Source organism: Anoplophora glabripennis, unplaced genomic scaffold, assembly GCF_000390285.2.
Source record: "Anoplophora glabripennis isolate ALB-LARVAE unplaced genomic scaffold, Agla_2.0 scaffold332, whole genome shotgun sequence".
In the NCBI taxonomy this organism is placed as follows: Eukaryota; Metazoa; Arthropoda; class Insecta; order Coleoptera; family Cerambycidae; genus Anoplophora; species Anoplophora glabripennis.
Genome location: NW_019416706.1, coordinates 213,781 through 285,869, shown reverse-complemented (window position 1 = coordinate 285,869; position 72,089 = coordinate 213,781). Strand labels below are relative to the sequence as shown.

Genomic DNA, 72,089 nt, shown 5'->3' with positions numbered 1-72,089 from the left:
GAGATATTATTTTTGGTAAATGTTAACCTGAAAGACAAAAAATTAAGGTGGAGAAAAATAGTTGACGAAGTTTACGTTGAAGTTTGTTATCTTTAAGTGTTGTATCAAGTGACCAAAAAAAGTTTTTTTTTGCATCGCATTTGTATTTGACGGAGGTTAAGTTCCTGTCAGCGCTACATTAAAATGGTTTCCACGAATGGTTCAAACGCAACAACGAAAATAACTTTTAGTGAACATTATAAAGTCACCATATTTACTGTAAGAATTTCGGGAGATGTTAATTTTTCTTACCTTAACTTGCTTAAGTTATCCTTATTCTTCTTCTCAACAGACCTCTTTCTTCTTGTTTGGGCTCCAGCGTATGTAAGCATATATTTACAATTTAATTTAGATATGGTCTGCTAATTTATTGAGAAAGTCCTTGTTCAATTTTTAAAACAATAAAATTTTGTTTTAGTTTAGCATGAGCAATCTTACTTCAGGTTCTTCAGAAAGCCTGTTAGCTATTAAAATTTTTATATTAATCACTGAATTGGGCAATTGATATTGAAATTTTATTTTTAAACTTTATGTCACCAAAATTACTATATTTAACATAGAAATCCGATTTCAATTTTATTTTACTTTTAGCATCAACTTTAGTTTAAATAAAATAAACGAAATTTATGTGAATGGCTAACAATTTGTTTTATTTATTTAATTTTTAATGCAAAATTTAATTTTATTTCTGTGTTAAGAGGTAAACTAATCCTGCTCTACTCTAATCTACGCAACTTCTTAAACTAAATAATAAACTAAGCAATTATAATTGTATTGGCGGATATTTCGTAATAAATTAATCACAGACAAGTAAAACTTTTCTTATTAACACGTCAGTACCTTCTTAATCTGTCCTAGGCACTAAGCTTCGTTTCTTTTTTGTCCCTTATGCACTTCGCGTTCTACTTTGCACCCTCTAGTCTTGTCAATATTCCTTGATCAGCATCTGTCATGTCAGTCTATGTATTGTATTTCTTCTCTGATGTACTGTACTTTCTATACGTGATGGTGAATTAGGTTATTTCCGTTCTCCACAAGCTTGGTTTGGTCTCTTGGACTTTGTGTTTTCGTTACCAGTTACCAACGACTACTTATGCTTCTCTTTTCCGTGAGTTTCAATTAAATGGTGTTTCTAATTAGTCTCCACATATTCCCAGCTGTAGGTTTTCCTTTTCTTATTACTTTTGGACAATAACTTTTTCTTCTTTATTTCATTTCTATTTTTCCAAAAATTTATTATCAAATTTTTATCAATATTCTTGATTTTTCTCCTAGTAACACTACACTTTTTCTTTTTTATACCCCTCTTTTTTTTTAATCCCATTCTTAATTCTAGTAATACAAATCTTTTTACCAATCATAAGTTTAAATTCTGAATATAATTCATTACATGATATTTAACTAAATTTTTCTTTGAAATCCTCTCTCTTTGATTGTTTACTCTGTCATGTTCTAAATTAAATTTATTTTATATATTTTTTTCAATGTCAACTGCTTCCCTCATTCCTATTGATTGACTTCTGTCAATATACAGCGTGTCTCGTTTTTCATGTTAACACCTCTGGAAATGTAAGAAGGCTGTGGACTTTCCGCAAGCCAGTTTTTTTACAAATAGTACCCTGAAGGCAGATTATATTCTACTAATCATTTTATTGATGTGACAAATGCCTGGCGTACTACGATTTTTTAAAAGGGTCGTTTTTCCAGAAAGTAGTATTAGGCATTTTTTATTAAAAAGATAATATTACCAGGCTATTCAACATCCATTATAATATCCATATACCAAATTTGAACGACAAATGTCCATTGAGTGTTTTTTATGTGGTGCCAAACTTCGAAAAATCAGACAACTATAAATTATAATAAGCAGGTCAAAGATTGCCATGAATGTGAAAACAATAATACCAATCGGACAAAGAAAAAAACACAGACACTATAAATTTAATGCCTTTAATTATATTAATTAATTATTATTAATTAATTATAAAAATAATAACTTACAAAAAATGTAATGATTTATAAATACAAGTTGCTAAACAAAAAAATTTCAAAACGTTAACCTAAATTAAGTTTTAGTTTTCTCCTCCTTCCAGTCGAATATATTTTTCCAATCCTCTTCTTAAATTTAAAAATAATTTACACAGCCGTTGTGGAGTAATCTCTGCACAAGCTTATCTTATGCAACTGATTAGGTCATACAAATTCCTTGGTCTGCTTATATAAACTTTTTGTTTTATAAAACCTCAAAAGTAAAAGTTCAATTCCAATGAGTGTCCATTGAAAGCGGCGTCAACTACTCGTACAATTTATCATGCCTACCATGTGTCAAATCTTGAAATTGGGACGGATGAAAATCTACTTTGTAATTATTTGTGCAAATATGCGCCCAGCTGTAAAGTGGAAAAATTAACCTCTCGCCAACCACTGCGATATAACTCTTTCAAGATTACTGTCTTAAAAGAAGAAGCGGATCAGATTCTTCAAAACCAAATTTGGCCCGAGGGTGTGGTGATGAATCGGTTTTTTCCTGCGAGAAGAAGGAACTGATATCAGTGACATTAATCACAATTTAAACAATTATCAGTGCTCTGTATTTCATATTAATGTTCAAAGTCTCCCAAATAAAGTGGACGACTTAAATATTATTTTACATGAAAATCCATTTAATCTACTTTGTATTTCTGAGCATCGGCTTGATGACAGTAGCTTGAAATTAATCAAAATAGAAAATTACACACTGGTTGCAAGCTACTGTCGTCAAAAAAATAAGTTTCATGGCGGTGTTGCTATTTTCTCTAAAAGAAATATCACTTTAAAAGGTATAAATCTTGAGGCATTTTCACTGCCTATTCATGCTGAATTTTGCGGTGCTGAGATTTTGCACAAACAAATGTTTATCTTCGCAGTATATAGATCTTCTAGTAATGGTGATTTGGTGGTTTTTTAAGTGAAATTTCAAAATGTTATTGAGTATATAACACGTGAATATCGCAAAGTAATTATTGTAGGCGATATTAATATCGACATAAATGGCAGCACTAATTGTAAGCATGCTTTAGATATAAGAAATATGTGAACGTTATATGGAATTAAACATTATATACATCAACCGACTAGAATTACTCTCACCACAAGTTCTTGTCTTGACAATGTTTTGAGTAACATATGTCCAAATAGTGTGATTGCAGGCACATTTGATCCACATACAGTGTAGGAAAGTACCGATGGTCTATTAGAAGTTACGTGAGAGCGATAAAGTAAGCCATAGAAATCCATGTGATAGGCAAGGATGGCTATAATGAAGGCGTTGTGCCCTCCCCAGTTGTTTGAGGTTAATTTTATTTATTTATTTTTTATTTATTATTGGTTATTATTAGTTATTAATGGTCGTGGGTTGGATATTTTGTTGCTCTATTTATGATATTATTTAAGTTGTTATAATTAGTAAACCATGGGCGCCACGAGGAAGGGGAGCAAGATAAGCAAAATAATTATATTAGTTCTAAATATAATTTTAATATAAAAATTAGTTGGGATTATATAATACAATAGAAATTTGTTTTATTAAATAGTACATATAAAAGTTTAGAAAATTTAATTAATTGAAAGGGCCGCCCTTTTCGGTAAGTATAAATTTTGTTTTTGTTATTTTCATAAATAGCTTATAATAGTAGTATAAATAGTTTATAAATGTAAATATGTATAAATATAAAATTAGTTAAGGTTGCTATTTTAAGGTTTCTGTACCATTACAGGTAAGTATTAACATATGGACGTGCAAACTTGCAAAAAAATTGACAAACTTACAGACTAAAATGACAAGAATATTCTAAAAACGAAGGTAAATTTATTAACGTTCTTCACGTGCTCTTAAGGCTTATAAGATTTAAATTCTAGATGATCCTTTGCTGGAGAAGACAGTGATGCTGCTCAGTATAATCTGGGCGAAACCCAAGAGATAAAAGAGGAAAATGTACTCACTCATTCACAGGGAATTGGTACCTTACAAGGACATCGTCGGTAGCACATTTATATGAAAAATGGCTGTTCTCTGGTGTGGCTTCATAATTAGTTCCTTTTACCCTTTAAGTTCTGCATTACAGAGGCAAATATGATCAACTTCTTTAGTGTGGCTGGTGGTGTCTGGCTACTAAATCTTCGCCAAAGCAAAAGCAGTGATAGTAATTTGTTTTTGTTTATTTTCTCGGTATAATTAAAAACCTACAATATATATAGTTTTGCTTTATTTGATCTAGATGGAAATGTTATAAACATATTACTCAAATCAAAATTAGATGTGAATATCTATTAAATATAATATTAATTAATATTATTGTTATTACCTTAGATCTTATAAGGTTTCACACTAACGGCCAACTTCTCACTGCGAATCGCCTGTGTCTTTATTTTGCGAGATTCTTTTTATACTTACAAAAACTTATCGCTATATGCTGGGAAATTTTGTTAGCATTCGAATTGTGCATTGAAATTTTATTATGATAATGATGAAATTAATTTTGGGGAATTTTCATTGGTTCCCCCAAAAAACATAACATATTTAGCCCGTTATGCAGCTTATTTATGAGTACATTATAAATAATACAGGGCGAACCATTTGATAGTGTCACACACCCCCTCTCCCCAGTAAAAATGGTCGAGCTTACGAGCACATTTTTTTTACTATGAACTTAACTTATCAATATATCTTACACATAGAGTACAAGTAAATTGTAAACTAAATACTATAAGCTGGAAAATAATAATTAAATGAAAATTTTCCGTTCGTCAAAATCAGAATAATTTGTGAAGCTTCTTATTTCCAAAATTTCTCATCAATTTTTGAATTGACGTCTATTCTTTTTTTTACGTGACGTGATGTATAGTAGGTATTAATCAGTACATTCATTCACCATTTACCTAATCGCTGCCACATTTATTCAACCATTCATACTTAGTCCAATCCGGTTCTGAATCCTGATAAGGTTTTAAATCTTTTACATGGAATCTACCAATGTTTTTGCCGTCTGGACCATCGAGCTCATAAACTAATTTAGAAATTACTTTCCTAACTTTACACAAAATGTATTTTGGTGCGAGTTTAGCTGCAAAACATTCAGCTTTATTAGACAAAACGAAATTCTTTTTCCAGACTTTGTCTCCTACGTGATATACATCAGATGGTCTTTTCCTAAGATTATAACTTTTCTCATTCCTTCTATAGGCTTCTTCTAAATGATCGCGAACCTCTTTTTATAGTTGAGGAAGCTTATCAATTTTCTGGCCGTATTCTTCACGATTACACTCAGTTAAATCAAGCTCACTCGCTGACTCTAACTTAAGTAGTTTCCATTTGATGGAACGTACCGCCCAAAATTTAAAAATGTAGGTGTAAAACCAGAACTCTCGTGAACTGCTGTGCGTAAAGCAAAACCTATTTTATGGATTTCTTTATCCCAGTTTCGATGATCGATGTCTTTTAAGTATGAACGAATGGCCGTTTCTAAAACCCTGTTTACTCGTTCAACAGCATTTACTTGGGGATGAAAGTTTGCATTGTNCAAATAAGAAGTGGATCTTATTTGCGGAAGGGCGAAACGGGCGGTGACTATGAGAGGCCTTCATAATAGCCATCCTTCTCTATCGCATGGATTTCTGTGGCTTACTTTATCGCTCTCACGTAACTTCTGATAGACCATCGGTACTTTCCTACACTGTATATTTGACCATTTGGGAGTTTATTTAATTATCAATAAACTGACTAACAATGAATGTGAAAAAATTCAATGCAGAAGACTAATCACAAAAAAAAGGATTGATAAATTCGCTCAAAAATTAATTAACTTTGATTGGAGTGATGCCAGTCTGTTGAATATGTGTTCAAATGAATGCACCAAGTTAATATTAGATCAATTAAATTGCTTTGTAAATATCTGCTTTCCTTGTTACACTTTGAAAATTTACTTGTCTTAATGTACCGCTTTGCTGCTTGATATGTTGCGGCTTTATTTTTTTTGTGACCATTTACTTTACCTTTAGTATCGTTAGGCACATAACGTCTAGTGTGATTCGTAGTACAATAGTGAAAGGAGACCACTCAATTTGACATACAGCTAGTTAAACTCTTTCAGGTACTAAGAACCAACCAATCTTCTTTCTTGGTTTCTGATTAGAACTTCTTTTTGTGAAAGTATTGATATAGGTGGTACAGGCTATGTAGATACCTTATTCCTAGGGTAGAATCATGTAAATATTCGGGAAACCATCTATATATAAGCGTCGTCATATTATCTGCAAGTAAAACTTGATAAAAATCTCCATCCAATTAAGTAAATAAATACTAACCTCAGTCTGTTTTGGTTTGAAAATAGCTGTCAGTTGTTATCCACCAGTTGTCATGTTCCTTGATCGTCGTACCAACAGGTTGATCTAAAATTCCCCTAGACAACTGAGAAAGGAATTGGTCGAATGGTCGGAAGTTTTCTCTCTCTTTCTTTTTCGATAGATATTTCGAGCCACGTTTTGTGCTGTACGCGAATTGCGGATTTTTGGAAGAAATATCTGGGCAAAATAAATGTTTTTGGTATTTTTCTAAGCCTTAGTAGTTGGATTTTAATGCCCATATCGAAGAACTGAGAAATTTTCACTTTAAGGCCGATCAACAACCTAGGTAGGTAGTGAGGTTAGGATAACATGTGGTCACATTCTCACTTTGAATTGCAGATATGTTGAACATTTATTTCTTCTTTTTCAGGCCTTTTTTTTTTTTGTTTTTCCTTTTCTTTTTGTATTTTCGCCTTTGGTCTCATCTTGTTTGGTACCCGTTTACTGGCATTGGTTACTCGACACCACCTATCGAGTTAAAGCTGCCGTAGCCATCACAACACACTGAAGCCCCACTGAACTATATCGTACATCAGCAAGTTGACCCTCTCGCTTGCTCACTGTAAATTTTGCTGCACCCTACCGTCTTTCTGGAAGTAGTCTTTAGTGGCGGGAGTGCTATTACCTGATATACCCAGGCGGAGTGATACCACCCCGTGACGACTTGACCTGGAGCGGTTCAACCGAATAACCTACGCACTCTTCAGATAAGCCTAATATTAGTTTAGTATATTATTTGTAGCGTTTAAGTTTTGCACTTCATAGATGTAAAAGCTTCACTTCTGCATCATTAGTCACCATTATTTATTGTCTGATTTTTATGTACTGTTTTTAAATTTCACCCATACGTGCCTAAACGTACCTAAAATAAGAACCTTGGTAATAATTTGTTTTTGTCACGCCTTTTACAAGTGCTATAGATAATCCATCGAACATATAAATTTTTACATTTAGTACACCTACCTGTGTAAACCTCTGGTACAGCGCTGTAGTAAAGGGAAATCTTTTTTTAACTTGGCTTTTCTCAATCTGCCAAGATTTATACATATTTGTTTTGTTTATATCTGATATATTCGCTCAAGTGACATTAACCTATAAGACCCAAAACAATACTGGTTGCCAGATCAGTAGGCACGAATTATACACTAGCCATGGAACTTGATCGACGTTGATCCGCTCGACGTCTGGCGCGTTCCACAAACTATAGTAAAGTGATCCGATCACATGTACATGTACTCTGATACAATATATGAGTAGATTTTAAAGTAGTTTCATTTTTTTTTGGAGATCTGCCTTTTTCCCGTTTTTTTTTTTGTTTTATAGGTATATTAATAGTGAAGGCACCGTAGCGAATAAAAACCACCACATTGGGTAAACTTAACATCCGGGGTTGCAAAAAACGGGTGGCGCCTTCATAACATTCTTTTAGCTGTAGACCCACTCCGTCTCCACTGAAGCTAGCGGCCAACCCCTTTTGTGGAATATATTCGCTACCCTCGTTCCACCGATCCACCCGAAATACAAAAACCTACCCACACCCTTTTTTTTTTTTGCTCCACATTCTTTGCTACACACATTGATTTAGTTTAGTTTAAACATTTGATAGTGTATCTTTGTTTTGTTAGGAACAACTATACTGTATAATATTTTTTTTTTGTTAAGTAACATCCTATAATAACTGAAAAATAAAAAAATAAAAAAATTGTGTGGTTCAATCAGAGATTGAGAAATATGAGGGGAAAACTAAATGCACAGAAAAGAAAGTTTAACAACACTAAATCAAATGAAGATTGGATATCTTACAATATAACTAGGAAAGAGTATAGAAAGGCACTAAAGCAAGAGAAGGGTAACAGATTCAGTAACATAATAAATAATGCCAAGAATAACAGTAAAATGGCATGGAAATTAGTTAATAATGAAATTAACACACAGAAATACTAATTCTAAGATAAATATACATTGCCATGAGTTTAATACATATTTTGTAAATATATCTGAACGTATTATAAAAAGTATAAACAATGATGCACCGCTACCTATGTCCTTTCTAAACTCTTGTAATAAACCCCCTTCATCTTTCTTTATGCTGCCAATTTTACCGTCAGATGTAAAGTACGCAATTAATAATCTTAAACATACATCCTGTCTAGATTATTATGGATTAAACAGTGCTATGTTGAAAGAATCTGGATATTCTCTGATTGAACCGCTCACTATGCTATTTAATAAATAGCAGGATAAATATTTAATAAATATTTAATAAAATAGAAGAGGGCAATTGGCCTGATGCCTTGAAAAATCACAAAAATAATTCCAGTCTTCAAGAAAGGTAATGTGAGTGACGTTGATGATATCCAAACCATAGCAGTTGTTCCGATTATTGGCAAAATATTTGAAGTATTAATTAAAGAGAGGCTCATCTCTTACAGTGAAAGCAATACAATCTTCAACAATGCTCAATATGGTTTTAGGAAACAAAAATCTACAGTTAGGGCATTAATGACTCTAATTGAGGATGCAGTCCAGGGTCTTGAAGGAGGTTCAAACACATTTCTTACAATGTGTGACCTTACAAAGGCGTCATTATTGATGTGTTGCTGTCTAAGTTAGAGTACTATGGTATTAGAGGGAGATCGCTTGCTTTGCTTTCCTCCTATTTATCTAATCGGAAACAATATGTTGTCTGTGAAGGTAAGGCATCAGACCTATTGCCCATTAAAAATGGAGTTCTCCAGGGAACTGGGTATTGGGACCGATACTATTTTTATATTTGATTTACCAGTAACTCTAAATGGTAAACGTATTATATTCGCTGATGACACCACAATTATAGATAGAGGTAAATCAAATGTGAGCGCTGATAGTCTGAATAAAGCTAAACTGTGGTTCACTGCTAACAAGCTAAAGTTAAACGAAAACAAAACACAATGTTTACAAATAAACTCAGACAGATGGGTAGATAAATCTAAACCAGTAAAACTTCTGGGAATTGTTTTAGATACTTTCCTCAATTGGATACCTCATACAGACTATCTCTGCTCAAAACTGGCCTCACAGGTTTTTGTGTTAAGGCATCTAAAACAATGTTTGAATAACCATGTATTGAAGATGGTGTATTATGCGAATGTGCATTCCCATTTAACATATGGTGTACTGCTCTGGGGAAACTCGGTGAAAGCAGATAGAGTGTTTGCCTATCAAAAGGCGGCTGTGAGGGTTCTTCGGGGGGCGTCATTTGATGCTCCATGTAGACCTTTATTTCTCGAATTGGGCATACTTCCGCTGCCTTGTATCTACATTATTGAAACACTTAAAGAAATACGTCGAAATTTAAATAAATTTCGAACACATTCAAATGATCATAATTATGATACAAGGTTTGAGGAAAATTTAATTCAGCCGTATTCATGGATTCGTACAACTAAGCTTAACAAATTGGATATAAATTTCTATAATAAATTCACTAATTATTACATTCAGACAAATATGAACTTTGATCAATTTGTTAAGCTTGCTAAAGGTGAGTTACTCAAGAAATGTTTCTACACAGTAAATGCATATATTGATTATTTAAATGGATGTGACTGTAGATCTACCACCTAAATTTGACTTCAAATGTACTAATGTTTGTAAACGTGGTCAATAAACGAACTAACATAATACATATACAAATTTCGATCAAGGATTTTTTTAAGTGGTCTAGATTGTCTCAGTCCGCCATTACAGCAAGCGCAATTCATTATTATTACACCATGTATGCCGCAAACAGAGCTTTTATATAAAAAAATCTGTCCAAAAAATTTTCTCTGCTATAATATAAACGATTTTCTTTACATTGTCCACCGTTTTATGTAAAATTTAAAAGGGAAAACCGCTTATACCCGTGCGGAGAAATAATGCTTCCCTTTTCGAGACGTGGGGTCGAATCATTGTTTAATAAATAATGCCTCTTTGAATAAATCGGCCGGCCCGCATTTCATTTATATTTATAAAATGGACAACGACTCCAGAGGTGGCAGCTGTCGAGGGAAAATAAATTAGGTGGATAGCCTCCGAAATGGTGATTGTTCCTAGCGTAGGTTTCTTTGATGATAAAGTGCAGAAATAACATAACGCATGGAGCAACATCCTGAATATAGTCGGATGGAATAAGAATAGAATATTGAATGAGCGGCGCGCTACACGTACATTCGGAACAACGGCCTGCATCAGCTTCCTCGATCAACTATGCCGGATCCCTCGCAATATGTGTAATATCGGAATGATGCGAATATCGGGCGGATAGTATCAATTCCCCTTATCTTTTTTATATCCAAGCGGGATTATTGTTTATCCTGTGCGTTCCACGTCAAAAATATGGCTTATAGGATGGCTTTATAGATGGGATCCGAGATGAAGAGAATGTGACTTTCATAAATGTCTGATAAATCAGGCGAAGATATGAGAAACCCGGAATAATGGTTAGCTCCATCTTGTGAGTTTATTTTATTAGGAAGCGCATATGTTATGGCTGTTAAATATTACGGAGTTTTATTATGTTACCGAATGTTGTTTGCTACAACATACTAGTATTGTGCACGTAATAAAATTGAAATATAAAATTGTAAAGAGCCTTATATTAATAATTAAATTTAATTAATAACAAATATTGTTGAAAAAATATATTTACTTAATACACATGTATGTGATACATATACATAGTATAGCAGCCTATCTCAAAAGTTCTGCCGTAAAAGAAGTGAGTAAATTTTCACTCAAAATCATCACAATTCTTTGTGACAATGAATCCACACCCAATTCTGTTGAAATAATAACGCTATTCGTTCAACAATGTTCACTCAACTAATTGTTAGCTAAAAAAATTGATATGTAGGGTGATTTACAAATGGTGACCAAAAATGAAATCTCGTATTCCTTGGTGAATTTTAAGGGGAGTCTTTCCTATAAAGTTTTTATCTAGGACGCTTCGTTGAAACAAGGTGTTAAACTTAAAAAATATTTTTAATTTTTTCAAATAATTTGGAAACTAGTAAGTGAAATAATTTGAAATTGGGCACAAGCATTTATGTAAACATTATCCAAACTCTGAGGGCTTTTTCTAAAATTTCCATGCTTCAGTGGCGAAGATACAGGGTATCGGTGGCGTATTTTTCTAAATAAAATAGTACGCCACTGCTTTATAGTAACAATCATGATATTATCGGATTCGTCTTTCAGTTTTCTAAAATTACTACTCTCTTATGTTTTTCGAAAAAAGCCTGATTTTCGAGTAAACACTTTTACTTAAATGACATGACAAGCACTAATCATTCGGTTATTTATTCGAATATAGAAATTAATAACATTAGTCATCATTTTAATGATTTTATTTGAGTAGATGCTCAAAAATACCTCCATTTCCACGAACACAGGCTCGACATCTTTTTAGTGACGAAAATGTAATTTGTTCGAAATCTATTGTTGCTTGAGTCTGACGTAAAGCATTATTTATTCATTCTTCTAACTGCTTACAATGTCAAACTTGCTATCGCAGCTCACTATGTAATTTTAAAAAGCATTATATTCGAATATCGAAGTGTGTTCTCAGTCCGTTTTTTAAGTTTTACTCGAAAATCAGTTTCTTTCCGAAAAACATAAGAGGGTAGTAATTTGTAGAAAATTGAAAGACGAATTTGAAAATATCATGGTTGTTATCGTAAAGCAGTGGCGTACTATTTTATTTAGAAAAATATGCCACCGATACCCTGTATCTCCGTCACTGGATCATGTAAATTTTAGGAAAAGACTCAAAATTTAACACCAAAACAATTTCGCTCTTAAATAACCTTGAACTTGAACCATGTCTGTTTTTCTGTATATTCCATGTTACCAATATATGATTTAATTGAACACTACTCAAAGAATAGTGTTATTGTTTCTACACAAAATTGTAGAGCTGATGTTTATAATAACAAAGTATACTGATAAATAGAAACAAGCCTTTATAAAAAAATTTTGTGTTAAACAAAATGAGCGAGAATGTTTAAAATAAAACGTTAGTAAGAGTACTCAACTTTTTAAAAATCGAAATGGCAGTAAGCATATTTATGAAAAATTTACATATTGGGAAAGATATATCAAACACTATTTTCCGACGTGGTCGCCTTCAACCTCAATCAACGTTATGAGCTCCCGCCACCTGTCGGACCCATTGCTTCACGGCACTGTGGACCTTGTCGTCAATAGAAAATCTTTTTCCACCCAAAAAATCTTCAGAGAAGAGAAAAGATGAAAATCACAAGGTGCCAGTTCAGGGCTGTGAGCGAGGTGGTTGATAATGTTCCAACCGAATAAATCCAAGTGTTGCTTTGTCACACTGGCTGAATGGTTAACATTCGCCTTCTTCTCAGGTTTTCACAGTACCGCGCAGCATTAATTATTTCTCACTGGGGCGAAAAGTCAATGAAGAGTATGCCTTTACTGTCCCAAAACACATTTGTCATGATTTTTCGAACCAAAACAGAGGTTTTAAATTTTTTTGCTAATGGTGAATACGGATATCACCATTGTCTTTTCGTCTCAGAGGTGTAGTGGTCCAGCCACGTTTCGTAGCCAGTCAACAAATTGTTCACCTTCCAGTTCGAAGAAATTCTCGTGAAGGTGCGACTCTGGTGGCTTTGTGTTGATCGTGAGCTGTTTTGGTATCCACCTCGCATTTTTCGATAACCAAGTATTTCAGAAATGATTTCATGCAGAGGAGATCTGGAGATATGTGGAAATACTGCATCTCGTCCAAAGTCAATCGACGGTCTCCACGAAGCATTTCTTCTCATCTCATCAGTCACGATTAAAATATACCAACTCCTTTGTTCATCATGAACATTCGTTCTGCCAGCTTTATACACACGACACCACTTGTACACATCAGTACAATTCATCACACCATCCCCTTAAACAGTTCTGATTTCGTTAAAAATCTGGAACGGCGCCTTTCCCTTCGAAAGAAGAAACCGGATTACCCTCCTTACCTTGCAGGTAACATGCCATGAGATAAGTCAAAGCAAAGGCTTGACTACAAATGTTGAAGTTTGTAGGCCGTCGGGATCCAGAGGGCATTGTGATTGATATATGCAATTGTCATTATTGTTTTTATATTTATTACTTTTATCACAGACGATATATGTAGCTTATCGCCACAGACCGCGCTTTAAATGCTGGAAATTTGCAACCTAAAATGGATGCAGGGTCTTGTTAACTGGCATGGCATCAACAATAACATTTAGCGTGGTAACTCTTCTACTCGGTAATAGGACGGTAGCTTTGTTGCCAAACAATAACTGTCAAATAAATGTAATGCATTTAATTATGTAATTGAGTTATATGGAATTTATCTTTTGTTTGGAAATGACATTTGTGTTAAATTATGAATTTACCTAATTAATTTCAAAAAAATTAAAAAATGTAAAATTTCCTTAAGAATAGTACCTCAATTTTTTATTTAATAAAATTGTTGGAACCTCAAGGGGTGGTTGATATGAAGTTTATTTAAAAAAAAACAACAAATCATCAATCCATGAGAGATAAGATAATGCGTTCGCTACTGCTGGTGCAATTATTATTGACTTTTTTGTTTTTCGACATAGGGACTTCAGACCTTTTCCAATCAACGCAGAACGGATAATCACAACCTGGTGTGTGGGGATTTTTTTAAATTATTTCTTCGATTCAACGCATCGTTTCCGAGTTATAAAACCTTTTTTACTGTATCACCTCACATACCTCTTGTTCCCGAAATTTGTTTTCAACATACGAACTTCGGACCTTTTGCATTCAACACAGAAGGGACAATTAGAACCAGGGGTGTGGGAAGATTTTTTCAATTATATTTTCGATTCAACGCACCGTATCCGAGTTATAAACACTTTTTTATTCTATGATGTCACACACCGTTGGTCCCGATTTTTTTTCAACATGCGGACTTCGGACGTTTTTCACTCAATCACCAATCAGAACCATGGGAGATTTTTTGATATTTCGAGTCATTTCTGAGGTGCAAGCAAATACTGTTTTCTTTCTTTCATATATTGTGACTCCCCACTCTGCCTCACCCACCGAGTGCTCTACTCAGAACCAAGGGGAGATTTGGTTGTATTTCCAGCCATTTCCGAGTTACGAGCAAAAACTGTTTTTTTTCTCATATATTATGACGTCATAGCTCGATGATGAAGGCTAAAAAGGCCACGCATTCTACCCCACGCTCCCTCCCTAGGTGCCTTGAAGATGTTGGGGAAGCCCCAGAGACTCCTGAGGGCAGCAGAGAGAGACAAATGATCTCTATGAGGACAAAGTCACTCTATCTCTATCACACACTATAACTCTATCTCTCTGGCACACAATCAGAAAAAAAACGAACCTTCTTTTAAAAATACATAAGATTTATCATTATCAGAATAACACACTTTAATTTAAAAAAATTAAAATGTGTTATTCTAATGCCGAAAAATAATAATATAGCTAAACTGTATTATTCCAATAACAATAATGTGCACAAAAGTTCTTCAGGAATATCGGCAAATTTATTTTGGAGGACGAATCCCGTCAACGAACACTAAAAAATATTATTAGAAACCTTATATGGACAGAAACCAGCTCCGATCTCAGTCCTTTAGATATATTTTTGTGGGAACACTTCGACAAAATATATTATTAAAGACCACAAAATTTACAAGACAAGTATTGAAAGAAAAAATACAGGACGAAATTTTGATAATTCTGAAATTGTTTTTAAAGCAATAAATAGTAAATTAAAGCATATTTTCAACTGTATCATCACAATTACTTGCATGTTGATTTGTAAAAATTGTAGGTATATATTATATGTTATTTCGTTTTTAGGCATTCTCCTTATGTTGTTGTAAAGGTTAGTTATAAATATCGTTGCTTGTTATTTCAATAAGGATGAATTTTAATTTTCTTAATGATTCTTTTTATTTTAAACATATATTTTATGCCAGCAAATTTTGATGTCAAAAGAAATAAAGGAAAAGTCGTACATTGTATTTAAAGTTTTCTTCTATATTTAATTATTAACCCAATAAGTGGATGTCAAAATACAAAAAAAAAACTAACTACATTCCACGACGTACTAATAACCCACCTTGTATATTAAATAAATTTATCATCATCAAATATTAAAAAAATTATTTTATAAGCTGAATGTCATTACGAATTTTGTTTATTTGGAAATATATTTTCTGCACTATATCCATACCAAAAAATTAAAATAGCTAATTAACGAAATTATGATTAAATAACCTAACTGTCACCACCGCTGCAGAATATCATATGAAACTACATAGATATTCGTTGATTCTTTAAAACATTTTTATCAATACCTACATCATACGTTTAAGTAAATACAGTAACGCAAAAAACATATATTACATTAAAAAAGTGTACAAAATAAGTCCGTAAGCACGCCTGGCAACATTGCCAAAGTGTTCTTTATATGTTGCTAGGATATACGTAGGAATGCGGGCCGCTGCATTTGATTCTTCCTAAAATTCTGCTGGTGGTGTACTCTATTGGCAATTCGGAAATTTAAAATTGCTGTCCTATTCCAGTAGCGGTCTAGGGCGAAGCTATATTTTCTGTGCTTTTATTATCCCATTAATATAATTTAAGTGACAAAATGCCTCGTTTTGAGACTAGTGTCTGAAGGCATTGATTGTCTAAAATATGTACTTGAATAAGAATTTAAATCATTAAATTAATTGTTTCAACCAGAATGTATCTTGAGTTCTCTTAATTTACTTCATCGCATTTAAAAAAAACTGTTTCCGTTATCAATCTATCGGACCGAGGTCTTTTGTCAACTAGTTGGTCTGACTTAGATACGAGAAGAAAAAGTGTGGAATTAATTTAAATTAGCATAATCCGCCACAAATTTTTGTGGGTGGTTCTTTGAAGTAAACGGATAATGCCTAGCTAATGATTAAAGACATATTTTCAATATTCATGCCTAAAAAGTTAAAAGCAAGTCGAATTTTACAATGTATATATTTTTATTTCGACTCAGTTCATGTGTCACAAAATCATGTCAGTGTTCTAAAATAGGTCATCCAGTGTAGGTGAATGTTCTATTTCACCCCAACAGTCATGGGAGGTCCGTATTGATTGAATCGCTTCCTGAACGAAAAACATAGACAATATAAAACAAATTAAGTTTTATTCTAGTTGCGGAGAAAGGACATCTGATTGATTCTCCGATCTGAGTACAGACATTACAGATTCTTTCGACTTCAATTTTAACGAAACCGTTTTGTTCTAAGAAATAAGTCGAAATGAACTGTTAGAATAAATAAATCTCTATTTATTACTAAGTGTAGAAGTAAATATTTTTACTCTACATATACTATTTGTAAAGCACGCTGTTCTCTTGAGATAATCAGTTAATAGAAAATAATAATAATAATAAAATTATACTTAATTATATAAACATAATAATCATAAAAGTAACGTTTTATCCCTCAAAAAAAAAAGAATATCAGTCAACGATCAACTGAAATAAAAACCTCCCTTTGAACCAGAGAAATATATACTGTTTTTATATTAAATAACTCATTTAAGGAAAAACTGAATAGAATAGTCCATTTCATTATGCAGGGTATAAGAGCAACCTTGCAATCAACTTTTCGACCTGATTCATTTCGTCGAAAGAAACAGAAAAAGTTTCCTTAAAATGATTCCTAAACATTCTACGATCCTGTAAATATTAAATTTGAAACACAGTATTTGATCAAGAATCATTGAGGATATACAAACTTGGCACAGTCCAATTTCTTCACGGTAGTTACACATATGTGCAAATTGATAAAACAGCTTTTTTGGAGTTAGTGACTCCTTAGAGAAATTTCAGCTGTAAATAGAAAAATGTAATTGATATCATAGAGGAACCACCAAATAAATGATTTCTTATGTTTTCGCAGAATTCATCAAAACCATTTTAAGTTAGGCGTGTTTTTTAGTGATAAGGTACAGGTACAAATCATTGAATACAATCACTTTTCAAATTTTTGCAATTTGTATTTGAATGAAACATAATACTTCGAGTAGATTCAGCCTGGTCATAATTATTTAACTCCAATTGTTGAGAATTAAAACAATAATTGACTTTTTTACATGATTTACTTTTAAGAGCGTATTTTTTTTTAAAGTTTTTGAACTTTTATCGGTGTATTCTACAAGATATACATATCTAGGCTTATACCGGGTGTCCCATTTTAAAATAAAAGTGTAGGGTTTTGAAGGGGACATCTAATGGTGACCTTAACAATGACCTTGACCATGACCTTCAAGGTCATTTCAAGGTCAAGTAGTTTTTTTTCAAATGGAAACACATATTTTTGACACCAGAAATAAAAAGAGCAGAAAATTTTATATCCAACTATGACCTTGACCATGACCTTCAAGGTAATTTGAAGGTCATTTTAGTTTTTGTTGCAAAATTCTACTTTTGAGACGAGGAATGAGAAGAGCGGGTCATTTCACGTCCATTTACGACATTGACCTTGACCTTCACGGTCATTTCAAGGTCAAGTTAATTTTTCAAATAGAAACCGGTATCCTTCAGATCAAAATAGAAAGTGCGGATAATTTTAATCTTGTTCATATTTTTCTTTTTGATATGTGGGGCTCGCCATAATTTTCCAGAATGCCCATTAACCCTTTGCGGCATGCATTTTTTATTTAAATGTTTTTGAACTCAGACTAGCTCAGAATTTAGTAATAGTTAAATCCGATACGGCGGATCCAATATGTCGAATACTCGGCTCGACCTCGAGTCAAATTTTTTGCTCTTTTCATTTCTGGTGTCAAAAATATGTTTCCATTTGAAAAAAATCGACTTAACTTTTTTAGTGACAGTTAAAACCATAAATCTAATATGGATAGTATTAGATCTGGTTAAAACCCTTCATATCCCCCATCTATGACGCCACTGGTTAGTTTTTTATAAAAGATAGTGGCATCTGCAATTGACGAGCTCAGTCCTTTTTATAACTAGAAATATCTGATTTTAAAGCTGACATTGAGAAGTGGTGGCTTATGGTTTTAAGAAAAATTTAATGTCGACTTTATTGAATAGCGGAATTAATTTAATTTGTGTATCTGATTTTCAATAACTTGACAGGTTAATAATATAAATAATGTTTTTAAATACAAGATTTTAGTGCTTCAATTTGAAGTTATTCGAGGGACCTAACAACCCCAGTTTCCGGAACTAAAATAAATTTCTTCATTGCGGAAATATTGGCAGCGGCAGTGTTAAATGGCACACCCTGTATATACATTTTCTTGCATAGGCTATAATAATTGATTGATACTCGTTGATACATTATAGAGCTGCTGTTCATAATATGCCATTATTTTAATGTTTTTGGTAATGTTGACAATTTCCAGATTGTAACTCGTGAACATTTCTAGCGATCCATCTCAGATGCAGAATGATTTAGCTTTTTACAACCAGCCGGTTGCCCGGCGAACAGCCATAAACACAAGCTACATCTGACGCTATCTGCAATATTTACTTATAGGCAATAAAAATGTTAGAGGGCCAATTTCCGCGATGCCGTTATTGATGCACTCCCAAACACGGAACGAGTTTAATAGTTAATCCGAGATTTCAAAGTTCTCTCCAATTCAGAGATGCATAAAATTTTGATTACGGCTTAATCTAGTGGAAGCGATAAAGCAAGCCGCCGCAACCGAATCAAAAGTGCATGTCAATGCATTCGCGAATGATAAATCGATTCGAAAGCTGAAATTGCATATTAAGCTACTTTTAATTCATTTTCTGTAGTCGTTCCAAATTAAATTGTTTTAGATATTTTCTTTTACTATGAGTTATTTTTAATACCTAATAAAAATAATAAGCAAAATTAGCAATTTTCGTATTGGGTAGATTCGATTTTTAAACATTTCGGGGAATTGTACTTACTATAGTAGGTATATTAAGTATTAAGGTCAATAATTGTTTTTTACTGGTTGAGGATATGTTTGGAATAGAATATCCGAAACAAGTAAGATACTTAATAACCGCATTGCTTATGACGTTTCCTTGCACGCTGAAATATTGAATAAATTTAATTAAATCTAAAAAAAATTATATTTTAAAAATATATATATTAATCCCACATAAGTTCCACATAAAAAGTTTTTGCTATGGTTACTACGAGACCGAATATGGAGCCAAAACCGACTCCTGTGCATTGTAGCTGTTCCAACATGAACTTCAGAAGCGGCAGCGATTTGCCCTATGTCACGTGACCTAGGATACAAATCGCCTGACATTGATTTAAAAAGAAACTCTATTTCTAATTAGGAAATTGGCATTTTTTTGGTAGCAACACAACAATTAAAAAAATTACTGTCAAATCTATATGAAAAATAAGGAATAACACTTAATACCACGTAATGGATATAACAATTCGGCCGTGATAAGCCTGCAAATGCCCTAAATCACGTGACGTGAATCTAGTTTCACCTCACTTTACATCTTTTCCCTTACCCTGTCTCTTTACATTCCATCGATAGTATACTGTCAAATCGATGGAATATTTATTGTCAAGTAGCATCTGGTATTATTAGAAATTTCTCCAATATAATATTTTGCCACAACTTAAGCTTATTGTAAGTTAGAGATTGAAGAAAGTGGTCATCCAGTTAGAAAATGCTTGGCAAGTAGAATACTCAGCCATAATACCCGAGGAGTCCAAATGAGAGATGTAAGAAAATTTTCCAAGTAATTTACAGCGTTTTGTAACAAGAAAAAATTTGAAAATATCATAGAAAAGGTAATGCTAGTCTATTTTGTTTCAATACATGAAACCCTAAAATCTCCAGGAATCTCAATCCCAAAGTATAATATTTTAAAACTGTTGATGTTTCAAAATATGCTACTTTAATTACTTTTCTTAAGAAGAAAAATATTGGACATAAAGTGAAAAAATCAAGAATTTTTGCCAGAGAACACATGTACTCGTACAACTTGTACCGGAGACCTATTCTGAAGGAGTTCTGTCTCTATTCTAGCTAACCAAGGAATATATATATTTTGGGTCTTAAAAGGAACGGTGGGTGGCGTTCCTACTCTGTAGCTGAGGGGTACATATGTGAAAAACAATTTTCAAACAAGATTTTACATGCAAATTCTCGAGGAAATTCTATACGGTGACAGAAAGTGATACCGCAGCCGAGAGTATTATTACAAAATGTGCAGCAACATCATCATTCATAAGGTCATCAGAAGAAAACGTTGTTTTAAACACGAATTCTATTGCTCCAATAAATTTTAATAACTGTAATTTTAATTTTGTTGTGTAAAAATAGATTTTAAAAATTCTACATTTATTAGATTGCTTCACTTACCGATCCCTAATTTGTAAACGTTACTTACTAATGTCTCGACCTATTCAGAAAAGGTGTCAAATTACCTGGGCGTGTAAAGAATAATTTTTCGTCAATCTATTATTGCTTTAACTAATGCTTCATTTGAAAAAATTACTATCCTAAATAGTCACATATTTGTGATGTTTTAAAAAAGATTACAAAACTCTGATTGATAATTACAGTCCAGTAGCATACTTATCTAATTTCAGTAAATTATTTGAAGTTGTTTTATATGAATACATGGCTTTTAATTTTAAATCCATAATTTCTCCAAATCAACATGACTTCAACACAGGTAGATCTACAGTAAATTTAGTATGCTTCAATCAGAATGTATCAGAATGAATTAGATACGGGAGGTTCGATTGACTTACATGATCTAAATAATTTGACAGATTAGATCTAAAGAATTTGAGAGAATTACTTTTTTATGGCTTAACTCTAAATTTGATTAACTTTCTGCAGTTCTATTTGTCTCATAGAATATTACGTTCAGTACCATCAATCAAATCTGTACACGTATCCTCAGATGTCCCTCAAGGTTTAGTTTAAGGGCCACTTTTATTTTATATATTTATAAATGATATCAATCTGAATATTTACGTTATACATTGTTGTATGCAAACGATCGAAAATTGTTCAGGTGTGTCGAAAACATCGAAAACTGTTTGGGAATGCAATGTGATTTGTCAATTGTGACACTAACTCCCTACCATATAATATCAGGAAACGTTTTTGTATGTCTTTTACCAGAAAGACCAACTTTACCTCTATTAATTATGTATATATAATTGATACGATATACTTAACAAAATGTGGCCAATTTAAGAATGTAAGTTTAACTCCAAACTAACTTTTTTAATCATATTAATGACGTTACCAAGATATCTTAATGTAGTACGGAATACAAGCTATGACATTCATAAAAATGAGAAAGTCTTCATATAAATAAAAAATGTTTTTCCTTATACTTAATCATTTCAAATTAGAAGTCAATTTTATGGAAGAAAATGCATCTCATTTATCTTAGATTAATACAGAATGAATGCTTATAGTTAAAGAAATCTAAGATTAATTCAAGCTTTATGAAGTTTTCGAGAGTTTCATTGAAGGATAAAGACGTCATCAAAAAAAGATTTCATCAAAAGATGTCAAGGAAAAAGTTGGCATCAAAGGACGTCATTAACTAAGGCGTTATCAAAAATAAGACGTTTTAAAAAAAATGTGTGTAAAATTGAATAATATACATTTTGTGTAGGGAGGTTTTTTCACCTACCGTCTAATTAATTGGTTTATATAATATTTTGTATTATTTATCTTTAAGTATAATTCAGAAATTTAAATCTTTCTTACTTTAGAAAGTAAGTGTCATTTACTATATTAATAAATCTTATTAAATTAATTTTCCCTTCATTTAAGTTACGTCGTATCCTGTCTTGGAAAAATAATTAAGTATGTAGCAAAAGATATTCTTTCTAAAAATATTACAAAATGTCTAGATTTCTTTCTTTTTAAAAAGACTATGTAGTTTTCCTATTTCTTATTAAAACTATACTTCCGGTGTCGTGAATATACTTATATCGATTTATAAATTTACATTTTGAGTGAATTACAAAAAGAAACATAAAATTACATGTTTAATTTTTATATATATTTTACTGTGGCACCCAAGATAGCCAGTGATCTGGTGTGTAATTTTATATAAATTTTTTACAAGTGTGCATTGTGTGAAAAAAGTAAAAATCAGGTTAAAGTAAACAATATTAAGAAGACTTGGTACAAAGAGTTTTGTTTTAACGTAAATATACAGTTTATAATTTTGTAATGTAATGTTTGGTAAATATGTATTATAATAATTGAGTACAGGACTTAGCCGATATAGCAGAGAAGAATTAATTAAATTAATTAAATGTTTAAGCTGCTCAGTGGATACCTGTAAAGCGTTAGTGCAATACTTTCCAGAAGTTATAATCCCAGTCAGAGACTGAACATATCTCAGAAATAAGATTAAAAATGCCTTTTAAACAAATCAGATGCTACCGCTATTTATTATTTTTATTTAGGAGGTAATATGGGTACAGAATAAAATATAAACATAAAATTACGTACTTAATTATTCGGAAAAAATTTTTGTTTAAAAAATTTTAATTTGATTTATGTAAATATATTCACTGTCACTGTATAGTTAAGTTTTTGAATGCGTAATGCTTATTAACACTGAGAGTATTTTGTTTAAAAAACAGTTGCATTTCACCGATTTCTAATTGAAACTGACAGAAAACAATCGCCCATTAAACATAAAATACCTTCTACAAAAAGAACCAGAAGCGAATAAAACTAATTTTATTTCCTCAGCTCGCTTGGTGACTTGGATTTGATAGCCATAGTTTATTTTCTTTTCTTATTGATAGACGAGGTTCTCCCAGAGGAGAAGGCGCAACTTCACACGCCAACTTCTTCGTCTGGAGTTGTTAACGAAGTTTCCCGGAGATGGACGTCAGGCTGACCTCGGAACTCAGTGGGCCGCTCCCGCGAAATTGCCAACAAATTCACTTCTAACTCGCAAAAACGGAAAATAATCAACAGTGGTTTATCTTTATCTTCCTTATACAGCCGTATTTATCAGAAGTTATGATCCAAATTCGAGAACAAGGTATAAGTAGATGGAAATAATCATTTAAATTTGAAAGTAACTCTCAATATTATACGAGTGCCTTCTAGAAATTTGTAGACGAGAAGCGAGATATTATGATAAATAGAAAGTATCAGATCTTCGTTCTGTGAATAGCCAACACCATCTTCTTACCGAAAATCCAAAACATTCTTTCCTAAGTCAAAGTTCCTTTCGGTCCATTAGTTATTAAGTCTGTGATGCACAACCATTCTTATTTATTATTTATTCTATAGTATGATAAATACAGGGTGTCCCTGAAAAGCATGGACAATGCTTGACCACAAGTTCCTTGGATGAAAACAAGACTATTTAGCCTAACTTACCTATATATAAAAGTGCACGCCTACTGAAATATAGCCTTCTAAATATAGAATAGATAACCGTTTTTTTTTAAATAATTTGAAAACTGTTTTTCTTAGAAACTTCAAATTTGGTACACATATTTTTTTATATAAGGGCAATGTAAATATAGAATTTGGTGAGAATACATATACAGGATGTTCTCTATCTAGTGCCCTGTGCGTCACTGGCTATCCCGTAACTTTTTTGTATGTACGTACGCCAATGACGACAGAATTTATATTTTTAAAAATAAGCACTATTTTAGAAGATTTTTTGCCTCTTACAAAATTTTGATATCGTTTATGAATTTCGAGTAAAATTGACATTTTTTACACATTAAATAATATAAAATCAGTTTAAGATAAATAGAACATTCTAGTACGAGATGCCATATAACAGAGAAACAAATTCATAACAATAATTAAAAGGTTCTGTGTCAAGCTAGCTGTGATTTAATTTTAGCTTACTTTGTTTTTTATTGCAATTTATACTTTTGCTGAACAAACTGATATGTTAGTAGTTTTGGGTTATTGTGAAGGAAATTGTTGTGCTACTGTTCGAACATATGCTGAACGATTTCCTGATCGAAGAACTCCAAATCACAAAACATTTGCTAATGCGGAGAAACGCCTTCGGGAATAGGACGTTCTTTTACCTGTAACATTAAATCGTGGATAATGTACGGCGGGAATTATTCAGCTGGAGGAATAAATTTTGGAAAGGGTCGAAGAAATTCCTCGAGTAAATAAAAGGCGTTTAGTGGCAGAGGTTGGCTTTCAAAAAGTTCCTTTAATAGAGTATTAAAAGACCAGTTATTACAGGTTACAGGTATTACAGGGTACAGGTAGGTATTACAGGTCTAACAGGTGGATAGGTAGAGGAAATAATGCCCCTTTAAAATGGCCACCTCGATCCCCGGACCTAAACCCATGTAATTATTTCATTTGGAGAGCGTTGAGGACCACAGTTTAAAATAACATTTTAGTAAATACAGAAAACGAATATGGGAAAGAATACAACATGAAATTAATGTTATGAGAGGTAATGCACAATTATTGGATAATTTCTAATTTTCGAAGAACTAATGTTTGCGTTTAATAACAAGAAAGTAACTGAGCATTTGTAATATTATTTTAATGTGATTACAAATATCAGTTTATTTAAGATGTTAATGTTGACTTTCTTATATTATTCGCTGATATTGTTTATTTAAAATATTAGTGTTGATTTTTATTTTATTGCTTGATAATACTAATACTTACCAAAAATGTATAGTTATTTTTTTAATGTGACGTTTTTTCATTATTATTCCCTGCTTTGAGGCTGCAATTATAAATTATTTTTTATAAATCGGAATTTTTGCCTATATTTAATGTATAAAAAATGCGAATTTTACTCGAAATCCATGAACGATATCGAAATTTTGTAAGAGCAAAAAAATTTTCTAAAATAGTGCTTATTTTTAAAAATATAAATGCTGTCGTCATTGGCACACACAAAAAAGTTATGGCATAGCCAGTGGCGCACAGGCACTAGAAATAGAACATCCTGTATATGTATCCTCTCCAAATTCTATATTTACCTTGCCTTATATAAAAAAATAAGTTTACCAAATTTGAAGTTTCTAAGAAAAATAGTTTTCAAATTATTTGAAAAAAATAGGTTATCTATTCTATATTTAGAAGGCTATATCTCAGTAGGCGTGCACTTTTGTATATAGGTAAGTTAGGCTAAATAGTCTTATTTTCACCCAAGGTGATCAAGCGTTGTCCATCCTTTTCAGGGACACCCTGTATAAAAGTTCACTAACTAATTGAGTTTTACTATTATTATTATTATTATTACGATCTATGTTAACAATAAATCTCTCTGTAGAATTTGCAATATGTTAATGTTCAATAATTTTAACCTGCAATTTGTCCAGCTACTTATGGGCTTCCTCTTCGCGTGACTAAGAATAAGATCCAACATATAAGCATTTAGAGTGGGTGATATATTATAATGTCTAACACCAGACTTTAGTATAATTGATGTCATATATGTTCTATGATGCTGAATATACACTGATATGTCCTGTATGTCCCTTACTATTAGCGAAACAATCAACGAAGTTCTATGTTGATATTTGAGAACAAAACTCGTGAAAATTTATATTATTTTCATACAAATATTCATGTACTGCTGTTTTCATAGCTTTTGAACAGGGATATATATTTAATTTTCTACTATGGTAACTTATATTGTCTACGACAATCACGCTGTTTCGAAGAATATTAGGAATTTATTTATTTGTGAACTAATCTTCAAATAATTCCGCTACGGTGTCTTCATGGTAATCCAAACACAGTTTCTTATATTTTTAACTAAAATTAATGTCTATTACAAATTAAGTAAGTATTAATAAATATTATTAGTAGCATGGTAGTATGGTAAGATAAAACCCTTATATGTTCAATTTAACATTAGAACGATATCATATTTTATTAGCGAGATATTGCTGGCAATAAAATAATTCTGTGTTCAAGAAATGAAGTTTCAATTTTAATTTATGAGAAATCGGATCAACTTACTAATACCATATATCAGCTTTAAGCAAAATTTTTGTACTTACTCTATCTTTCTCTTATCAAAATCATTTGCTATTTGCAGTAATTATAGTGATTTTGTACTGTTTATATTAATGTACAAATTTAAGTGTGATTGTGTCAACATATGTCTGTGACGAAATAACATTTTTAATGTCCTATAATTTTTGAAAAACTATAGGCATTTTTGGGCAGTTTTATCACTTTGAAAAAAGGTGTTTACTATTCGAATCACCATAAGCTGCCTCAACCTTATTTCTATAGCTACCAAATATCATAACAGTTTATGTACTTCCGAACACATCACTAAACCATTAAACTCCTCCTCAATGCAATTCGTAACATGTAGCCAATCATCTTATTGAAATGAGAAGTACATACACTTGACTGTCATTCACGTAGAGATATATCTTGCAATAATAGAAACAACTTATTTAAATTATTTGTGTATATACCAAATAACAAAAGTCCTAGAATTGAGCCTTGTGGACCACAACTTATACTTCTCACATAAGACTGATTAAATCAACGGCAACAGGCTAATAATATCATGTTACATTTAATGAGGAGTATAACAGGTCCAGGTGCATATTTTGACTGGAAGGTTCCAAATGCTGGCGAATTGTAATATTCATAACGCTTTCAAGAATTTTAGACATTGAAAATGGGTCTAATGCAGTTATTTTTTGCAGTGGTATTACACGGGAAGCTTACCAGTTATCAGGAAAAAGCATCTAAATTAGCATTTTATTGCAAAACTATTCTAAATTAATTATGTTGGAATATTTGGCTGTGAGATTTAATTTTTAATGAAAGAATTTGTATTTTTTTTTTGTACCATCGTGGAATGAAAATTATATGACATAATACCATAAAATACTAATAAATTCTGATCTACTGGTACTATATTCGGTGCAAATCGTAGAAAATAAGTGTTAGTTTTTTCTGTTTTACTTATATATTCAAATGACCTCTTGCAGACAAACGGACCTTGGATTCGAACTCAGCTTTCCCAAAAACCTATACAATAGGCGGCTAGACTTATGTGCTCGGTTTTTTCAATTTGACCTTGAAGACGACCTTTAAATGACCTGATACAGACAAACTAACCTCGGATTCTAATCCAGTGACCCCAAAATCCTGTATAACAGGCGGTTGAACTTGATTGCTCGGATTTTCTCAATTTGACCTTGAAATGACCTTGTAACGACCTTAAAATTACCTAATAGAGACAAACTGACCTCGGATTCTAACCCAGTGACCCCAAAATAACACGCGGTTGGACTTGATTGCTCCGATTTTTTCAATTTGACCTTGAATTGACCATGTAACAATCTTAAAATGGCCTGATAGAGACAAACTAACCTCCGATTCGGACTCAGCGACCCAAAGAACCTAACCTCCGAGACCCTTTGATTTAATGCACTTTTTCTCAATCTGACCTCTAATTGACCTTGATCCTGACTAGGAAGGAGGGAGGAGGTCACGTTCGGGGTGGAATCGATTAGTTATTGGATATAAATAATAAAAAAAATTGCTTTCTTTTTTTTGGCCAAAAATGAAGGGGGCTGAAAACCGGCCTAATTGACAATCCCCAACCTTTCCGAAAAGTAACAAATAAATTATTAGGTGTTCAGGCTTTTGCTGAAATACGTTTGTGATTTCTCTTATAGTAACGAAACAAATTATCACAAATCAAAGTAAACAACTTTATCTTGCGCGAAATGCGCTGTAGCGTTGATCGTGTTGAAATATGATATAATATTTTCTTTAGCAATTATTTGTAAAAGCAAGGCTGTTATTTTAAAAACATCTTTCATTTATACCACGACATTAATTTAAGTGAAAGAAAACAAGGGAACGAAGTTAAAGAAAACATAACAATACAACTCCCTATTTTTCTAATTACTCTTCCGACGCTATAGTCCCCGAACGCGACGTAACGACTCTATAGAATGATTAAATATAAAATTTAACTTCCAAGGCATTAATTGCGCCCCCAAAGTTTTTAAATTATGATTGTAAATGAATATCTAAATTTATATCCATTACGAGGGTCGGAAAACTCTTTAATGATTATTCATTATAACTTTTATAAAAATTGAACTACGGGCAGATGTATCAACTTTTAATTGATATCAGAATTCTTCTAAAGCTCCTTTTGCTGAATAATCTTATTATCGGATATTCGATAATAGTATACCTATTATGCAGCAAGCGAGGGTAAATTAATATTTCGAAAAATATAGCGGAGACTTGAGTCGGTTGAAAAAGTGTCAATTAAAGCAAACAAACTCGTGGTAGATATATTCAAAATACAATACTTTTGTACATAACTTTACTAATGTTGATGCAGTTATTATTTATTACGTACCACCCTGGAACAGGAGAAACAAACTAGTTGATTATAATAAGGACGGTATTATCTCTTTTACAAAACAGTATAAAAAAGAGTAGATTTTCTACAACTCAATGATACGTATTGTTTACATTTTCCTCATTTGATACAGCATATGTCCCATAAAACAGCCCCACGAGAAAAAGTGGGAGGTCTGAAAGACAAGAACATGGTATCCATATGTTTTTGACCTTGCTAAATCCAAATCCGATGTCCGATTAATCCAATCAGGTATGGGTTAAGGTCAGTTCAAGGTCAATTCTGAAAAATCAACTGCTAACAAAGTAAACCTACATATTTGAACGTTTTTGGGCTAGTTGAATCCGAATGCAGTGTTCGTTTAACCCGATCAGGTCTGAGATAAGGTCAGTTCAGGGTCAAATCAATTGTTAACAAGGTGAACCAATATATCTGTACGATTTTGCAACCGCTGAATCTGAATCCGAGGCCCGTTTGACCTGATCAAGTCTGCTAAATACTTTTAAGTACTAAATTCAAAACACTCTAGACACTCTAGAATTACATGAAGAAGATTTCTTCGATACGTCAAAGAAAATATACTCAGACGATGAACTTGTGTGTGCCCCTTTAAGTTCTCCACAAATGGGTAACTTTTTTGTTATCAATTTTACGAAAGTTTATTAATGTTTTATCAAAAAGCAGAACTTTTTATAAGGAATACCTTTTTTCGTAAAATTGATAATCAAAATGTTACCCATTTGTAGATAACTTAAAGTTTATTTACTCTTAAAAAAATTACACACAAGTTACACACTGTATACGTTTTTGGGGTTGCTGAATCCGAATCCGATGTCCCTTTGACCCGATTAGATCTGGCTTAAGATCAGTTCAGGGTCAGGAGAACTTAAAGGGACACACTGTAGATATGTAGGTTTATTGACAATTGATTCTCTACATTTGACCTTGAATTGACCTTAACCCAGACCTGATTGGGTCAAACAGACACCGGATTCGAATTTATCGACCTCAAATTCTCTTCGTGTGACAATCATATTTACTATTTTATTTGTATTGCGATTCTGACTAGTTCCATATCTCTGAAAAATGTTTACAGTTATTTTGAAGTTATTTTACAGATTTTCTTTTATATATTTCTACATTTTTAAAATATTAGACGTTAACCAACTTTAATTTGTGATGATTATTATTTATTCCTAACGCAGTTAGTGCTATTTTTGCAAGTATAATATAATTATATGTTCCGCTGTATTTTTTTTAATTTTACTAATTCATGTTCAAATTTAAATTCGGTAAGCACATTCACAACCACGACTAATAAAATTTTAAGAAAATATTTCTGGCTCCAAAATGATTAGTGTTAAGTTAGTTAAAACCTAAGCATTTTTCAGTAGGACAAAATTGCAAAATTATGTCCTGACAAATAATATAAAATATCTATAAACTGAATTCAGCCTACTAGAATGTTTACAGGAATATGTGAACGTCAAAATATTTACATTTATTTTGGTGGCTTCCAATGAACTCTGGCAAGAGTCCAAGAGAAATGGAAAATACTTTGAATAACGCTGAAACGTCATTTTATGTGGAATAGAATCCAGTGCAACTCGTTTTTAAATTTTAAATTTTCATTTTCATTAGCTTAGATTTGTTTCTTGCTATAAATACACTGTAAAAAAACACTTAAATTTCACTTAATAATGTATCAAATTCTGTTCACACTCGATTGACTGACGTTTTATTGTGGCAAAAATTATTATATGTTACTCAAATTTGAGATTCTGCCACCAGCGAATTTTTACTACATTTTAAGCTTGTACGAACAAGTAAGAGTTGACTTTTTCTCTGATATAATTTAAATTGAACTATTATTGAGGAATTTTTTTGCTCAGATTTTGCTTTTAATTGACAAAATATTCAGTTTCAAAAACTTTCACTCATTAATAATTATATACAGAGTTCCCCAGAAAATGGTGGGCAATCTGTAAGAATTGAATAAATACTGCAATAATAACGTTACCAGTTTATATAAATTTTTCTTCGGTAGCATTATTAATTTTTGAAGCTAAGATGAATATCGACATTTGCTATAACTTCTTTGTTTCTTATTAAATCTGGATAATTTTTGGGTAAAAGCTATGTATTCCAAGCTATTTCTACTAACATATTCAATTTACTAACAGCTGCAATGGGGACCAGGAGGAAAAGCACAGGACACCCTGTATATTTAATTTTTTTATAACTGATAATGTGATTAAATTAAATATAAGTAAAAATTTGTATTCATAAACATATTTTTTCTTGTTGACTCACTCAGTGCAAAATTATACAGGGTTAGTCAAAAATATGAAAACCCCCAAAAATTTCAGCTGGAAAGTATTTTTGTGGTACATCAAGTCGATTTTTTAAGTGGCGACCCTCCCTTTCGACCCCGGAAATGGAAAGAGCAGAAAATTCTGTATCCGAATATGACATTGCCCGTGACCTCAAGATCACTGGTCAAAGTCGGTTCAAGGTCAAATGTTGATTTTTACTACAATTTTTTATTTTTAACTACGGAATCAGAGGGAGTGACAGTCTTTGAATAGATATCTGATGGTACTCCTTAGTGACCTTGATCTTGAAGTCACTAAAAAATTCTGAGTCCCTTTCATTTCATCCTCGAAAATAAAAAATGACAGCCGGAATAATCACTTGACCTTTATCTGACCTTGCCCATTGACCTTAAGGTCACGTTTAAGATCATAATAACCTGCAGAATTCTACGCTCTCTTATTTCTAGCGTCGAAATAAGGGGTCGCTACTCCAAAAACATCAACATTTGACCTTGAACTAACCTTGACCATTGATCTTGAGGTCACCGGAACATAAAAATATACAAATAATTTTCACAGAAAGTAGGTAGCTTTTGTGATATTCAAAAATAAACACATAATTTATCTCTTAATTGAACCAATGATGGGTTTTTATCGAGGTTCAATACATCATTGTTTTTAATTATTATTAGAGTAACTAAATCACTGCATTAAACACAGTTTTCACTAGGATAACCGGATAATATAGTCACTTCACACGTATCTTTAATGGAACGATGGGGACCATTAATAAACAACGCATATAAATGAGGATTTTTCCTAGGATTTAGATGCAAATGTACGAAATAATAGTTTTTTTGGAGTATTTATTTAACCGATACCTCTATTTGAGTGAAAGTAATCAGTTTTAGTTCAAGTATAAGTCAGTAAAATTATCAAAATATTTGATACTAAGTGGAAATATACTTAACAATTTTACTCAATGAATTCATTCAGTAAAGTCAAAGTTTTTGTGATAAGCTGATTTTTTATTATACAAGGAGATTCTCCGTGCGCAAGTCAGAGACAAATTTCATGTCAAGAGACAATGTACCACTTAAGACTATCAATATGACTTTCCATTAAATGTATTTTTTTCTCCAAAAGATGAACCTCATTTAGTTTAGTACTTATCCATACTTCTCAAATGCAATGCGAGATATCTATTAATATAGACAAAAAACTAAAACTCATTTTTTGTTAGTTGTATTTACAAAAATTGTTCGAATGACCTAGGAGGCCTATATTCAAAACCTTGTTAAATTTTCCTTAAAAATGGATGATATAAGTCAACTATGTTGTTATTTCTTCTACTTACAATTAGTTCTAAAGCTTGACGTAAGCTAAAAGTATTTCTTAGCCAAAAGTAGTTAATAGTTTTAGTTTCTTTTACGTTAAGACTTTTGATAAACTTGATTTGACAATACACAATATTATTATATATATTATTATATATGTTATTCATGTATGTTACGCCATTGGCAGATTATATTTCAATTCACAAATCATATACTCGAAACTTCAGTACAAATATTTTAAATACTTTTCTGAATAACAGTTCCGAATATCCGGACAGAAATAGCAAATGATAGCATCCAGCGCTATGTTTTTGTACTTATAAAAACGCCATGTAAACTATGCAACCAAACAGTAGTCTTTTAATATCTGGCACACATGTACGTATTATTTTATGATTGTTTTACATTTTGTACTTTAATTAACATTGCAATAGTACGTAGTTTGATTGTGTCATTTTTGTCTGAAAAAGCTGAAACATTTATCAATTTCACTTATATTGTAATTATTAATATAATTTTTCTTTTAGTTTTGGAAAAGTTCCCACTGTTAACGATCAATAAACAAGATGACTGACGAGAAAAGAGAAATATATGACACTATTTATTTTTTAAACACTTATTTCTGTGAAGAAACTTTGCAAAGTTTTGAAAAAGTGAATATTGCATTTTCACCAGTTTTACTACAGACATTTCTGTCAATGATATTCCAAGATCAAACCTACCGTTACAGAAACAATTTTAAGTCAGCACTGCGTCTTTGGAACAATGAAGATTTATATATTAAATATTATAAAGAGTTTATATCATTCCTTCACTCAATAAATAATGAAAGTTTTTCACTAACAGGAAAGATATTTGTTAATGATAATTTCAAACTGCAGGATAATTTTAAAAATATTGTAAACGCCTTTCGTTACGAAATAGATACTGTCGATTTCAACAAAAAGGAGACCTGTACGAAAATTATTGATTATTGGGTTGAAGACAAAACACGCAGTCTTGTAAGAGATCTAACATCTAATAATAATTTAAACGAGAGTACACATCTAGCTCTGTTAGATGTTGCGTGTTTTAAAGGAAATTGGGATAGTACTTTTAATATAGAACTTAACACAAGGTCGTTTCATTTAAATGCAAATGACAGCATTGAAACACAAATGATGAAAATGACGGGCGAGGTATACTACAAATTTGATGAAGATAATTCAATTACAGCTATAGAATTGCCTTTTACTTCTGAAAAGTTCAGTTTAATTCTTATTTTGCCTGATAAAGGAAAATGTCCCATAGATACGTTGTGGAGAGTAACTGAAAATATGATGAAGAAAATGGTTGATATCTCGTTACCAAAGTTCAAAGTAGAACAACTCATGGATTGTAGAAATATTTTTCCTAAAGTAAGTAGTAGGTTTAATATGTTTTTTATTTGTTTTTCACTAAACCCTTGATTCGTTCATTCTACTCACTCGTATACAGAGTGTTTCTTAAGTAGACGTTAAAAATCCAGGGGCGTACTCTGTGTTTTTGATTTTTAATTTCTAGACCGCTTGAGATAATTTAACCAAATTCGGTGCGCGTATTTAGTATAATAGTAGATATGAAACAAAAAATTATCGGATTTATAAACTTACCACTGGTAGAGGTGTGGGTATCATCGATTATTATTTGCCAAAAAAAATCACCCTGTATAATATTACAAGTAAAATAGGTCATCATATGCGTCATTGTATTAGCTTAACTTTTTCTTTCTTTACACTTTTTTGTATTCCAAACCAATTAACAACAAAATTGGTTTATTTGATCAAGTGCATTTTTACGACACTTACTTAAAATAATAACAAAATAATTATCAATGGAATTACTTTACTATGATTTATTACAACAAATGTCAGAAATAACCACCTTCAGCTAAAATACATGCTTCAAATTTGCTTGAAATTGCAGCTCGAAGAGCTCGAAGACGTGTAAAAATTCCAGGAGAACCTAGCTCTTACATATCACAACCAGCTATAATTTGTTGACGTAAGTGCTCCTCAGATTCAATATGACCCTTGTAAACTAATGTCTTGAGATGTCCCCAAACAAACAAATCTATAGGGTTCATATCAGCTGACCTGGGTGGCCAAGGTTGACCTGATTCTTGACTGCCTCGTCCGATCACTTTATTACCGAATCTTTCATTTAAAAATTCACGAGTAGGTAAAATAAAATGTGGGAGAGCCCCGTCGTGCATAAACCCATTAGTCGAGGCAAGCACAAAAAGAGCCGAAATTTCCGAAATTTTTCGATCAAGTCGTATCAAGATGGGGTTTTTTGCATTCGCTTTCTAAAATTATGTGGAAAAAATGTATCAACTTTGTATTATGTTTTTCAGCCAAATTGCATTTGTGCAGTGCAAAATGCATCCGGAAAAATGCATTTTTTAGTCACTTAGAAAAAATTCATAACTCGATTAATTATGCCTGGAATTGACTCAAATCAGGATCCTGGGGGTTTTCGAGGTCGCTTAGGTCATCTACGAGGCTTCTCCTGAATTTCACTCTTAAATGCAACGAGATTTGACACCCGGAGGTTTTTCGGGTCGCTGATTCCTAATCTGGCGTCGGCGAGTACCCCTCAGACACCTGGTGCACCGGAATCTGGACATGGACGTCATCTCCCGGAGTTTTCCTGTAAAATTCGCGTAAACGAGCCGAAAATAGCATCAGGAGGTTTTTCGGGGCGCTCTTCTCGAAATCTCTTATAATATGACGCATGCACGACTATGGGCCCCCAGACCGGGGCCCTCGAAAAACTATTCGGGCCCTATGCGTCAGCTGATGATGAAAATGATATTTAGTAGAATATTTTCAAATTAAAGTTAATAGTTGATTAGATTAGGATAAAATGGAGTAAGATTATATTTGAGTTAAATTAAATTGAAGTTAAGAGTAGGTTAGAAATGGCAATTGATCTAGAAATAAATGATTTTGATTTATTTTTTAAACAACACTTGCATACATTGTGACATTCATCCAATTTATTCCCTCTATTTTCATCTTGCATACTTTAAATGAGATCAACAATTCCAAACAAGTTATTGCAGTATTAACGGCAGTCCCAAATGTATTGAAAATTCACTGTTTATTGATTTTTCTGGCGATGACGCCGATTTCAAGGTCCAAGTTCCGGTGCACCAGGTGTCCGGGGGGTCGTCGCCGACGCCAGATTCGAGAAGAGCGCTCCAAAAAACCCTCTGATGCGATTTTCGGCTCGTTTACGCGAATTTTACAGGAAAACTCCCGGAGATGACGTGCATGTCCAGGTTTCGGTGCACCAGGTGTCCGGGCGGTGCTCACCGACGCCAGATTCGGAATTGGCGACCCGAAAAACCCCCGTGTGTCAAGTCTCGTTGCATTTAAGAGTGAAATTCAGGAGAAGCCTGGGAGATGACGTTCATCATCAATCCTAAGCTCCAGGTCGGCGATGGACCAAGTTGAAGGTCATATTCGGGATCAGCGACCTCGAAAACCCCCAGGACTCTGATTTGAGTCCATTCCAGGCATTATTTACCGATTTAAGAGTGAAATTCAGGAGAAGCCTCGGAGATGACGTTCATCATCAATCCTAAGCTCCAGGTCGGCGATGGACCAAGTTGAAGATCATATTCGGGATCAGCGCCCTCGAAAACCCCCAGGACTCTGATTTGAGTCCATTCCAGGCATTATTTACCGAGTTTTGAAGTTTTTCTGGATGCATTTTGCACTGCACAAATTCAAATTGGTCGAAAAACATAATACAAACTTGATTCATTTTTTTCACATAATTTTAGAAACCGAAAATTCGGAGGTTCAGTGCTTTATTTCCTCGACTACATTCTTCCTCTTAGCGAAAGTAAGACCCAATAAGAAAATTTAAAATAATACCCAATAGCTGGACAAAAGCTGTCCTAAGACTCCACATTTATATAACAAAAAAACCTTTATTTTTAGCTACAGAATACACCTCTGGATATTTGACCTGTAACCTGAGGGGTTATTTCTTTACTTATTTATCTACCGCTATGACCAGTATCATAACGGTGTTAATTGACAAAGGAGTTGTTTACTATTAATAATCCAGTGGTTGGTTGTATAGGGTGACACTTAAGTTGGAAGAACAAGAGAGAAACACAAAAACTTCCAGGAAGAGTTTTAATAACAATAAAAACAAAACAAACAAACAAAATAACGACACAACGGGCTCGAACAACATTATTAATTAATTTATTGATACGCGACAGCGTACCGAGATTCAGGGAATGCGCGATCCATAGCAAAATTTGGAATGACTTTATCCATTATTAAATTAACCCGAGACTCTAAAATTAAGTAGACTGCTCGATGTGGAACCCAAGGAAAAACGGCCCTTCTTTCGGAGATTTCTCCTGAATTCGACACCTCGCTTCGACACGCCCATTTCTTGGATCCAGACGTTTCTGTTCTTATCTTACTGGCGGGAACCCTGAATATCAGGACGCTTTGGCATAACTATGCCATGTTAGTAGTTATCTAATGGACTGAATTTACATTTATATAAATAATTATGTGACTAACTGGACTTACAAGTAACCCTAGCCTTCCTCTAGTGACTCCGTGTAGCAATACGGGGCGAATTAATCAATCTCGTTTAATCTATTCTTATAGCTTGGAAAATCCGCCTAAAAACCAGCTATTTGATCTATTATTATTTTCCAATTATTATCAATTTAATTTTTCTCTTCATACCAGATACCCAACAGTCTAAGTGAACTTGTTAAAAAATATTGCTAAATTTCATAAGGCCTTCTCCAAATTAGTGTTGACTGAAATATTTTGCATTTTGGCCCATCCGTTCCGAGAACTGATAAATAAATTACCACGCGTACCGGCTTTCGTTACAGACCTCTACTTAAGAAACTTCCCTGTATTTAGCATATTTGACTTGTTTAACAATTCATTAGAAAACTTCAGTGTTGCCTAATTTTTATATAAGGTATGATATCTGTCATCCAAAGAAACAATAAGTAACAATTCTACATATATATATATATATATATAGCGGTTCTAGGCGCTCTATTATCTTTAAAAAATTGATTGTGAAACATTTCCATAATTAACTGTCTCCACATGGTTTTTAACAGAAATGATCTGTATAAATTTACAAAACAAGATTCTCTGCGAGGTCAAATAACTTTTCTTTTGATAACAGGACGCCAGTGATTAGTTATTAAAATTTTGTAAGTAAACACATTCACTTTAAATCTTTGAAAGATTGTACAGACCTTTCATAAATACTTACAAGCCAACATTGCAGGACTAGTATTGGAAACGAAAAATCCAAAAATCTTCACAATTCGTTTACAATGAACAATGAGAAACCGATACGTCAACATGAAGGAAATAAAATTACTGGTCACGTGGCTTGTAAACATTTTTGAAGGCTCTACAGAACTTTTCAGAATCGTTTTAAGAAAATAATGTTATCCTACTTTTTGTTTGTTTTGACGAGAGAAATTATTTAACTTATGTTGCAACATTGTTATTCCTGGCATATTGAGCAAAGATCCCCGTTTAGCTAAAAGTTAGCTAATTATTAAAAATTAAAAATCATTTGTTCATTAACTCTAATAAAAATTAGGTATATACTAATATGTTTGAATTTTATTACTTCAGTTAAGGCTGAAAGAAGAATTTCAGGATAATGTTTATTTGTTTGATATGCTCCAAAGCGACGAATTTCTCAAATACGCTCAAATAGAAGAAAAGGGATTTATTAATATTGACGAAGAGGGAATAGAGGCAGCAAGTGGTAAGAGAGCACTACCTATATACACTACACAGTAGGATTAACCAGTAGAATCACTGTCAGTTAATGTCACTGTAGACCAAATTCTGTGAAAGTTCAAATAAGAATATTAGTATACTAGTGAAATGTACTTAAATCTTATAAAGGGTTTGAATGTAATTATAACCCTAACGTCAATCAATAGTCATTTAATTTTATTAAAATATCTACTAAAAGGTGTTTGTAGAAAAAGTTGTTGTTGATAAGTTACCAAAACAAGTTTTTAAGATTTGAAGTGTTGCAAACTAGTTTTCATGTTCATTGTGACTTATTTCGAAAATAGCTATATTATCTCAAATATTTGATTAGAAAAGAGTTAAATTAAATTAAATTAACAATTAAAATCAAATGCATAATATTAACAAAAGATTAATATGTCAATCATCTTATACTTCTAAGAATTATACATCCTTTTATCTTAACAGAACTTAAAGAAGTTAAATTTAAGTCACAATTTTTCTCAGTTAACTGCTAAAGTTGTATGTTGGCTATATTTTCTTTCCATTTTTCTGTGTTCATTTGAGACAAATGTAAATTCGAATTCTTATGGTATTCATTAAAGATGCGCCTGGGATAATTTCAAAATTTTCATTATTAAAGAGATTGGTGATATTTTTAATCAGAAACTTTTCAAATATCTCGAAAAATCTGCGCTATATGAAAAAAATTTCCATAATCAAAATTTAATCATTCCGCGGAGAAAATATGTTAGTGGTAAAATTAATTCCACTCCTTGCAAGTGGGGCGAGAGGCAACTTTTGAATCTTTATTAAGAACCCCTATTTTTTATTGCAGATTCGGATTATATGGCTAAAGGTACGTAAGATTCGTCTGAATTTTTTTTTTCGATTCAAGATAGATATCGCTGTAATCGACCAAATTCAATTTTTTTCGATTTCTGCTACTGAGAACCTATGCATATGATTCCGCAGTACGTTTGCAATAAAAAAAATACCTCGGTTTACACTCAAAATACTCAAAAGTTTATTTATTTTGCAAATTTCGAAATTGTTACCTGTCATAAATGATTACAAGCCACGTGACCATTAATCTTGTTTAAAGCACTAATTTTAATTCCTTCATGTTGACGATTGAATTTCGGTAAAATTGAAAATTATTAAAACAGTAAGATCAAGATTACCTACATTAAAACTCAATATTCTGTTTCACTGGCTAAGATTGGTGTAATTTTTCTCAAGATTCTATTCAACCAATCAGCAATCGCATTATCTCGAGCGTAGACGTAACGCTTTGTCACTATTCATTGTAAACGAATCATTAATATTGATGACGCCAAGATTTAGGAGTTTTTCGCAGTGCATTTTTTTAAGCCAAAATCACTGGTGCGGCCAAACTCACAGTACACTAGCAGTGAACAGCGCTGCAGGCGACAAGTTTTTTGGGTTTTATGGAGAGGAATTTTGAAATAAATAATAATATTTCTTCCGATTAGAGCCTATTAACTCGTTTTGAATGTCTATATGGTAAACTGATTTGTGTTTGTTATTATTTGGTGTTTCATTTCAATCATTGAGCCACTAATTTTCACCATCAAGCGACATTTGTGTCGTCTACTTCACTAGCTAAAAAATGCTCTGGTTTTTTGTTACCAGTACCGCTCGTGCAATGTTGGGTTACCTAAGCTCGACGGTCACGTGGCTTGTAAACATTTATGCTTTGTATTAACAGGCTTACAGAAGTAGGGTTTTGTCATTTTCGAAATAATCTTCGAACTGAGAAAAATTCAAATTATTTCTTTCTTTTTCACGTTTATTTTGTGTTTCTGCAATTATAAAAAATACGTAGAGAAGAAATAACACAAACGTTAATAATTGTAAACAGAAAGAATTACATTTATAAAAATTATTTTTAATAACAGAAATGGCGTCTGTAGAACAAAATAGAAAAAAAATACATTCATTTGAAAGCAGATTTATTTAAGCACTCCGATAAGTCATAAGCGAAGAAAATCGCGTTGACCTATCCCAAACAGGACGCCTGATCTTGGATTACTATAATAACAGATTCTTGACAAGTAATTTTTCATTAATTGAAAATTTGAGAAATAAAATTTGTTTCAAGACTAATTTTGATTATTTACAATGAAAACGTGGTATTTGTTATTAAAAAGTTATTGCAGAATCGTATGCAGTAGGATAAATAGAAAAAAATGAATTTCGTCGATTGCAGCGCCACCTATTATGAATCGGAAAAATTAGTTCAGGAAAATCCTACTACCATTATATTGATTAGGAACTAAATATAATGTTCAAGATATTTTATTACATGAATCGTTCAAATGGTCATATTAGATGAAAAAGCCGCGAAGTGCTATTAAATTAGAGGGTGGAAATTGGAGATAAAGGTGAAAATGTACCTCTTTCAGTTTTTTAATTGTAGCTCGAAAACGAAGCAAAATTTCGCTAAAGTTCATAGGAAAATTTATTTAAAAGAATTGAATTTTCCATCGAAATGGCTTATTTAAAAAATTTAAAAGGAAAATTTTATGTAAAAAATCGTTAATAAACAATTTGAAAAAGAAGCAAAGAATTAGATTTTTTGTCTCTAGTTTTTTCTAAGTAAAGATAAGTATACACATTGCTTCATAGAAAAAAAAAGTAGATAAAATTTCCTTCAAAATAAGAGGCTGTACAGTATTTTTGGATGAAAATTGACTGATATATAGCCGCTCAAACTTAATTAGCCAATTTTTCTATTTTCGTCGCGTTTACCCTTATAGATTTTAATCCTCTTTTTTTTTTGCAAAAATGAAAGGAAATAAGACGTTCAAGGATTTTCATCACATGACTTGTTCGAAAAGTCATTAAAAATGAAAAAAACCACGGGATGCTATTAAATTAGAGAGTTGAAATTAAAGATAGAGCTGAAAATGCACTTTTGAAGTTTTCTAATTATAGCACCAAAACGAAGCAAAATTTCGCTGTGAAGTTCATAGGACAAATTATTTAGAGAATTGAATTTCTCATCGAAATGGCTTATTTAAAAAATTTAAAAGAAACATTTTATGCAAAAAATCGTAAATAAAAAATTTAATGAAAGCAAAAAATTAGATTTTTTTTTCCTTTTTGACTCTAAGTTGTGAAAATCTTTATTTATTATTAACAAATAAAACTATTGAAATAATTTTTTATTAAGTAAAGAAACAATTTGTTGCAAAATTAATAATAATTCTAATCATTATTATGTTAGAAACGACGAAAATCTAAAATATATTTAAGTTTGACCGGTTATAACTCAGTCAATATTAGTTCAAAAACTTTTGAAAACGCATCATTTTGAAGGGAATCTCATCTAGTTTTTTCGTACAGCAATTTTCTTTGCCTACTTCTACTAAAAAATTAGAGTCAAAGAAGTAAAAAAATAAAAAAATCTTATTTTTTGCTTTTTTGAAAATTGTTTAGTAACGATTTTTTTAATAAAATTTTTCTTTTACATTCTTTGATTAAGCTATTTCGATGGGATATTCAATTCTCTACAAAATTTTCCCTACGAACTATAACGAAATTTTGCTTCGTTTTGATGCTATATTTAAAAAACTGCAAAAGTTCATTTTCACCTCTCTTCAATTTCAATCTCTAATTTAATAGCACCCCGCGCTTTTTTCATTTTTAAAAACCCTACGAACAAGTCATGTGATGAAAATCCTTGAACGTCTTATTTCCTTGCTTTTTTGCAAAAAAATGAGAATTAAAACGTATAAGGGTAAACGTGACGAAAATCGAAAAATTGGCCAATTGTATCAGTCAATTTTCATCCAAAAATACTTTACAACCTCTTATTTTTATCTACCTTTTTTCTATATCTACCTAACCTAAGCTGACCTATATTTACTAAAAAAAACAGAGAAAAAAAAGTAAAAAAAAATAAAAAATCGAATTTTTTGCTTTTTTCAAATTGTTTGATAACGATTTTTTGCATAAAATTTTCCTTTTAAATTTTTTAAATAAGCCATTTCGATGGAAAATATAATTCTCTAAATAATTTTTCCTATGAACCATAGCGAAATTTTGCTTCGTTTTCGAGCAACAACGAAAAAACTGAAAGGGGTGCATTTTCACACCTATCTCCAATTTCCACCCTCTAATTTAATAGCACTCCACGGTTTTTTCATCTAAAATGACCCTTTGAACAATTCATACAATAAAATTGCTTGAACGTCATAGTTTCTTTTAACCCGGTTGTTTTTTTTTTGGATATAATCAATAGCATATTAGCCGTAGAATCAGAATCTGCAATAAAGAATAGAGGTTCCTATTTAAGATTTCAAAGTTTCAGGTTAAATAAATTACGCTGTACATTACGCTTAGGGTTTCTGATTTCTCTGCTTACTTTTAATTTTGGTATTGCAATGCGAAATATAAACATGATGTTATACTTAACAATCATCATTAACATTTATTATTTATTCAGTATTTTTATTAATTAGGTACTTATATGTTTCTACTTCTACTAATAAAACTAAATTAAACTTTGAGTATCTTTTTCTTAAAAACCTTTAACTTGTTTTTTTATTAAACACTTTCATTATACTTATGTTTATTACAATGTTTTTTAATCGTAGCTTTTTTCTAATAATTATTAATAATCATTAATCATGCAGTCTTTTAATTAAACAAATAGTAAATAAAGAATTTAACTGTGGAAATCTTAAAAAAAATAAGCTTTAATTTAAAGATTCAGAAGCGTTCTTCCTATTAAATTATCACTTATAATCACAATCTTTTAATTAACAAAACAAAAATAAAATAATCAACTAAAGGAACAAGAACTAAATATTTTCAGCATCAACATTAGGTAAACTAAGGAAAAAGTAAACTAAAGCCTTAAAAATTTAAAATAAATAAATCATGAGCTAGTCGAGAAACCACTTTAACCGCTCAATTATTTGTCGAGAAACGAATTGAACGCATGAACAAAACTTCTTAAAATTTCGCGTATCTTTTTGATTTAAGATGAAAAATATTCAAATCAACTCAAATGACAAAAAATTTAAGGGAATTAGACGGTATTATAATTTATATGATTTAGGCATTGTAGGTAGTCAGTATTCCAACCATATTGAGGTCTACAGTGATTTTTCTCTTTTCTTTCCCGTACCAACCGTACAGTTCAGAAACCATAAGACGGTAGACTTAAAGCAGTGTTGTCAGTTTGTCAAAGTTTCGTAAATGAAGAAACTTGTTCGTTTTCAGGGCTTCTTGTCACGATGGTGCCAGTGGAGTTTGACAAAGAGGTAAGAGAAAATGTATTCCAATCAAATACTTATTTGACTATTTATCGGGTATACATCATTATAAGTGACTGTAGGTAAAATTTTCTTTGAATCTCTGTTTTCTTTTGGTAAATTCAATAGTGCAACTTTTATCTACTATTTTAAATATAAAATAAATTACAAACATATATTTTCAGTATATATCACCAGATGGATTGAAGATGCCAGAAATCACCATAAAAACTACCATTTCCAACCGATTTGCTAAAACTTTAGTAACATGTCGGGTCCAAAACAACGACAAGTCTGCTAAAGAGGCCACTTTCAATGTTGTATTACCTGAAAAAGCCTTTATTACAGAATTTATCATGGAAATGAACGGCAAAAAATATAAATCTTATATAAAAGGGGTGGAAGAAGCTAAAGCCATTTATGACGAGGTTTAGATTAATTTAGTATTGACATTTATTTAATATTAAACTACTAGTTTCTAGGCCTTAGCCAAAGGAAGAAGCGCAGGAATTGTCGCAGCTGACACACGAGATTCGACTCAATTTAATGTGTCCGTAAATTTGGAACCTCAATCTGTAGCCGTATTTTTACTAACCTACGAAGAGATGCTCCAGCGTATTCATGATCAGTATGAACTTGTTTTAAATATTTGCCCACGGCGAATTGTAGACATCATAAATGTGGAGGTAATTAATTACTTTATTTAATATTTATAAACTGCATAACACATTAATTAAACAATTTCTGTGCTGGTTGTTACGTCGTCAGTTTATACTTTGACATATATCTTCAGAAGAAACTCTGACATTGGAAATTAAGTCCTCTAGTAAGTATTTATGTATATTCGTTGTGTGAACCATTCGTGGTGTTCCAGTGCATGGTTTGAAGCCAATTACCTATGACCTCATGGTTGTTGAGCTTAATGTATTCATCTCTATAGAAATTATGTCAGTTTTTATGAATATTTGTGTCCTACTTAGGTCTACCGACTGCTCTAGTAACTTCCCTGATTGGTACGTTTAGTAGTATTGAATAAACAGGGAGACTTATTAGTAGTGGGTTAAAGAAAACACAAATGTCATCTAAAAATTTAGACACAACTAAATTTCTAGATTAGAGAAAATATTTTGACCAAGGCTCTGCAGAGTAGCAACAGAAATTCAAGTAGTAATAATTTTAAACAAGATACATGCTTAGAATTATTTGAATTTAGAATCGACTCATCATATGTAAAAATCAAGAATGGGAAGGTTGCCTGATTTAGAACCATACACTGAAAGAATACACAGTGAACATAAATACCGGCCTGAGACTTTGATAGGGTTTCGTCCGAAGAACAGAGTCACATATTTCGCGAAACGCCTGCAGCTCTAAACCAACTCAAACTGGAACCTTTTGTAGTTAGTAGTCCTAGAGCCTATAAAAATTGTCTAAAATGGAATTTTTTAAATTTTTACTTTAGGGATGGCAACCAGTTAGGCAATTGTTTAATCATGACAACTGCTACTTAATCCTACAAACGAATGTATAAATTATTTCCGTTTTAAAGGTAAACATTAATGAGAGTAGACGACTTACGTTTGTTAAAACACCTCCGCTTAGATCGGGAAAGGAAGTGAATAAAACAATCGAGCAATTTCTTGTACCTTCATCTGACGCAAAAATAATAAACTCGAATTCATCTGTTGTCAAATTCTCTGCCGATGTGAAACAACAACAAAAAATTTGCACCTACTTTGGTACTCCTACTTCAGATGGATTCACTGGCCAATTTGTTGTACAGTATGACGTCGAAAGAGAACCTAAAGATGGAGAGGTATCTATATATTTTTAAAAATGGTAAAAGATAAAAATGCATAGAATATTTTTTTAGATTCTTCTTCAGGATGGATATTTCGTGCATTTCTTTGCACCGAATGATTTAGATCCTTTACCTAAGCACATTGTTTTCGTATTAGACACCAGTACCAGTATGATAGGGAGAAAACTTGATCAACTAAAAGACGCTATGATGAGTATTTTAAACGACGTCAGAGATGGAGATTTAATAAGTATAATTGAATTTAATGGACATGTTATCATTTGGGATATCGAATCTGAGAAATCAAAGTAATAACTTGTAATCAATTCCAAAATTTTTTGGAACCATTTCAAACGCTTGGTGTAAGTATATATAATTTTATTCAATTATATTTTTTCTAGAACATAGGCACATACCGGGTAGGAAAGTACCGATGGTCTATCTGAAGTTACGTGAGAGCGATAAAGTAAGCAATAGAAATCCATGAGATAGACAAGGATGGGTATAGTGAAGGCGTCTAATAGTCACCGCCCATTTCGCCCTTCCACAAATAAGAAGTGGATCTTATTTGTGGAAGGGCGAAACGGGCGGTGACTATGAGACGCCTTCATTATAGCCATCCTTCTCTATCGCATGGATTTCTATGGCTTACTTTATCGCTCTCATGTAACTTCAGATAGACCATCGGTACTTTCCTACCCGGTATATAAAAACTCTATTTATAACAATGGCACATAAAAAAAAACTCGAATGCAAAGATGTAGACTCCTGTAGTGCCACCCATTTTGATGTCAATAACACGGCCCGACAAATAAAAAGGTCGTGATCTGGATGACTGAGCATGGTATTCCTATGTATTTTTCGACGCTGAATCCGAGGTCAAAAAAAATTGTATACCCCTTAAATTTTTGTGTAGAGCCAAAACATCCGTTAAATAGGGTTAAAATATCATTGCGAAAGGGAGTATGAATGGGCACTTTGCAACCCTCGTGCTCTCATTTAGGGCCAAGGGCTCCCCCGACGGGGTTGGTACCCCTTCTACAGCGTGTCCACCTAGTGCGCATAAGTCCAATATCTTGGTTAATAAAAGATATAACTTAATTTTTTTCTACCGAGTTGCCTACTTTCCCGAGCTGCACAAATTGAAAATATATTTGCATATACAGGGTGTTCAGTTTTCCCTGGGCAAGTACCAACTTAATATTTTTTTTAAATGGAAACCTATATTTTTTATGCCATTATCGAATTCTATGTGAAAAATTAACGGGACTTTGTGTTATGATCCCTATTAAAATATTGATAGTTTTCGAGATAATCGACTTTTCATTTTTTTTCTTATGTTTCGTCACTTCTAGTAGTTGACATAATTATGATTGTATGAGAGCTAGAATGATTTCATGATTTACATTTTATGATTTCATTAGATGCCTTTCTGTAGAACCTACAATTTTTTAATAGCTTTCCCTATACCTAAATTGCGTAGTTTTTGCAAAAAAAAAAAACATTTTTATGTAAAATACCGGATTTGCGCCCGTTCCTTTGTCGGGAAAAATATTGTAAGGGTATTTATTTTAAGTTAGCTTGCGACTATGAGTATTCTTTTTTCAAAATTCTATTCATCCAAATTTTTTAATCTCCAATTTCACTAATAACTTTCCTAACTACGGTAACAGTGCTTGATTTTCAATATGATACAGATGAAACTTCTTCAATATTTTATTTGTCAAGCTTTTGAAAACTCCAAGGTTACTACTAATTTCCTGGCACTAATATTTGAATTTTCAACAGCAGACGCCACAAATTTAAACTAAATATTATCGTTGTTACTTTCATGTCTCCTGGTAGTTTTCTCATAATTCGCATTTGCTGTTCATTCGAACCTTTCCTTCACTTTTTCAAAACAGTGGGAATCTCTGTAGATTTATATTATTTGCTTTGTAAATACGTGCTGCTAGCAAACATTTCCCATTTTTGCTAATTTTTAACCCTTAAGTACTGACATGTCGTCCGATAGACTACTGCTATTTTATAATTTTCCATATCTTTTTTATTTAACAGAATTCTAATCCCAATATTGGTGTACTCTCAAATGAAAGGTCAACAAAGGTATACAGCACGTATAAAAGAAATATTACCGAATAGTACCAAAGTAACTGGAAACTGAAAGTTGAACGTCGTCCGGTAGACGACACGTCAGTACGAGTATAGCTACGCTTATAAGCGTACACGTATTTGTTTCCTGCTTCAAAATGTCTAGAAAAGCGAGTTCTTCAAAAACTTTTCTAAAACAACTTGCAAGACAACTAGCTGAACCACATATGAAAAGGAGAGAAGCCAATCTTCACATTCTTAGAGAAATAAAATTTTGCGTACGCCGTGTTTTGGGTATCGAAGAGAAATCACTAGATGGGATCGACGAAGATATATTAGATATATATTAGAGAAACGAAAAATATGTTCCATTTGCCCAAGTAAAAAGAGGCGAATGACAAAATACTTGTGTAACACGTGTAAGAAGCCTATATGCCTTCAGTGTATTTTTGACGATTGTAAATGTATTGTTATGTTTATAATTTTTTCGTATTTTCTATGTACAACGCTTCTTTAATATTTGTTTAACATTTAATGCAGCTGAATCTAGTTTCATTCATTTTTTTATTTTTTTTATCTCAAAACGCGGCATATATGCTTTTATGTTACATTTTCTTATCTTTAGTTACCAATATATATTTTTTCAAACACTTAGTTTAATTTTTTCAATGTTTATAATTTATATCACATACTATTATAGTGAAGTATATTATACTTAAACAAAAGTATTTCAAATTTTAAATAATGCCATAGTACAAATATTTTTTTAAAAGTAGTCTCTCAGACGACACATCAGTACATATGTTCCTACAATTGTATGTCAGTACTTAAGGGTTAATCACATATAGCGATTATATGGTTTTTTGATTTTATTTACAAATAAACGGTAACTTTCCATAAAGACTTATTTATTAAACTCAATTATCTAAATTTTTCTGTTATTAATTTTTATTTTAAATAGTGTAGCTAGACAACTAATAAATTTAATAAAAATTAATGTCTCTTGCATTCTCAAGACCTTGCAAGTTAGAATCTTTCATCACACAGATCTGTCCGGAAGGGTATAGAAGTAGAAGAGGTGTAGAAGGAGTACCAACCCCTTCGAGGAAAACCCTTGGCAGTAATACATGAGAGCACGAGGGTTGCAAAGTGTCCATTCATACTCCTTTTCATAATGATATTGATATTCATAACTTTACCGCTATTTAAGGGATGTTTTTGACTACACAAAAATTTAAGGGATAAACAAACTTTTTTAACCCCGGATTCAGATTCAGCGTCGAAAAATACATAGGAATACTATAGTCAGTCATACAGATCACGACTTTTTTTGTGTGTAATCGATAAAACACTCTCTTAGGCAAACTTTGGCTCCTGGTATTTAAGGCCATTTTAATTCATAGAATAGAATAGAGTATCCGGCAAACAAAAAAGTACAAACCATAGATTTCACAAGATACTGGCCGATCGTGCAAAAATTCTGACTATAGTATCGTTTTCAGTTCATCAAAATACGTTGGAAATGATGTGTCAGATCTTTGGGTTTGGACTTTTTATCTATTATTAGCATCAAAATGAGTAGCAATACCAGAGTCTACATCTTAGCACTCGTTTTTTTTTTGTGTGTCGGTGCAATTAATTACAAATAATTTAAAATATTGTAGGAATTCTCATTGCCCAGTTCAACACTTGCGAATGATGCAACGATAAGTAAAGCTAAAAACGTTGTGCAAAGCATGTTTGGTCAGGGAACAACATTTATGATTGGTGGCTTAGAAGTAGCACTCTACATGGTAAAAGATGGGCAGGACAAAGTAACTGATAAAAGTTCAAAATATCAACCAATAATGGTATTTTTAACTGACGGATATCCTAATATTGGTTGTGGCTCAACATCAGAGATCACTCGTATAGTAAGTTGAAACGAAACTAATTCATTTTCACAGTAAAAAAGTTACAAACTTCATACCGAGATAACACTCAAAATGGGTCGTATTTATTCACAGTCGTGAGTGTAAAAACCATTTGCGTAAAAATAAAAATAATTGAAACAATAAAAAACAACAATAATTGTAATCTATATTCGGCATTAAGACCTCCACTGACGTTATTATTTGATCCAAAGATGAAATAGGCATTTGAGGCATGTCAAATAGTACACACATTTTTACTTGTTTATGAATTGAATATAATGTCAATTCTGTAGTTTTGCTTTATGGTAAGATTATAAAAAAAGAAGTACATAATAAATAATTCATCTTGTTACTCATTATTATGCTTCATTTTAACATTTAAAAAAACAAATATGCACAATACTAAAAAATTTGCTAAAAAAATAAAGGAAACCGAACAAAAAAAAACTTACAATGTCTTTCCATTAACTTATCTAACACATGATTCCATGAAAATGTCCGTGTTTTTTGTTGATTATGTTGGACAGAACCGGTACTTGTTTTTTGCCATTTTAATATGTTACCAGTGGCAGGTACAATGGGTAATTTTTACTATTTATCAAAAATTTCAGGATAGGCATTAATTTTATTATAAAAAAAACGATACCTTCTTATTTTTCAGGTAACGCAACTAAATATGAAAAACAATAATGTGCCAATATTTTCCCTTTCTTTTGGTGAACGTGCTGATAAGTCATTTTTAAGAGAATTGTCCCTAAAAAATTTTGGGTTCTCAAGGCATATTTATGAAGCATCTGATGCTTCCCTCCAACTTCAATCATTCTACAAACAAATTTCTTCGCCTTTGTTAAGCGATATCAGATTTAAATACGAATCTGATGTTACCGAAGTCACTAGATCCCATTTTCCAATCTACTTCAAAGGCGGCGAGTTAGTTGTTTCAGGACAATGCCGAGGTGTGTTATGGAACTGTTTTTTAATATTTTTACAGAAAGGTAATTTATGATAATGTAAATCTTCGTTCACAGATTGTCAACTATCTAGCACCATCAACGGTTGTGGACCAAGGGGCTACTTAAATTTGGGATCTATAATAAAAAATCCGGTTACTTCTTTAGAAAGACTGTGGGCATACATGACGGTTAAGCAGTTGTTAGAAGAAAGAAATATTACCGACAACAAAGAGGAATTGACCAAAAGAGCCGTCGAATTAGCACTTAAGTATTCCTTCGTCACAGAAGTTACGTCTTTGGTTGTAGTGAAACCTGATGAGATTTGCGACACCAATGCCGACACCGACCAAGGAGAAAGAGGTACTATTTAACTCTGCTGTTAATATGGAACTCCCCATTAAATAAAAGTATGTTTTAAAGTTTATTGGTACAGATGCTTCTAATTGTTAAGTGGATTTGTTTTTGTATTAATAACAGATTTAATTTAATAGATCTTTAATTAGTTAACTCTTGGAACACATAATAAACAATGTACACAACATGTACATACATATACATATATACATATATAGAATTCTTAAGTGATAGAACTGGATCCATATTATGTATAAACAGAAATTTTATTTTAGGAACATAGAATCATCATAGAAAAATCAAAGACAACTGTTGATTCATTGTATAATCGATATTCTATTGATAATTTTGTTTTTGATATTCACCATATAGTATAATTTTTTTCCTTAAATAATACAATGACTTTAAGAGGATTCCATATTAAGGGCCCCATATTCTTTAAATAGTGTTTTCCGCAAAGACAAATAATTTCAAACATTTAATAACTGAATAATCTAAAGCTTATCAAATAATAGGAATGTTATGTCATGCCACCTGAGTATTTTCAAAGACGCCGCAGTAAAACGAATAAACAAGTGCAAAAAACGATCAAACCATCAAGGTTTTAGGTACTGAAATCTACGAAAATACTAACTCTTTTATATATAATTCCACATGTAAATATTCTTATAACATTTACTTGCTTAGTCCTAAATATAAAATTGTTTACTTTTATTTATAAGTACGTGAAAATAATTCTTAAAATGTGGGTTTAGAATAACAGCAAACTCATGTTTTACAAACGCTATTTTTTAGTTATAATTTTATTTGATTAAATTTAAATGGTAACAATGAATAAACAAAACATCAAGGATTTTATTTTTGTGCTTACTTTTGTTCTACACGTTTTACTTTTAAAGATTTCAGTACCTAAAAACGCCAGAAATTTCACTGTTTCTCGGCCAGGAATATGGCCACCTTAATAGCAGAACTTTTTTAGTATATTATTTCAACATTTTGATCATTATTATTAAATGATGTTTTTTAATATTGCACAACGGGGAAGTCAAACTTAACGCAGCAAGAATATTTAATAGTATCTTTGAAAATAAATCTGAAAATTTTTTGTGTGTTTTTCAACATTTACCAACTAATCAAATATACCTACTGTTCAGTTTCATTTTCGTTTTAAGTAACATTGTTTATCATAATCAAATAATTGTATACAAGGTTTCTCTTTTTCTCCACCTCTTCCAAATATAGGCATTTAACAGATTTTGTATTTCCAAAGTAACGAAGTTAGTAATACTAGGTATGTACCAATTTAATTTGAAACATTCTCTTTTCAGTTTTTGATAATTTAGGCATAGACGGAAGTGGTAAAAAGAAGGTTATCAGAAAACGTGTTATAAAGAAGCAAATTGCCAGAGGTAAGTTCAGTGAAAACTCTATTATATCTCATTTAACATTTCTCTGTACAAAAACTAGTTTTTGGGCATTACAGTGATTTTTTCGTCTCGAAAATAAATCGTTGTTTTCTGTTAGCATTTTGTTAATGAAGAGATTTTTACAGAAATGATTTTGTTTTTTTTTTCTTTTCGTTCAGACCAGAGAGAATCAGGGGAAATTGTGGTTGTAGAAGAACCAGAGCGTGTCGAAGGTAAATAAAACAATATTGTTCCAGGTAATATAAAAGATATGTAATTCAACGAAAATGGATAACTTGATTTTCCGCTGCACTGACTTGACATAAATATCATTTATCCCCATGTGAAGTCATGGTTAATTTGACAATTTTGTACTCAATTTAATAGTGTTTTACATATTTTTCTTCAAAATTAAAAAAAACATTAGATTCAGAGAAAAATTCTCTACCATGCAAAATAATAGAAATGTATATGAAAAGTATGAATGAAGAACAAAATCTTTAATATTAGTCGAGTATGCAAAGCCGCGATATAAAAAGTGAACTCTTTTTTACTCGAGCTTTCGGGGGGAACTACAAAAAAACATTGTATGTCTAGTAACAATAAAGTAATTGTTTATTGTTTGTTTGTTTACATATAGGGTGCCCCGACATTAATTCAGAAAAATTTGGTAGATTCTTAAGATTTTAGGGAATCCGTATTTTTTTTTTTTACCAACTGGCCCCCTCTTTCGGAGTTGTAGCCCGCTGAAATCTGCCCCTAAGGATAGTCTTTTTCTCAGTCAGAACCCTGTTGTACGAGAATCACTAAATTTTATATAGAGGCGTTTTATGACATGTGGAATCTGATATAGTGCTACGCCTCTTGTCTTTGGAACCAAAAAAAATTGATCGCAAATTTGAATTTCTTATAAATTATTAGTTAGCTAGAAAGCCGATGAATTTAGAAACTGTTTTGTCTCTTGATATTTTTTTCGTAAAATGGAAAGTTTTTGAGGAAAATGGCGAATCACGATATGCATTCGATCACATTTTGACATTTTTCTCGAAAATATAAAAAAAAGATTATTCTTAGGAGCAGATTTCAGGGGGCTGTAACTCTGTAAGCCACTTGCCAAAAATAAAAAATACGGTTCACCTAAATTTGTCTTAATAATCTGTGACCAAATTTTGTTGCACTAATTTCGGGACACGCTGCATATACAGGGATACAGGTTAACTCGAATGACTGATATTTTTACCGTTACTAATTGTTTGTACATAAGTTTCAACTTTAAAATCAAAATTTTTAATAAGTATTGGGCGGAATTATAAAATTTAAAGTCTGTTGTAAAGAGAATTGTGAGAGCTTTCAAAAGAAATATTACTCAACTCCAATACCATTTAAATATTTTGGGGTGATGCTTACCCTTGCTTGGAAGTGAAAGTGGCGAAGTCAAAAATACCTGCAAAGAATGTCCCCCTTTAATCTAAAATCGACGGGTTTGAGCGTTTTTCTACAATCTTGACGCAGTTCCTAAAAATGGTTTTCATTTGGCCACCCTGTATATATATATATATATGAACTATACATTTCTATTATTTGCTTGGTAGAGATTTTTTTTCTCAATATAATGATAAATGACAATTTGACTTTCACGTCATACTTTTTAATTTTGAGGTAATATATGCAAAATACTCGTTACTCTTAATTTGAGTACAAAATATTGATTCATTTAAAATAAACAATTAACACTCGCTTGCCATAACTGTAGACCTTGAAATAAAATAATAATAATTGTGATTACCAGTTTGTAATATTACTAGAGCCACTAAATATAATCATTGTTTTTCAAAATTGAACCACAAATGGCGCAGAAATTGTCGCAATTTTTATGATACACCCGGTATAAGAGGCATACCAAATTAAGGCAACATTTCTTTATTGGGGAAAGAAAATTAGCTAATTACTAAAGAAGCAAAAGAGCAATTTAAGTACTAGTTAATATAGGCTAAATGAAAAAAACATTTAAAAATTTACGAGGTATTGTCATATCTCATATTTCAATATAATAAATACCTTGTAAATGTAATGTGATAGAAAGAAACTGAAGTACATCAACAGGCCAGTCTTTCTCTACACCTTTTCCAAATGTACGTATTTGCGAACAAAATCTTTAATATTTGTCTAGCATGCAGTCAAAGCGATATAAAAAGTGAACTCTTTCTTACTCGAGCTTTTGGAAGAAACTATAAAAGATATTGTATGTCTAGTAACAATAAAGTTATTTTGTTTGTTTGTTTATATACAATTCTCTTTTCTCATTACAGGGATCTCAGAAACGGTAAGAGATAGAACTAGCTTAAATGGAGGCAAAGTTGTGTAATCAGGGGACCAACATTATATCTCTAAAAAATCTAACGCGATTAGTTCTCGAAATATTTGAAAAAAACCGAAATTTTGGAAATCTGATTTTGTTTCATTTCAAACTTGTTTGAGGTGATATTGAAAAAAGAAGAACACTTTCTATGTCAACTTTTTGCTCTCTATCGAATGGCATAATCAATTTATATTTGTAACGTTTCGTCTTTCCAGGACAATCATCAACTTCGTTTTTTAAATACGGTCCTGGTAATTTTATTACATTTTTTGCGAGCCTTTATAGCCCCCAATACTGTATTGCTTCAGCCCGAACCAGATACAGACATTTTGTTTCGAAAAATTCATCTTCAATGTATTCGTTTCAAATTTATCTGAATCTTTTTACTTATATTGAATCATCACACATAGAAATAAATGTCATTTATGCCAAATCAGTGCATAGGAAAATCAAGTTATCATTTATCGTTGAATTCAAGAAAAAACATCTCCCATCACTTTCATGAAAAACTAAACCTGTTTTATTTAAAAGAAAAATTCGGTACTCGCCTGCCATAAATATAGACCTTGAAATAAAAGAAAAATGATAATTGTAGTTTGTAACATTAGTGTAGCTATTAAATATAATAATTACTTTTCAAAATCACTACGTTTTTCACAAAATACTCAGTATAATATAATAAGTAAGCTGTAAGTGTAATGTGCTAGAAAGAAACTGGGAAACCAACATTTGACCAATTTTCTTTTTCTGATATATTTCAGAAAGTGCTAATTACAACTTTTTAATTGTTCAATGCAGGTATCTTTTTTATTTTAAGAGATACAAATGAGCCAAAATGTGCAGAATTTTATGCCGACCACGGATTCGTTTCTAAATTTAGAAAATCTGGAATAGTTCCAAATATATCGAAGGAAACCGATTTTCTGTTATTTCTTTTTCAGAGCACACTACTGGAGTCTACATCTTCGCACTAGAATTTTTTTTGTATGTCGATGTAATTAATATCTACCTGAAATCCATTTGATAATTCTTGATTAATTAAAACTTTCTAAAAAACTTTCTATACGCATATTATATGAATACGACGTTTCATCTAAAACTGTTATTTTCGATTATTTTTTCGTGTAGTCTATAATAATCAAAAAATAAGTTGCTACATCTTTGTTAACAGATTTTGTATTTTCAAAGTAACGAAGTTGTCAATATAAGGTATGTACAAATTAAATTAGAAACATTCTGTTTTCAGATTCAGATAATCTAGGCATGGTATCATACGGAACTGCTAAAAAGAAAGTTATCAGAAAACGTGTTATGAAGAAGCAAATTCACAAAAGTAGTTCATTGAAAGCTTTACTATATCTCATTCAACATTTTTGTTTGTGCCAAAACTAGTTTTTGTCCATTATTGTCAATTTTTCATTTCAAAATTAAATCATTATGTTTTTCGTTTGCATTTTGTTAATGAAGTGATTTTTACAAAAATTTATTATAATAATAATTATTTTTTTTGTTCAGACCAGGACCTAGAGGGATGTATGATTGAAGAACTGTCAGAGTCCGTCGAAGGTAAATAATTAATTTATTTCAATAAAAATTATTGTTTTGATAAAATATTTATCGATAATTTTAAGTTATTGCATTAAATTGCATTTAAGTAATCACATTGAAATTGCTAACATATTAATACAAAATATTTATTAATCTTAAGTAGGTACTAACTCCTTTCTAATATTAATCTGTTTAGATTAAAATGGAACACGACTTTTTACATTTATTTTTCATGAGAAAATATTTGAAAATTTTAATCGATCAGTTTCATAAAATACTAATTTTATTCTAAATATTACACTTTCTGTTTAGTTACTGAGGTACTGCCCCCCAAGAAATCTAAAATATTGAAGTTTGTAGCAGATCATCCCTTCCTTGTTGCTATCGCTTTGAAAAGAGAAGATAGGAGAATATTGCTTTTCGTAGGACGGGTCCAGAAACCATTATAAAACGAATATATTTTTCGATCTTTCAGAATCAACAGTCAGATACTGTATTACCATAAAAAAATAAGAGTTGACCTTCGCTCCCTTGAATACTAGCTAATTTCATCTAACGGAATCCGGATTCGGAATCAGCGACTCCAGTAACGTATGCGTGGTTGTCTAGACCTTTTTTACCTTGGGGTTTTGTTACTTGTATATTTAATGTTTGTATTGTTTATATATAAAGTCTAAATTTATTAAAATATTTTCATATATCAGTCCGATTTTTACTTGTTCCTTTTTTTACAAAGGTACGTATATACAGGATGATTCACAACTTATCCAAAAAAAATTGGGAATAGATGCAGCATGAGAAATGGAGTCAATATCGTTAAAAAATTCTTTGTAAAATCCTTATAGTTTCCGAGAAAAAAGTTATTGAAGTTGTAGTACTTTCAACCATTACATAGCTGGACAACTGTAGTCTCGAGCGTCATTCGTAATACGCGTGGACAGCCACGACTCCGAAATCCGATTTTACAATCGTTGTTGCGATAGTGTTTACAAAAGTTTTTTAGTAGTTAGCGTCAAAAATGGCTTGCGTTTATAGCAACTCGGAGTTGATGGATATCATTTTAATTTTTGGTGAAGCAAGACAACATTTGTATTATGGTGAAGCATTTGTGTTATGGTGAAGCAAGACAAGGTGTTAGTTCGTAGAAACTGAGTCAGACGGCCCCAAATCTGTTTACACGTCGGCGGACAAAATTTTGAACTGATGTAACATCAGGTACCTATGTCAAATTATTTTATTATTTAAAACCAAAAATTAATTTTATTAATTAATAATAACAATAGCGGCGAATGCAGTGGAGTTTGCTGATATGACATGTGCTATAAAATTTTATTTATTTCTTTCCTTGTGAAGTTTTTGGCCGTTTTTATCACACTGCCCCCATGTCGGTCGCATTGTGCGAGGTCAGATTTTATAGTGGACCAGTTTCCAGTGCCGTGCAGAAATATATTTTTAAATCATTTTTGAACTGCCTTTTCGATTTTTTCTTTACAGAATTGTATTTGCAAGAGACCCCTATACATTCAATTTTTTTTTTGGATAAGTTTTGAGTAAGCCTATATATGTGGTTGTAAAATCTTAAATTTTTGCGCTATTTGAAATAGGATAGATATTTTAAGAATATCTATTTGATATAAATGTAAGGTGTTTCAATTTAAATCTATAGGACTTCGGGAACTGATAGAACAACCAAAAATAATGATACTTTGATTTACAAATCTATATCAAAATTTCAACCGTTCTTAAGGAAAAATATGCTAAAGGTCCCAACTGTACTGTAATATCAATACCCTTACGTAACCAGTGGCGGAAATATTAAGAGACATACTCACATAAGTGAGTAATTCTAAAACTGTTCGCTTCATAAGAAAGTGCATCTCTTTTAATACAAATACAATTTTAAATATAATAGCTGTTTTACATTGACAATTTATTGATGAATAAATTGACGTAGTTCTTCATGAATTAATTCACGAATTTATTGGTAAGCAGTGTGGTTTTACACTGCTACAGACTTTATCAAGTAGTTTGTTGACGCATGAATCAGTTCTACCAACGAATCAAAGAAGCAAATAAATTTCAAAAATGTCACATTTCCACTCATAATTGTAGTGATACAACAGTTTTGACACATATTATATAAATATTAGTGTTAGTAAGTAACAAATCAGTAAAAACTATGCAAAAATAGTACGACGAAAATTATTTATATATTCCAATAACATAACCTCATTACTGTTGTGGGTGGAAATCTGTTGGGTTGGTACTTCCGAACTTCACGAAGAAATTGACGAAAATTATAACATGCTCTAATTCGTCAAGAACTTGATGAATAAATTCATGAAGTTTTTATTTATTTATTTATTTATTTATTTAATTTTGCTTATATGACATTACATGAATGTATAGCAATGGTTAATGTGATGGACAACAGTGGCCCATACAAAAATACAAATATAGATATACACACACAGTATAGCATTATTTGACAGCAGATTCGGTGCATTACACTTGTCCAATTTCTTGATGAAGCGACTTCATGAATTAATTGATCAATAAATTGTCAATGTAAAACAGTTATTAGTAATCATTACAAGTTCAGAAAATTCGATAGCGTTGAAAATATAAAACTTTTATGTAAGTAAATGTTTTTGAATTCTTAATTAGTTATTACATTATATTTGAAATTGTAATTGCAGCAAAAAAATGTTTCTTGCATAATGAACAGTTTCAGAGTTATTTATTCAGTTGTGTAAAAAGCTTATTTTAGACTAAAAAAATAACTTGAAAATGATTTGATCTTCGAATAAAATGAAAAATATTTTTTTTCTTTGAAATGCAATTGACAATCAATTGAACTTATCGACTTTACAAAACATTCAGTGGCGTCGAAATACTGGCGTTCTTATTGACGGTGTCTCCCAGTTTCTCAGTCAGTGGTTACGCAAGAATATCTATTAAACTTGATCTAATGTGCACCAATTTTTTTTTACCTTTAGCACCCCTTATCTCGATGAGATTTCGATGTAATTTTATAAATGAAAGTATCATTATTTTTTCTTCTTTCATCCACCCCGTCTGGTAGATTAGAACTGGAACACCATGTATACTTGCAAAGGTGAATAATTCAAGGATAGACTTTTAATTTTAAGCATATTTTTTTGATTATATGGATTTTGAGAAAAAACAGCCACTTTATTTCCTTAAAAGAAGGTAAACTTTGTGCATGTTACTAAAGTTTATCAATCAGAAGAATATGGATTTCAACTTTTTACTGCTGTCATCAATTATCGACAGTCGAATATCTGGGAGAATACTAGTCTAAAAGTCCACTATTTTGCAAAATTTGCAACTAATTGTAAATTAAATACCATTTATGATTTGGACTAATTTACTCCAATTCAAAATTCAAATTCTGCAGGGATAGCTCTGCGATTTTAATTTTAATTCTGTGATTCTACATTCAAGAGCCTGTAATCTCAGTTGACACATCATAAAAAAATAATCAGTTTAATTGCAAATATAGGAAAAAAGAAAAGTTAATCGCATTATAATATTCCCGTATCGTTTTGTTTACATAATTCTCATGGTACAAGAAGTCGATGCTCCTTACTTGTAAATGGGCAACTTTGGACGGCATTTATTTTTTAGATCCTCCTTTTAAAATGCCACTATATTCTGATATGATTTTACTTCATTTGTCACCAGGAATGTTGGTTTTTAATCTTTATTACTATAAACGCCGTTTCCTTTAAAATATTAGCGTCAGGACTTCGTATTATCACAGACCCTATCCTTTTGGTTCTAGCTATGGATAGATTATATTTTATTTTACATATAATGTGAAGTGCATTTCGTCATTCAGGGGAAGTGTCAGGTACTATGACGCCTGAGCGACAATGATTTCTATGGTCTAGAGAACAAGTTTCTGTTTACAGTGCAGAAATACCACTACACAGGCAGCTGCAATGAAACACGTCATGTCCAGAGGTCCAGAAAGTTTTAGATTTCACACATGAATGAAACTCCCTTATCCCTCTATATGCAGTATCTGACTATAAAGGTAAGGTTAGACGAAGACAAGCTATTATGATCAAGCACAGCAAGGCTCCTCAGGACTGGTGAGCGACTGGCAGGTCAGGAAGACAAAAAATGTTAGTTATGACATGACCTGAAAATATAGCGTCGTCAAGTACACCAATGAGAGCAATAACGTACCTAATAACGTTGTAGTACGAGTTGGTATCTGAAAGGAAACTACGTTTAAGACAAAGTTGACGATAGGCCCTACTAAGTTTTACTCACTTCCAATGCTCGCCTTTGGGCATATCTATTCCGACGGAATTGTGGATTTCTCTGGTGTGGATCTCTCTAGCTACTTATCCGGTCAACGGCTTGAAGGTAGGTACTCACTTTTATAGTGGCGGAGCTTAACTATACAGATGCTCAAGCTAAGACAACATTTTAGTAATAGTACGTATTCAATTTTTTGTAAATCCATAAAAATTTTATTGGAGTATTTTACTAAAAGTATTTAGGCCAGTCATTATAGCTTTTTTTCGGGAAAAAATACTATTAGAATTTTTTTGCGGAGTATTGTTCAGAAACGTGTTATAAACAAAATATCAAAAAATCAACTCGAGACTAGTTGGGGAAACTTTGTTAAAACAATGGTCAAAGTTATGGAAAAGTATTTTTTTGACTCGCGTAAAAAAACTGTTATTCATATAGAAAAAAGGTTTATACAAAAAGGTAGGTATTAAATAAATCTGTAAAATAACACAAGTCCAATTAAATTCCGATAATTTGTTTATGCGCAAGAGCTCAAAAATGGTCGAAAATGGCCTTTTCTTCAATTGCTAATAATTAATGCAATTTTTATCGCAGACACTTATAATTAAGGATTTTTGAGGCTTTTTGCACCCTTAATAAGTGGTAAAAATTTCAGCCCGAAAGCTTCATTAGTTTGGCGTTGGCGGAATTTATTATCTAAGAAAATGCTATTTTCAATTGATTTTTCCCAAGCTCAAAGGCGTTGTCGAGTTTCGATCACTAGTTGAATTTGTACCTTAATAGTTGTATTGACATATGCGTTTACTGAGAATTTAATTTTTCAAATTTAATTTGTTCGAAAATGACTGAAAAAATGTTAATATTTATTAAATTGTTAAGATAGGCAATTATTATAAAATCAAATAGTAACCTCTATAGTTTAGTTAGTACTATTTTTATCTTCTTTTTTGCAATTAAATAGTTGAATTCACCTTAATGTTAATGTAGGACATGAAAATATAGCTATATATAGTCTCATTTTATAGGCTTATTTAATACCTACCTTTTTCGTATAAACTTTTTTTTGGCTATGAATAACAGTTTTTTTACACGAGTCAAAAAAACACTTTTCCATAACTTTGACCACTGTTTAAACAAAGTTTCCCAACTAGCCTCGAGTTGATTTTTTGATATTTTGTTTATAACACGTTTCCGAACAATATTCAGCAGAGAAACTTCTAATAGTATTTTTTTCCCGAAACAGGCTGTTTCATGTCTATAATGACGACTAATTTTATAGTAAGTAGATGAAATGTAAGATAAATAAAAAAAAACAGATTATTTCCAATATCAGTCAGTGGTGCAACGTTTTCTTAAACCTTTACCATAGTGGTGATGGTACACCACTGACTCTTACTCCTGGTTCCTCACAGGAGAGTAGCAAATGACAATGACATTTACTACACCAAATTTCAAAACAATATATTAAAACCACCTGGACATATTAACAAAACACTATTTCCAACACTCTGTATCTTTGTAAGAAGGCATTTTAGAACAAAGGTATATTTGAACAATTGCTTTTTTCAAGAAGTTTTGGTTACATTTTTTATACCTAATTCTATCTCACCCCGTATAGGTATCAAACTAACTCAAAGCAAAATTCAAAGCTGCTTACGAAAACAATGCTGTATTAACAAAGCAATGCAGTGTTGGTCCCTTATTATTAGAGTAAATATCGATTTTTGATTAATTAGCTATTAGTTTAAATGATACACACATGAGCTTTATATCAAAGTTCGTTCTAAATCCTCATATAACTTTGCTGCTCTCATTTGCCTAATTGGGTGTTCTGCTTCTATTATTACGGCAGTCAGTTAAGCACAGTGTGCTTAATTTTTAATGATAAGTCAATAGAAACCACGTTTGCATTAGCAGGTACTTAGTTTAACTTTTAGGTTTATTGTCGAGACTGAGTTCCGTAATTAGGCATTTTGTGTTAGTAACTCACAAGTGTATTTAAGCAAACTAAAAAGGATGTTAAATACGTTCAGATAAACTTGAAGAAAAATATGAAACGATTATATGTGTCTTCAAAGATAACAAACGACTTCAACACTTATAGTATATTAAGTATTAAGGTCAGTAAGTGTTCTTTACTAATTGAGGATATGTTAAAACTAAAAAAAAATTAACTACTTTAGAAATATTGTAACGAATTACAAATGTACACAAAGATACACGAATGAAAGTTGCCTGACCGAACTTTGGATCACAAATAAAAATTAATTATTAATATAGCAAACAATAAAATAGGATACAATTGTTAATATAAAGATTCTGAATAAAAAATAAGTAACAATTAAGGATATCACATAGTATAAAATTGATAATTTTAATTTAATTCACAAGTACAAAATAAATTTTTCAAAAAAATGCATGACATCGACACTTGTAACACCTGTTAACACTCAGTACAGTGAGAAAACAGAATTTAAACCTAGAGTGACGTATATCAAATAAAAGCCCAATATCCATAGATGAATCTGGTATGCACATTTTGGAAAGACGAGTAACTGTATAGAAGATATCTTAAATGAACTTAAGTCATATTTGAAATTTTTTATCAAATGTCAAATTAAATTATAATTTTTGTCAAATGTCAAAACTAAAGTTGGCTTTATAAGTACCAGAAGATGACCTAGAAAAAAGAACATAAAATAAGGAATGTTTTAATAATTAGTAATAGAATTGTATGTTAAAAATAAAAGGACATTTGTAACAAATGTATTAGTTATAAGAAGTGCAGTGAAATGTGTTATTAAAAAAAGGACATCCAAGGACTAGAATTTATGTGAAGGGACCTTAAGAAAAATATTAAGACCAGAAGAATCCAGAAAGGAGGAGAAACAAAAGTTTATTTATTAGTTACGGCTTGGGTTTTGTAAAAACTAGAAAGGAGAGAAGCAGCTCCAATAAATTTTAAATAAGTTAATAACCAGCAAGGTAGAAATTTGTGTGTGCTCAAAATCCAGAGAAAGAAAATTTGTCATCGAAGAAAAAAATTTCCGTAACCAGTATAAAGCAGTTTCCAGAGAGGTTTCCAGTGGCCCCATAAATGGTATACAGGACATCTACATAATTTCCAACAAGGAAAGATGCAAGTAGCAGATAACAGGTACCTAAAATTAAAAAATAAAGTGCACTATAATAAAAATGACAGCTATAACCTAAAAATAATACATTACTAATGCACTAAACCATAGAAAAAGGATAAATAATAACAACAGGACTTACCTGAACAAAATTGAATACAAGCAATTTAATCATAGCTTTAAAAAACTCCAAAAATTTAATGAGCTCAAACAAAATTATAAAAGGGACAGCCATTTTAATTTTAAGATGAATTTCAGTTTGTAAATAATAAGGAAGTATGCATTTTACGATAGGCAAAACACAATACACGGACAAGTAATTAAGATAGAATAAATAACACTAATTACAAATATACAAAAAATTTTTTAAATGAAAAGCACAGTCCTTGTATTGTGTAAAATTGTAGTAGAATAGAAAAGGTAAATAAAATATTATTTTATTGTTAAAACAAAAAAATTTAGTATCTAGAGAAGCCATTCACAATTTAAGTCAACACGTTGAAGTTTTGTTTTTGAAAAATCTAACTAAAAATTTAAATAAATATTGTATTAAAAGTTAAAAACTCTATTTATTCTGGCGTGCTGCATTGAACTTGTTTATGTATGAAAGATATAGAATCGACTCCTGAGATCTCCAATAAAACAAACATCTGAGTAACAGCTAGCAAGGGATAAAGAAAAAGTACAAGGTAAAACAAAAGAAAGGTTTGTATTGAAAAATCTACAGTTAATCAAATCAGAAATAAAAAAATTAATAAAGAGAAATATTTTAACAATATATAAAACAAACATGTCCTACATGAAAAAGCTGTGTAACTGACACAGTCGGACCGGACCGTTAACTGTGGTCACACAGGAGCTTCGTGTGATACAGTTTGGTTCTGGTACGGCGCGGCCGGCCGGCCGCGTCTTGCCGCGAACTATCTCAGTGCTATAGTGATTCAACCACAGACCACCTAGACTGGCCGTATCTAATTCCAATGCAAGGGTACCAGTGAATGCAAAATCCGGGGAAGTGGAGTGTGGAAGGCAATCTGATCGCGCGCATCTTTAAGCAGATCCGGATTAAGTAATATTTTTATTACATATTAAACATTATATTGCATCTTATGACAAATATTCAATTTTAAGTTTGTAATTCAGAAAATAGTATATTTTAGTGTCATATTAAATAAAACTACAAAATAATTTAAATATATTTATTNTCGTTCATCGGCGACATTGTTAGCAGATTCTGGTGCAAATCTTACTACCATCAAGAGACATGGAGGATGGAAATCTTCGACGGTAGCTGAAGGCTACATTGAAAATTCACTGGAACAGAAGAAGGAAATTGCGTGCCAAATACTTCCTACTGCTGCAACTACTAGCAAGACCACCAGTACTACCAGTAGTATTTCTACAGAAAATAGATGTGTCACACATGTTGACAGTAAAACCAACTTAAGTATGATGACTCCGCAGGGAATTACAATTTCAAATTGTTCTAATTTTACTATAAATGTTAATAGTAATAACTAGTTAAAATGTTGGTTTGTACTTATTTAAAATAAAAAGTTGTTCATGTGTTTGTTAAAACGTTTTATTAATTTTCAAAACAAAATTTAAATAAACTTTGTTTTACTTTTAACACTAGTGTTAAAAGTAACTTACTTTTAACACGCGTGTCAAAAAATGACATTTTAACATCAAAAATGACAATCAAAAAGACCACTTTTAACAGTTTTGTAGAAAAATATATTTTATTAATTTCCAGCTATCTCGAAATGACGGGAATTGGTAAAATTTCATAAAAACTTGAGACTCACATAAAGTAAATAACTACTAAAAATATTTTACAGTAATTCATTCATTATTTTATAATAACAATATCACGTTAATCACTACACTATGTGGGCGAACAAAATTATAAAGCTAACCCTGGAAACTTGTGACGTCAACAGAAAAATGGCGTACATATTTACCTTTTATATATTCCTTTTATTTACTTACCTAAAGAAGGAAACTTTTCGCTTCTCTTCACCAACTCAATCACTTGTATTTATACAATGTTTTACAATACACTTGCCCATGACAAAATGTTTAATTATCGAAATCACAGCGATGTGTACACGTCAAATGCTAGGACACGACTGAGCGCTGGACTCCAAATCAGGCTCCGAAGTGTTTTCACCAAAGTCGCTCTATAAGCCAGTCTAGGTGGTCTGTGGATTCGATCAATATTGATTGTGCAGAAGTGGTCTGGTCGATTTGCATTGTTTGCCTAATGATTTGGCAATATGCGCAGAAGATGTTCTGAAAAGAGTCAGCTGGAGCAATTAAAAAAAGTGTATCTAAACAGCGATTGATTTAAGTTGTAAAAGTTATGCTTAAGCTGAGAGAATGCTTGGGTACTCATGTGTGGTCTCTTTTTATTTCTGGAAAAATGCCCGACCTTGTCTTAAGACGTCATAGTAAGTAGTGTTTTGTTTATTTAAAATTAATTGAAGGTGTACAAGTATATCTTCAATGGCTCACGCTCGGTACACCTATGCTTAACATAGGTGTTCCACCTAATAAAAAAATATGTTTAGCTTTACAGGGTGTTCCATTTCGCGTGGGCGCTAGATACTTTGTTATTTTAAATGGAACACCCTGTATATTATTGTATTTTTGAATTCCTTGGTTAATATTAGGTAGTTAATTAAATGTGCATGGTGTTTAAAACTTTCCATTTTCGAGATATTCAGATATTTAAAAAAAAAATCACGATTTCAGCTCTCTAAATGAGGCTAGATAGCATCTAAACCATATGAGTTAGAAACCTGCAGTTTTCACAATTCGTTTTATCATAAATCTTGTCATCTGTGAGCAAAACGTGTACCTTATTCAGACTTGGAAATACTGAGACCTACATTTAATAATTTTACGAGTTGAAAAATTTTTGTTTCCAAATAGAATGACCCATATTAATTGTCATGAGTAGCTATGTAATAGCGTCAAGAAGGCCTTTCAAAACCACTTCTCTCTCATATTTTTCTCAGGCCTGGGACTGACATTGTCAGTATTTACTGGCATGTTTAAAAAGTGATTTGTCAAACAAACGTAAACCACTAACAACAACTAAAACAAAACGCAAAACGAAACAAACTGAAACTCGGAACAAAACAAGGAGAAAAATACTTAGACCGCTGATTCACATCAATTGCTCGCAGTGTCCTCCATTTCGTCGAATTTGGTTGTTAAGAGACTGTTCAACATTGGTCAGCATGTCCGGCGTAATTTCTTGAAATGTTACTGTGGCCACTAATGAGCGGTCACATATCTTCCGCGGTAGTTGGTGGTGTAACGTAAACTTTGCTTTTTATAAATCCCCATAAAAAGAAGTCGCAACTTGTCATATCTGGATACCTTCAAGGCCAACTTACTGGTCCACCGCGCCCAACCCATCTGTTGGGAAAAGTTTAGTGTAAAAACTGACGAACCGCAGTGGTATTGTGTATTCCATCCACATTCTTCGAAGTGTAGTTAAAGGAATATCGCCTAACAAATCTTCTAGAGTGTTTATTGAAAAATTTAAATAAACTGCTCCAGTTAGATGCTTGTCAAAAAATAATAGTCCAATGACATGGGTTCCCAAAATTGCTCCCCCACACGTTCAAAGACCATCGTTGGCTACGAGTTTTCCGGAATGGTTGAGGATTTACTGTGTCGTAATAATGACAATTATGACTATTAACAAAATCATTCTTATGAAAAGTAGCTTCATCGGAAAACATGACCGTTTAAAACAATCATCATCTAGACGAACGGTCCACCCCTAAAAAAAATGCTTAGAAAATCAAGGTCACCGACCACGAGGAGAGGCCAGAATGAAACCATTTGTAATCGATACATTGAGTTATTGCGAACAAAAAACCTAAGTAACATCTTTGTGTCCGAGTGGCAGGTAATTTGTTATTAACAAAAAAGTTGCAAAATAAAAATATTGCAAAAAAAACGCTATGCAAACAATTTTCCAAGGTAAATTGGGCAAAAATAAATACTTTTTGTCTCTTGACATTTTTTCGTAGAATGCTTCCTTTTCGAGCNCACATTTTATCAGGCCTGGGACTGACAGTGTCAGTATTTACTGGCATGTTTAAAAAGTGATTTGTCAAACAAACGTAAACCACTAACAACAACTAAAACAAAACGCAAAACGAAACAAACTGAATCTCGGAACAAAACAAGGAGAAAAATACTTAGACCGCTGATTTACATCAATTGCTCGCAGTGTCCTTCATTTTGATTAATATAGAAACGAATTAGGTTGTTAAGAGACTGTTCAACATTGGTCAGCATGTCCGGCGTAATTTCTTGAAATGTTACGGTGGCCACTAATGAGCGGTCACATATGTTCCGCGGTAGTTGGTGGTGTAACGTAAACTTTGCTTTTTATAAATCCCCATAAAAAGAAGTCGCAACTTGTCATATCTGGATACCTTGAAGGCCAACTTACTGGTCCCCCGCGCCCAATCCATCTGTTGGGAAAAGTTTCGTGTAAAAACTGACGAACCGCAGTGGTATTGTGTATTCCATCCACATTCTTCGAAGTGTAGTTAAAGGAATGTCGCCTAACAAATCTTCTAGAGTGTTTATTGAAAAATTTAAATAAACTGCTCCAGTTAGATGCTGGTCAAAAAAGAATGGTCCAATGACATGGGTTCCCAAAATTGCTCCCCCACACGTTCAAAGACCATCTAATCGTTGGCTATGAGTTTTCCGGAATGGTTGAGGATTTACTGTGTCGTAATAATGGCAATTATGACTATTAACAAAGTCATTCTTATGAAAAGTAGCTTCATCGGAAAACATTGCCGTTTAAAACAATCATCATCTTGATTTAACATCTCAAGTGCTAACTGATAAACTCCAGTCGCCGCTGAAAGTCTACATTTAGTAACTCTTGGTGTATTTCGATGCGATAAGGATGTGTTATGCTGTGCTTTTGTAAAATCCTATTAGACAAGGCGAAATCGGCGGCTTCGTAAGAAAAAATTAGTGGATTAGATTTTTTTGCATAATCACCTCCGTGAGATGTCCCCGAATGAGGATCAAAATATTACCGGCCAGTAACCTGGTCACAATTTTTTTAAACAATTTTTTTTTAAACAAATTGCAAAAATAACTTGTTTTGCTTTTTATGTATTTTGGTGTATTCTAAACAAAATAGTTCCTATGCACTATGCTCCTAAAATCAACGGTTTCTGAGTTATAAACAATTTAATGTACGAAAAAATGCAAAAACGGCCATTTTCAAGACTCACAAACAAAAACAAAAAAATCAAGTTTTTGATGTTACTAAAGTTTAAAAGTAAGCTTTAAACATCCCTTGACAAAATACCTAGGAGTTATTTGGTGTAATTACATTGCAATGCCTAATTAGTTACCGGCCGGTAACATTTTGATCCTCATTCAGGGACATCTCACGGAGGTGATTGTGCAAAAAAATCGAATCCATTAATTGTTTCATACGAAGCCGCCGATTTCGTCTTGTCTATATGTATCGACGTTGTACTAATACAATTGCAAGGCCTTCTTGACGCAGTGACATAGTTACTTTTTCGGACTTTAGAGAAGAATCTGATTTTTCTGGAAAACTGTTAAAGATAAGAATGAATAACCTTATATCAGTCGAAAGGGCATTCAATTTTGCATTCACCCATGATAATTAATATGGGTCATTCTATTAGAAAAAAAAGTTTTTCAACTCCCAAGATTATTAAATTATTATTTCCGAGTCGGAATAACGTACACGTTCTGCTTACAGGTGCCAAGATAGAGTAATTTATGCCAAAACGAACTGTGAAAACTGCAGGTTTGTAACTCTTACGGTTTAGATGCTTTCTAGCCTCATTTAGAGAGCGGAAATCGTGATTTTTATAAAAAACAACTGATTATCTCGAAAATGGTAAGTTTTAAACACCATGTACATTTAATAAACTCTACTTAATATTAGCTAGGGAATTCAGAAACGCAATAATATACATATAGTGTTCCATTTAAAATAACAAAGTTATGTAGCGCCCACGCGAAATGGAACATGATTCCTTACATCTTGGTTCCTTACCATCTCTCTCTACATTCCGTTCATGGTATCGGTATACCGAGGACTTGATGTGATTCACTCGCGACGAAGCATGTGCGGAGTCATCACTGAAGATGCCGGCGAAACATTTGGATGCGATCAGTTAGAGACCACTATGGAACGTTTCAGAGGTTCTGTTCGTAACGGCTTTAGGACCATCACGAATCGAGATAATCATCAGTCCGGGCCTAGGGGCTCTGATAACTTAGCCTACGAAAACAACAATGCAATCAAAGATTTCTAGCTAAGGCTAAAGAATTTCCAGGTAAGTGTCTACCTAGAGGCGACCGGGTACAATGTCCATGGCAAAACATCTGGAGAAACCATCGTACTTTAAATATTGTCTCTCATTCATAGGATAACCTATTAAATTAAAGATATTCCAGAATCTTTAAATAGAGTAGAAATATTTGACCATTTCCATTTGACCATCCGAACTTCACCGACCGGATGAAATAACATGAACCGTACGTAATCTCTTTGAATTGTGTCCATAAACTAAAATTTCCGCAGTTATTCTTCAGAACGAAGTTCACCGGTCCGATTGTGCCGTAGGACAGAGAGAACTGCCATAAATCATCCAATTTGCTCCAAAATCGCCATTGCACACGTAGCCGCTTAGATCACGTCTTCGCGACGCGCGTGCCACCGGGGGTGGCGCAACAGCTAACCCGGCGGCGGTAAACAATATCTGCTAGATTAAAAACGGAAACGTCAGCCGCCGGAAACCCGACAACAACGTGACAGGTGTCTGCAGGGGATTACCCATTGTGAGGCGCCTTTTGTTGCGTATTTTAATAAGAACCGCCATTGTGGGTGGATTTGAATACGTGCGAGGAACGAGAGGTACCGGGGATTACTCGCTGGCCAGGCTCCTCGGTCGATTTAACAAAGCACACAATAACTTTTAACTACTTGTTCTGCCGCAAGAAATTCTATTTTTATTTCTGGCTCCGTTACACAAGAGGTTGCAAATTAAATTTCTCTTCGAAGCCAGTGGGTGCCTAATGGAAAGTAATAAAGGTCTTTTATGAAACGAATAATTTGGTGTTCCAGGAATATAACTAATAATAAATAGACAAGAACGGTTTATTTAACAGATATTAATGGAATGAAAAATAGTTATTGACTTATAAAAGTAATTATAATTTATTTTGGTTTTGCTGAGCGTTTACTTACAAAGTAAACTTACATAAAAATTATAACAGGGCTTTACAAAGACAATGTTTTTTCATTCAGCTAAAACAACTTATTTATTTATTAAAGCTGTGAATCTCTTTACTGTTAGTTATCTGAATGATAAAATTTAAAAATTTATAAATTATATACATAATTGCGAACTATCCTTTCTTTTTCTTCTCCATGCCTTCCTGTTTTGAGCTAACCGCCTGACCTTGTTCATTTGATCATTTTTGTCCGCTGTTTATCCTCTTGTTCTGTCTATAGCTTTTTAAATCTTCGTACTTAATTTTTTCCTTGAATTCTGGCTTCCTATATTCATTTTGATATTCTGTCATCTTCCATTCTATTATATTTTTGACGCTTCTTCCTTTTCTGAAACCATGTTGTGATTCTTGTAAAGTAGGATCTGTCTGTTCCTTTAATGTATTTCTTACAAAAGATAAGATAAGATTCCCCACAACAGAACAGATAAAATCCAAAAATAGAATCTACCAATACAGATAGAAGATTTGATCATCTAGACTAAGCTGATTGACATACGATATATGATATGATATGATATGATAATATATACTTTGTCTTCTGTACAGAATTAACAAAAAATTATGATTAGTCGGGGGTTCTTTTTAACGAAGTTATTATTACCTGAATTGAAATCTTACAGTGCAAATTGAAACACTTTGTACAGGGTATCTACTTTTGTTTATAAAGTTATATTTTTCAATGACTTTGTTTATTGTTTTTATAATTCATAACTTTACTACGAGACTAATGAAGTACATATGGTCTCTTTAGTCTATATTGTATATCATTCGATATCATTTGACGTTTTCGAAATGAAACGAATTTAAATACCCATGTACTTTATTATGGAGCGTTGGGATTTGAGATTTTCACAATTTAGAACAAAAAATAGTTTGGATTTTTTATACTGTTCAAAATGTATTAAGGTGGCCATATTTCTGGCAAAAAATGACCCGCATTTGTAGTGTTTTTAGGTACTGAAATCTCAAAAAATAGAGCATGAAGAACAAAACTAAATGCAAAAATAGAATCCTTAAACTTTTGTTTATTCATTCTTACCATTTAAAAGTTGCTAATATAAAATTATAACTTTAAAAACACGTTTTTAAGACTCACCTTTGTTGCTAACCTAATGTCACATCTTAACATGGATTTTCTCATGCATATAAAACAAAAGTAAACAATTTTATATGCAGCACTAAGTAAGTTTATGTCATACGAATATTTAGGTGTACAGAAAAATATAAAAAAGTAGTTATTTTGACAAATTTCTGTACCTAAAAACATTTCGGCATTTTTACATAAGGTTCATTATCTCACAAACTTCGTCTAGTTCATTGTCTAGAAATCTGT

The 72,089-nt window shown here is 32.0% G+C and overlaps 1 protein-coding gene and 1 long non-coding RNA gene across 4 annotated transcripts; both read left to right on the top strand.

Moving 5' to 3' along the window:
- The first annotated feature begins 6,609 nt into the window (after nucleotides 1-6,609).
- On the top strand, nucleotides 6,610-7,685 carry LOC111691859. Its single transcript, XR_002763073.1, has 2 exons — nucleotides 6,610-6,706; nucleotides 6,791-7,685. It is a non-coding gene; the product is annotated as an uncharacterized LOC111691859 (long non-coding RNA).
- Nucleotides 7,686-32,837: 25,152 nt separating this feature from the next.
- On the top strand, nucleotides 32,838-56,697 carry LOC108910275 (inter-alpha-trypsin inhibitor heavy chain H3). Of its 3 annotated transcripts, XR_001964449.1 has the most exons (9): nucleotides 32,838-32,858; nucleotides 33,008-33,877; nucleotides 38,153-38,288; nucleotides 43,538-43,578; nucleotides 43,755-43,997; nucleotides 44,052-44,255; nucleotides 45,119-45,385; nucleotides 45,443-45,732; nucleotides 49,126-49,215. XR_001964449.1 is itself a non-coding variant. In XM_018714835.2 (8 exons), exons 2-8 carry the CDS (start codon nucleotides 49,198-49,200, stop codon nucleotides 56,441-56,443), a joined length of 1,080 nt encoding a protein of 359 aa, XP_018570351.1. In that variant the 5' UTR covers nucleotides 45,645-45,732; nucleotides 49,126-49,197; the 3' UTR covers nucleotides 56,444-56,697. The 3 variants fall into 3 exon arrangements, 2 of the variants coding, with proteins under 2 accessions (XP_018570351.1, XP_018570352.1); XM_018714835.2 differs by lacking the exons at nucleotides 32,838-32,858; nucleotides 33,008-33,877; nucleotides 38,153-38,288; ... (2 more) ...; nucleotides 44,052-44,255; nucleotides 45,119-45,385 and adding exons at nucleotides 50,036-50,330; nucleotides 50,403-50,687; nucleotides 52,010-52,090; ... (1 more) ...; nucleotides 55,962-56,012; nucleotides 56,307-56,697 and having other exon boundaries at nucleotides 45,645-45,732; nucleotides 49,126-49,374; XM_018714836.2 differs by lacking the exons at nucleotides 32,838-32,858; nucleotides 33,008-33,877; nucleotides 38,153-38,288; ... (2 more) ...; nucleotides 44,052-44,255; nucleotides 45,119-45,385 and adding exons at nucleotides 50,036-50,330; nucleotides 50,403-50,687; nucleotides 52,010-52,090; nucleotides 55,962-56,012; nucleotides 56,307-56,697 and having other exon boundaries at nucleotides 45,645-45,732; nucleotides 49,126-49,374.
- Nucleotides 56,698-72,089: the final 15,392 nt, after the last annotated feature.

Excerpts from the sequence above, each read along its gene's own strand:
- LOC108910275 (XM_018714835.2), top strand. The coding sequence starts at position 49,198 with ATGTTTGGTCAGGGAACAACATTTATGATTGGTGGCTTAGAAGTAGCA. Across the intron at positions 49,375-50,035 it reads CATCAGAGATCACTCGTATA|GTAACGCAACTAAATATGAA; the intron begins GTAAGTTGAAAC and ends CTTATTTTTCAG. Across the intron at positions 50,688-52,009 it reads CACCGACCAAGGAGAAAGAG|TTTTTGATAATTTAGGCATA; the intron begins GTACTATTTAAC and ends TTCTCTTTTCAG.